This window comes from Primulina eburnea, chromosome 11, assembly GCF_022965805.1.
Source record: "Primulina eburnea isolate SZY01 chromosome 11, ASM2296580v1, whole genome shotgun sequence".
Taxonomy (NCBI): domain Eukaryota; kingdom Viridiplantae; phylum Streptophyta; class Magnoliopsida; order Lamiales; family Gesneriaceae; genus Primulina; species Primulina eburnea.
The window spans coordinates 21,876,747-21,948,835 of NC_133111.1; the positions used below are offsets into that span (position 1 = coordinate 21,876,747).

The window sequence follows — 72,089 nt, forward strand, 5'->3', positions numbered from 1 at the left end:
ACACGTCGGTGGTCAACTCCGAAGGCAAGATCATATCCATGCCAACGAGCTTGTCCACGAGCCCAATCACCTTTAGGCCATGCTCATGGACCGAGGCCCCATCTCGCATGCGCAAAGTGATCAGCTCCTTGACGGTAGCATGCCTAAGAGGCCGAGTCTGCTCACCAAAGAGCTCTTTGAGGTGCTTATGAATGTCAGCAGCATTCTTTGCATCCTCAAAACGCCTCTGCAGCTCATCATTCATAGAAGTCAGCATATAACACCTGGCTATCAAGTCATGGTCACACCATTCCTTGTAAGTCTGCAATTCCTCAGGAGTGCAGTCAGTCGGAGCCTCAACAGGGGGCGACTGAGTCAGTGTATATGCTACATTTTCCTGAATTCAAGACGATTTTCAGGTTTCTTAGCCAAGTGAGGTAATTAGGTCCAGTTAATATGTGTTTGTCGAGTATTACAGATATCAGATTGCGCATCGAAGACATTGTCAATTTGTACTGAAAAGTGAAAACAGATAAATGTTGATGACTATTTTAAAATATTTAGTAAGATATAAAGTATGGACTTTTACTTTATAAATTTTTACTCCCACTGTTTTGACATCTTTCACTACCCTCTAGTGAAAACGGGAAACTCCTTTCCTCATGTAGGTACGTAAGGTCCAATTAGCGAATTATGATCCCGAATAATATCAGCCAATCACAATTCCTTAAAAGGTAGTTTTCAATTGCATCACAATGAAACCCTCTACGTAAACTTTTGTCTCACGTTTGATTAGGACCCAATAATATGACGTCGTTCATCTTTACGTGTCAAGCCTTACCCATCGATGTTGAACCTTAATAGACGGTCGCCATGAGTTCCCCCAATAATATGAGACGAAATCATGGGAGTTCCACGTAGTTCACATCACCATGTCAATGGATGTCACAGCTTTCCGGCACCCAAAGCTCCCCAATAATATGAGCCGAGCCCCGAGTACGGGTAGCGTTCATCATGCACCCATTGTCGATGGAAGACATGGAAATTATAAACAAATTTATAATTCCCCTTTTCGGGCTTGATATTAATTTTGAATCTTATTCAAAATGAGGGTTTTTAATTTTGAAAGGTCTCATCATTAATTTTATTTTAAAAGCTCGCCATGTTTGATCGTATGTTTGCCGGATTCATGCAACTTTGTTATTATCATAATAATAACGCACATACTCATTATTTATAACATATCATGCATATATTATAAACAGTAATCAAACAAGGATGATCAATCGCCCCAATACTAACGGACCGTGTGAGCTAAACACGGGCCTAGGTCCAATCCTAGGGAAATGCACGGGATGCAAATGCAACTATTACATAAGCTTCCAATATTTACATGTCTTCGATCTTCATAATCATCATGGCCACCATCTTCCAATCTTGATCATCCACTATACTATATTTACAAATAAATATCCATGGCAAATAGGGATACATCTCATGGGGGTGGGAACGGGCCATAAACCAAGCCCACTTTATAAATTGATAATTATTACAATCATTCAACACAAAATATCCTAGCATACACCTATCAAATTGGGCTTGGGCTTTTGATCATCCTTCATGCATAATATCACATATCATACACCATCAATTAATTATCATAATAATTAATTGATCCAATATTATATATCTTGATCCAATCACTAACCGCCACGATTATAAACTAAATTAACAAAGTATACAAACACCTTTGTCTACTTTCCAATTAATTTATTTATAACCGAATTTCTTATAAATCACAATTTACTATAAATAATTAAAGTCCAACTTCAATTATTTATTTCATGAGAAAAATTTGCAACTTTTGTAATTTTAAACTTAAGGGCCCAAAAACTTATTTTTCACCAAAAACATTTTGGCCCATTTAAAATTCACAAACTTGTTAGCCATCTAATGGCCCAACAACTCAAGGCCCATGACACTTTGATATTCCAAAACACTTTTGGAAACCCTAGTCGTCATCGCCGTCGCCGGAGCTCCGTCGCCGGATTCCGGCCAACATGCCAAAAAATATTTTTTTTTTATTTTTTTTCGAAAGGGGGCTGTTCGGGCAGCCCCTCGGGCTGCCCTTGCTGCCCGTTTCGGGCAGCCCCTCGGGCAGCCCAAGCTGCCCGAAATGGTCAGCAACTTGCTGCCCAAAACCCGCCCCAATCCGGCCTTGAATTCGTTGCAAAATTTACACTCATGCGGTTAGAAATCGATCTCAATATAATATCTTGTAGTTGCTACACAAAATCGTAACCATAGCTCTGATACCACTTGAAAGGGGATCGGTTACGGTGACCGGAAGCGCAACGGAAGTTTTAAAATTTCAAATTTTTAAGCAAAAATTTCGGCCACCTTGAGAATGTGTAGCAAATACAATAAACACAAAAAATGACATTCATAGTGTGTTTAGAAATAGTTACCTATCAACCTCTTAAGGTTGATGATGGCTCCAACTTAGTTGATATACAACTAAGCTCTTGATGGCAAGACAATCTACAAGCTTCACCTTGTTCTTGAATCTTTCCTTCAAAATTAGGCCCACCACTAGCAAACTAGAACCCCTTTTATTTTGCACTAGAAAAATAAAAGGATTTTTCAAGGAGAAGTATTTTTCTTCCTCAACACTTGAAGAGAAAAATTGAGAGAAAACTTGGTAGAATTGTGTGTGTATATTTTCGGCCATTATGCTTGAATGAAGGGGGAGGGAGACTTGTCTTGGACTTGCAAAAAGTAGAGACAAAAGTAGCATGCCAAGCCTTGATAGTTGCAAAACTTGTCTCCAACCCTTCACCTCCCATGCATGCATATTATATGGTATATTATCAAAATAAAAACCATGGACTAAATTTAATTATCTCAAACATATTTGAGACTAATTAAACATTACTTGAATTTACCCAAGTCCCACTAGTTATTAAATTGAGCTCTACAAAACTCAATATAATTTAATTAATTCAACACTTGAATTAATTTAATTATTCGGACTCTACTAGGTCCACTAGTGTTTAATTAATTCAACACTTGAATTAATTTAATTTAGTCCATAATAATGTTTATGAAAATCACAATTTTCAAATACATTATTAAATTGGCCAAATTTTAATTTAGGAACAATTCCATAAATTAAAATTTACATTTCTCTCATAGAAGTCATACTTCTATTTTTCCATACACTTATAAACTCATTTATAAGTCGTTCAACACATTGAACTAATTTTACTTCTCAACGGGATCTAGAAAGCTAGCACTTGTGTGGCCCTCAATGGTTCATTGATACAACTAGCCGTGGGTTCACATCTCCATGTGATTCGGACTAAACATGTCCTTATATGAGCATACCCCAATTGCTCCATTCTTACTTATCAACTCTTTGATAACAAGAACGTCAGAACTCAAGTCTGATAGCACCCAACGAATCATGTTAAACGCCTAGCAACATCGCTTACATGATTCCCTAGGTATCAAATGATAGTGCCTGCAAGAACCATTCAATTATGGTTAGCGTACAGTACGGTCCCTTCAACTCATATATCCCGACCGATTCGACAACCATTGGTTTATCGAGAGTTGTCAATGAATCGATACTATGTGTCATGTTGTAGTTGCATCGATGGTGTAATCTATGAAACCCCTTTCATAATTACCACCATACTCTGATCAGAGATTTCAATCTACATACTCATGAGGACACATAGGATATCCATACCCGAAGGTAAGCGGTGAATCCCCGACTACAATGCATCGACTCCTATATGTTTCGACAGAACACCCAACCTTGCCACCTGATGGTCCCATGAGAGTCGGTAAACAAGCCAAAGTGTAATTCTTGCACATAGAGTCTCAATGTTGTCCCGGGTCATAAGGACTAATGGTGTACAACCATAAACTAGGACTATTCCACTCGATAAGTGAGAACCACTTGGAAAGTCCTTTTATGGAGGGTTGTTCAGTGCACTCTACAAGGAGCACCTATCTGCATGTTCGGACATCACAATGTCCCCTACCAATGAAACATGGTACTCACATCGCAGATACTAGTCTCTAACTCGAGCGGCCTATATCCTTCTTAGTGGCGGCTGAATCGACTAGGAACCGTTTAGAATATACAGTATTCCAAATATGAGTTTCATGATATTCATCATATGAGCATCTCATATTCTTTCTACTATTTGTATATTCAAGGACTTTATCTATGCAACTAGCATGGGTATACAGATAAAGATGCGCCAATATAATAAATTCAAATATTATTAAAATAAAGATCGTTTATACATAGAGTTTCATCGTGAACACTCGGCCAACACTTGGCTCGACGGGCACCTACTCTAACAATCTCCCACTTGCACTAGAGCCAACTACCCATATACTTCAGACCCATTGATTCGCGATGCTTCTCGAATGATGGTCCTGGTAAAGGCTTAGTCAGTGGATCAGCAACATTATCTGCGGAGTCGACTTTGTCAATCATGACATCTCCTCTTTCCACGATCTCTCTGAGGATGTGGTACTTTCTCAATACGTGTTTGGACTTCTGATGAGACCTCGGCTCCTTTGCTTGAGCAATGGCTCCCGTGTTGTCACAAAACACCGGGACAGGAGCAACTCCATTAGGAATGACGCCCAACTCTTGGACGAAATTCCTTATCCAAACTGCCTCCTTTGCTGCAGCTGATGCAGCAATGTATTCTGCCTCAGTGGTGGAATCCGCTGTATTGTCTTACTTGGAACTCTTCCAAGAGACAGCAGCACCATTGAGCATGAATACAAACCCAGAGGTTGACTTCGAGTCATCGATATCGCTTTGGAAGCTAGAGTCGGTATAGCCTTCCAATTTCAGTTCTCCACCCCATAGACCAAGAACAATTTATTGGTCCTTCTCAACTACTTGAGGATGTCTTTCAGAATTTTCCAATGTGGAAGACCGGGGTTCGATTGATATCTACTCACTACACTTAGTGCGAAAGCCACGTCAGGACGTGTAGATATCATCTCATACATGATGCTACCAATCGCAGATGCATAAGGAATGCTTGTCATCGCCACTATCTCTGCATTAGTCTTGGGAGACAGACTTGGATAGGGACACGCCATAACACATTGGTAGATGTCCTCTCTTGGACTCATCCATCGAGAACCGCTTCACGATGGTATCAATGTATGTGAACTGGGTGAGACCAAGCAATCTTTTCGATCTATCTCTATAGATCTGTATCCCAATACAAAAGATGCTTCACCCAAGTCCTGCATCGAGAACTTACTCGCTAACCATATCTTAGTTGATGGCAACATTCCTACATCATTCCCAATGAGTAGAATGTCATCAACATAAAGCACCAGGAATGTAACGTACTGTACGTTAATCATAATCGATGAACCAATGGTTGTTAATATGCAACCCTCGATGAACCAATGGTTGCAGATTCGATCGGGATATATGAGATGAAGGGACCGTACTGTACGTTAATCATAATCGACTGATTCTTGCAGGCACTATCAGTGATACCTAGGGGATCATGGGGCGACGCTACTAGACGCTCTTACCATGATCTGATGGGTGCAGTCAGAAATGAGTTCTGACATTCTTGAACAAGGTGTTGATGAAAAGAATGGGGCTAACTAGGGTAAACCCGAATAAAAGATTAGGTCCTGAATCACAAAGAGTTTTGAACCCACGGCTAGCTGTATCCCTGAACCATTGAGGGTCACACAAGCACTGGATCGTTTGTTCCCGTTGAGAGAATGAATTCAAGGAGTTGAATTTATATTATGATATAGTAAATTCAAAGAGTTGAATTTATGATAATTAAATTTTGAGAAAATAAATTCAAGGAGTTGAATTTATGAGATACTAAATTCAAGAAATGGAATTTATGAAATTTGGAGAGAATAAATTCAATGAGTTGACTTTATAAAATTTGATAATTTAATTTATTAAACTCAAATGTTGGGTTTATTAAATATTATATTTTGGAGGTGATAAAATTCAAGGAGTTGAATTTATAATTTAAATATCAAATTCAAATGTTGAATTTATAACGTATTTAATTTATTAAGCTCAAAGGTTGAGTTTATTAAATATTAAATTTTGGAGGTGATAAAATTCAAGGAGTTGAATTTATAATTTAAATATTAAATTCAAATGTTGAATTTATAATATATTTAATTTATTAAGCTCAAACGTTGAGTTTATTATATATTAAATTAAATGTAATGGGTATATGTATAATGAGCTTGTAGGAGTACAAGACCAACATACATATTATTAATGTTCTTAATTAGACTTTAAAAGATTAATTAATTAATTAAAATAGTTTGACTAGGATAATTAATTGATTAAGCCCATTAAGTATTTAATTTAATTAATGGGCCCTAAGCTTATATATATATGTGTATTAGGCTTAGAGTTTATTTTAATTAATTCACAATTTTGAAAACCTAGCCTCCACTCATTCCAAAGTGATTCACGTAAATCACTTTACAATTCCTCCAAATTTTTGGCCATTTCTTTCAAGAAAAAAAATTTTGATTTCTCTCACAATTATTTTCTCTCCTACGCAAAACTTCTTCCATATTTTCTAGTGCAAATTGGAAGAGGAATAAACCATCCAGTCGTGAATTTGATAGGAGGATTTCATCGAAGAAAGTTCGTAGGGATTCATCAAGAGCTATCTCCGCTAACCCCGGAATAGTTGGAGCCGCGTGATTTAATCACCAAAGGTATAACTATTTCAACTCCTTGTGAATGTTTTTATTAAAATCATACGAGCGCTCAAACAAACATGTTTTGATTGTCAAAATAAAATAAAAATTTTAAATTTCCGCTGCGTTTGGGCGTGTAGAAAACCCGGATCCAACATTTATGCTTACGAAAAATGAAAAAAAAAACAATAATTACAATATATATAATTTATTAAAAGGTCAATACAATGAAGCTCATGGCTCTTCTACGTCAATTTTCTTGTATTCAGTTTTTTAATTGTCTGAGACTTAATTTTGCATGTCCATTTCATTCTTTTGAGAGAGATTTCATTTAAATTAAGGGTGTAAATTAACAAAATCGAGCCGCATACAAAGAAAATTTTAAGCCACAAATTCAACTCAAATTAAATATATTCGAGATCGAGTTTGATTCGAAACTCAAATATTTTAAAAATTTTGATCGGATTCAGCTTAAATCAGAAGTTGAGTTCAAATTCGGCTCACAATATTTAAACATGTTCACAAGCTGTTCAAAATATTGCTGAACACAAGTACTAGAGAGGCTCAAAATATATTTATCTAATATATAATTATACTATAATAATAAATTATTAAAGCTCACGAGCACTTAACGAACCATCAAACTAAATAATTTGAACTTGAATTCCAAAATTTCTAATAGGAATCAAATGTTTTTCGAGTTTAAAACTCGCAAGCTGGCTGTACAAAAAGAACCGTATCTTTTGGGTTCTTACAAATTGTGTTGTAGGGTCTTCCAACAAGATGTAAGTTGGAAACTTGTTCAAATCACCAAAATGTTAAAAATACAATTGCACATGGCAATCCTTGAAGCCCCAAAGCCAAAAAGATGCTCTTAGCGTGTGTAGCTAGAGCCCTCAAGGCCAAGAAGATATAGTGAAATCCTTCGGTTACAAAGTTATAATCGGGAGTTGAAGACGTAATCGTTTATCATTGAACCTCTATAAAAATTCTCTTGTTGTTTATTACTTCAATTAAATTTGTTAATCCTAATTTTTGCTGAGTCAAAGTCTCAAACAGATTAGCTCAAAATCGGAATGCTTCTTCATTTCAAATCAACAATCACTCGAGAATCCGACGGATTCTATTCTAGCTACCAGCAAGAAGTCCAGGAACTACCGGCGATTAAAGGCCCATAACGAATTTCAGGATGGGATTCAGAAATCAGAAAATTTTAAACGCAATCCAACATAAACTCAGCGATAATGATGCGATCATGGTGGGCCAAACTCCGAGGAAGGTGTGGAAGACATGGGAGTGCGTTTGGGAGCCGAAGAAATACCATTCAAGCATTTGTTTTAAGCGGCCGAGAGTCCACGGACCAGAACACGGACCTGTACAAGGGTCCGTGCCCTTTTCATCCTGAGATGCGTGAGACCAGTGCCTACACGGACCTTTAGACGGATGCGAGCACGGGGTCCGTGCCCTATGTTATTGGCGAAGACAGTGTCTACACGGACCCGTACACGGAGGTGGGCACGGGGTCCGTGTCCTTTGTTTCCAACTGAAGTCTATTTACCGAGTGTACACGTACCCAGACACGGAGGTCTGCACGAGGTCCGTGCCTAGTGTTTTTCTGCGCGAATTATTTCCTTCTTTAGAGTTTTATTTTGTTAGGTAACTAGATTCTAGTAATCTTTTTGATATGTAAACAATATTGGACGAAATTTTACACACAATACACATTATTTTGAGTTTATCAAACTTGTGAGAATTTTCTCTCAACTCTTTCAAGGCTTTAGCTTTGTTAAATCAAATCAAACTTATCAAAGTTTATAACTTTGTGGCGTTTGTCGATCGTGCTTGTGCGGATTGTCGTAGGCGTCGTTCTTCGAAGGTTCGTATCAAATTTCGATTGTTATCCTCGTGTTTATTTGCCACTAAACTTTTATAGTTTAGAGGTGAATAACACATCAATTACTTGATTCAAAAGATCGGGAAAACACACAAGTCTTATTATTGTAATTAAATAGAGGGTGCGATTGCGTTTTAATCGTGTTTGCTATTTATTCGTATCGAGATTCACATCATTTGGTATCAGAGCATAGGTTTATTGAAATCAAGTAAGTTATATTGTTATATTTCAGATCTGCATTATTTCTTCAATCGTTTTCAGATCTGTTTCGTTCTATCGTTATTCAATTTTCGTGAAACAGTGTTTCTCGAAAATTAGGTCAATTTTCTTCATTTTTTTTGGGATTTTCGAGTTGTACTCAGCCTAAAAAAAAAAAAGTAGAAAATTTCGAAAATTTGCCTACACCATTGTTTTGGTATATTGTTCTATTCCCTTTAGAGAGTCATATTCAATTATGTCTCACAGTCAAAAAAAAATATATATTCCCTATATTCGAATTTCTTGTCTACACAGTCCAAGTGAGTCGGTCGCATTTGTTCACAAGTTTGAACCTTGATTGTTTGATATACCCAGAATAAAAAGCTTGAGCACTTCCAAGAGAGCTCTCAAAATTTTAGTGATACACTTGAGTGCGAGTGACTTTTCTTTGGAGTGAACAGTGAGTATTTGTTGTGAGCAAACAAAATTGTGAGAAAAGACGAGTGAATTTCTTTGGAGTGACCGTGAGCATTTGGGTGAGGATTATTTTATTTCTACTAACCTTTTCTTGCAGGTACAAATTGACATTAAATGGAGAGGGATGTAGGAGGTAGTTCGAATTCGGGGTTGTCTAAGGCCCAAATAGATGCGTTGTTTGGGGATTTTAGTAGGATGATGACGACCCAAATGGAGTCGTTGCATGAGAGGTTGGATAAACTTGAGGTTAGTGTTAGTGGGGGTAAACCTAAGCCTAGGGATTTGGGTAGAGATGATGAGGAGTATGATCTGGGAGGAGGCGATGAGAGTCAAAATGAGAATTGGGGTAGGAATGGAGGAGGTAGAGGATTTGGTAGAGGAAAAAGGGAAGACATGGGAGTGCGTTTGGGAGCCGAAGAAATACCATTCAAGCATTTGTTTTAAGTGGCCGAGAGTCCACGGACCAGAACACGGACCTGTACACGGGGTCCGTGCCCTTTTCATCATGAGATGTGCGAGACCAGTGCCTACACGGACCTTTAGACGGATGCGAGCACGGGGTCCGTGCCCTATGTTATTGGCGAAGACAGTGTCTACACGGACCCGTACACGGAGGTGGGCACAGGGTCCGTGTCCCTTGTTTCCAACTGAAGTCTATTTACCGAGTGTACACGGACCCAGACACGGAGGTCTGCACGGGGTCCGTGCCTAGTGTTTTTCTGCGCGAATTATTTCCTTCTTTAGAGTTTTATTTTGTTAGGTAACTAGATTCTAGTAATCTTTTTGATATGTAAACCATATTGGACGAAATTTTACACACAATACACATATTATTTTGAGTTTATTAAACTTGTGAGAATTTTCTCTCAACTAAGGCTTTAGCTTTGTTAAATCAAATCAAACTTATCAAAGTTTATAACTTTGTGGCGTTTGTCGATCGTGCTTGTGCGGATTGTCGTAGGCGTCGTTCTTCGAAGGTTCGTATCAAATTTCGATTGTTATCCTCGTGTTTATTTGTTACTAAACTTTTATAGTTTAGAGGTGAATAACACATCAATTACTTGATTCAAAAGATCGGGAAAACACACGAGTCTTATTATCGTAATAAAATAAAGGGTGTGATTGCGTTTTAATCGTGTTTGCTATTTATTCGTATCGAGATTCACATCAGATAAACTCAGCGAAATCTATCAAAATCAGAAACCCAAATCAATCATAGTTTCGCAAATCCAAAGTTATATAGAACCAGATCCTACCTATACGCGAAGGATCCGGTGAGGAGCTCGGCGAGCACCGGACAAGCGACAGAACAAACGTGTTGGATCTGGGTTTTCTACACACCCAAACGCAGCGGAAGTTTAAAATTTTTATTTATTTTGATAATCAAAATATTGTTTGGGCGCTCGTATGATTTTAACAAAAACATACAAAGGATGTTAGAATCGTTATACCTTTGGTGAATAAATCACGTGGCTCCAACTACACCGGTATTAGCGGACGTAGCTCTTGTTGTAAATCCCTACGAACATTTTTCGATCTCCTAATTCTGTCCACGACTGGAATATTTGTTCCTCTTATAATTTGCACTAGAAAATTATAAGATGTTTTTGCGTAGAGATAGAACACGAAGAAGAAATCGACTCATCGCGATTAATTAGCACAAGCCGAATTTTCTTTGCATAAGAAAAGATTTCGAGAGCAGATTTTGGAATTGGGAGAGACGAAAATCTTCTTGCCCAAGGAATTGAATTGAAGAGCAGTACCTCTTTTTCCTTTTTTAAAAAAACTCTCGGGTGCTCCCTTATCAATTAAGAATCAATATCATTATCTTTATTTCTACTCCTTAATTTACATAATTAATCTAATTAATTAAGTTAATTAAAGATTCTAAATTAATGACATATTCTTTTTATTTTCCAAAACTTTCGGATGCAATATATTATATATATAAGAATCAAAATTCTTATTATTATTTCTAATCTTTCATTTCCTTAATTAATCTAATTAATTAAGTTCATTAAAGATTCTAAAATTGCATGCCAACATTTGGCAATCTCGATTTTCTCCATCGAAATTTCATGCATTATAATAATTAAAAAATCATTATTATATTTTTCTAATCTATCCTTTACTTAATTATATTAATTAAGTTAACTATGGATTCTAATTGCATGCATATATTTGACCAAATCTCGATGCATATATCCATTATAAATTCAACATTTGAATTTAATATTTAAATTATAAATTCAACTTCTTGAATTTCTCACATCCAAAATTTAATATTTAATAAACTCAACTTTTGAGTTTAATAAATTAAATTATCAAATTTCATAAATTCAACCCTTTGAATTTATTCTCTCCATATTTCATAAATTCAACTTCTTGAATTTACTATCTCATAAATTCAACTCCTTGAATTTATTTTCTCAAAATTTAATTATCATAAATTCAACTCCTTGAATTTACTATATAATATAAATTCAACTCCTTGAATTTATTCTCTCAACGGGAACAAACGATCCAGTGCTTGTGTGACCCTCAATGGTTCAGGGATACAGCTAGCCGTGGGTTCACAATTCCTTGTGATTCAGAATAACATTTATTCTTATTCAGACTTACCCTAGTTAGCCCCATTCTTTTCATCAACACCTTGATCAAGAATGTCAGAACTCATTTCTGATTTCACCCATCGGATCATGGTAATAGCATCTAGTAGCGTCGCCCCATGATCCCCTAGGTATCACTGATAGTGCCTGCAAGAACCAGTCGATTATGATTAACGTACAGTACGGTCCCTTCATCTCATATATCCCGATCGAATCTGCAACCATTGGTTCATCGAGGGTTGCATATTAATTCGATAATTATGTGATAAATGTTGTGGGGACCCGGACGCTAATCAAGTTCTTAATCATCATTAGACTAATTATAAATTATAAAATAGGGTCTAAATTTTTTTTTTTAAATGCGGAACGTAGTGAAATCAAGCTAATATACATATCAGTATATAATAAAGTACAAGTCCTGTACCATCTACAAATCAGTACAAACTAGGGTTCAACAACTACTATCAAGTGTTTAACCACTATATACAATCTAAGTCCGGAGCCTCCACTCTAATCACGATCTCTCCTCATCTCCTGGACCCTGATCCTGTCCCACCTGTTGTCATGTACACATACAGACAAGACAACAGCCGGATAACTCCGGTGAGAATAAATCCCAGTATAAATCAACGAAACATGCAATCATATAAACACATATAAAGCATGTAATCAGGTAACAAATATAGGTATCAAAATCTGAAACATAAAAAATCATTCAGACTAGACTCAATCCTAGCCTAGGGATCCCGGTTTCCAAATGTGGTATTCCTATATCGAATTCCGTAATAGAAGGAACTCCGTTCCTATTACTCGATATAACCAAATATGGTGTTCCTATATCGAATTCCGTAATAGAAGAATTCCAATTCCTATTACTCGATATAACCAAACATCCGGTGTCCTGACCTATCCATCATGGACTGTAGCTCTATCGCTAATAACCCATCTTGAGACATCGTGCAATGTGCCCGTGGCGATTCCACCACTATCAGGCACTTCTGTCACGAGATTACTCGTCTAATACCTGCTATCTATCTTCAAGAGAACAAGTAAATCAATCAAATCATGCAAATATTAATGCAATAAAGTAAAGTATGTGATTTAGGGTAACTCAAGTCTAATCCGACTCAAGTCGATCTCCGAATACCACATTGACTTATACCTTTCTTCGTCGGTTTCTGGCTCAGTCAAAGTCCTGAATTCACAGTCTGTCTGGCAATGACAATATCAACAATCTCATGTCAATATACCATTCAAATCAATAACAATCTGATCAATCTGGATTTAATTCAAAATCATCGGCATAACGGTACAAACTCAGTATCTCCGTCAATACCATATCACCAGATAATAGTTACAATCCATAACTCATATCCAATACCTTCTATAATCAATCAATAATCCAAATCTGTCTGGTATAAATCAATATACCCTAAAAATTCATAACAATTCCATAATCAGTCTGTTTTTCAATCTGACTTCGATTCTACGATGTCTAACATATCAAGAACATCATATATGAATCCTATTCAATTCTGACAATAGCATAATTTCAAAGCATGTCAAAACGTAGCAAAACTTACGTCCATTTGTAGCCTACGTTGATAGGATTACAGTACTGAAGTCGGATTACAATTTGGACGGACGGATTTCTCAGAAAAGGCGTAAGGATTTTCAACACATATACAGGAAATTTTCTCGATTCTTCTTTCTGATTTTCGTTCAAATGGCTAAGTTATGTATATATATATATCCAACCTTGCATGTAAAGAACGTGGCACAATTTCATGTATCTTGATCGGCGCTCGAGCGGTTAATCTTTACCGCTCGGGCGCGAAGCTTTCTGTCCGAAACATTTCCTCATGCACCTTGGCGCTCGAGCGGTCACAAACTACCGCTCGGGCGCCACATCTTCTGTCCAAGACGTGTTTTTATGGAACTTTGGCGCTCGGGCGGTCATTTCTTACTGCTCGGGCGCCACTAGTTCTGTCCAAAGATTGCACCCTTCATATTTAATCTTATTTCATGTCCCGATTAATCTTTTCATAACCATATCAAATTATATATCAATAATTATAGATTACTAGGATTAAATTTCCGGGCATTACATTTAATAGTGGCATCACATGTACCATTGGAGAACTCCTTCTCTAATGTACATCTCATACTCTGGCCAGAGATTCCACGCACTATAATTTCATTAGATCACATAGGATATCCACACCCGTAGGTGAGCGGTGAATCCCCGACTACAATGCACTGTCTCCTATATGTGTCGCAACTGTACCCAACCTCGCCACCTGATGACTCTCCTGAAGCCGGTAAACGAGTCAAAGCACAGCCCTAGCATATAGAGCCTCAGTGTTGTCCCGGGTCGTAAGGACTAATGGTGTACAATCATAACCACAGACTTATCCTCTCGATGAATGATAACCACTTGGAAAGTCCGAGGGAGGGTTGTTCGGTATAAACATCATATGACTACCCATCTGCATGTTTGGACATCTCTATGCCCTTACCAAGAAACGCAATACACAACATCACATATGCTAGTCTCGAGCTCAAGCGGCCTTTATCCATGTTTTAGGCGGCTGAATCGACTAGGAACACATTTAGAATATGCAGTGTTTACAAATGAGTTTCAACATAGAATTACGATTCATTTGTATTAAAGCATAATCAAGGACTTTATCTATGCTGTTTGCATGGGTATACGGATAAAGTATAACAAGACCATAAAATGTTAAATTATATTAAAATAAAGATTGTTTATTTCACTTGAGTCAATAAATTCCCTATCCAACCGTTGGCTTGCAGGGCATCTACTCTAACAAATCAGAAACCCAAATCAATCATAGTTTCGCAAATCCAAAGTAATATAGAACCAGATCCTACCTATACGCGAAGGATCCGGTGAGGAGCTCGGCGAGCACCAGACAAGCGACAGAACAAACGTGCTGAATTTGAAAATCCAGCGGTGGAATCCGAAGAGAAGGGCAGAAATCTGATCGTTCTGAGCTCGAAATGAAAGAAGAATAAGAGAAGAAAATATGAAATGCAAGAAAAAATGGATGAAGTGATCGAAACGCTGTTCTTGCTTGCTGTTCCACTGGTTATATATGTTATATAAGGAAATAAATAATTCTTATTTTGTAATAATAATACGAGGAAATTAATGATATTCTTTGCAACACTATGTTTGACTATCTGAGATCTAGATTATTTCGATTCAAAAAAGATCTAAAATATTTATGTTATATGATAATAATGTATTGTGTAGAATAAATGTTTTTTTCTTATATTGTAAGGTTCTTATCATCGAACAATGACATATTTTTATATTGAGAGAGGTTTATGAAAACAAATAAGGTAGCATAATTAATATTTCAGTATCAATGTGTAACGCTTGAAAATCATGGAAATTATTTAATTACTAAAATATTTTAATAAAATGATTTTGGATTCATGAATGATATATTTTGAGTGACTAAATGATTAATTGTGTAATTTTGTTTGATTTTATAATTTAAAGATTTTCCTATGAATATAGGTGGTTGGCAAGACGGGGGACCGGAGATGATTAAGGTGCTAAAGATTTAAATGCTAAATTTTTATTTTTAGTTAAGAAAATATTTATTTAAATAATTTAAGAATTATGGCATTTCTAAGATCGAATTTAAATTAATTTGTGGGAGCAAGGAATTTTAAGTAATTTATAAGGGAATTTTTTGGAAATAGATATTTTTAAATCTTTTATTTTGAGGTCTAATGATTTTATTAATCTTAATGAACCAAATTTAATAATTAAAAACTAAGGTTAATTAAGTGTTTAGGAAATTTTTTTAAATCCTTTTTAAAAAGAGTCCCCCACACACACCCCAAAACATCTAAACATATGCACATATTCAAACAGATACACACAATTACGTGAAGTGAAGGAATCGGCCGAAACAAGGGAGTCTTGGGCAAAGAAGTTACGATTTTTTTCTCCTTCATTCTTCGATTTTCTTCTTCGTTCTCCTTCCAACAACGATCACTCGACTCCCTGGCATCCCAGGTGGCTTTTTGGTAGGATTTTGACGAGAATAAATTGTAGAAAAAGGGTAGAAATCTTATTCGTTCGTCACCGATGTTCCACCGCTTCGATATTCGTATTTCGAGCGTTTTAAACACAAAGGTACGTTTGGCACCATTAACATCATAGTATATGTGTTTTATTTTTTAAAGCATCAAAATTATTTGATGGTTGGATGAATGTTTTTCAATGTTTTTACGTTTTTGCTCTAGTTTGAGACAGGTTATGATTTCTAAAGGACATGCTGCCGTTAACGGACATTAAAGGATTTTAAAAAGTGTCGTTTAAGGGTTAAACAAAGGCTGGACAGTAGTGAAGAAAGTGTATGGTGAAAGATTGAAAGTTAGGGTTTTCCTTGCATGTTTTGGGATGTTTCCATTGGCTAGGTTGTAGGTTGCAAAGGGGCTGGTGCGGCTGGTTAAGGGCTGTTCCACTAGGGTCAGTAGGGTCCAGGAGGGTGGCTGGTGGTCTGGTCCAAGGTGGCTCGAGGGTGGGTGGCTCGAGAGTTTTACGTTCGTGGCTTGGTTTGGGAGAAATATGTTAGAAAATGGCTAGGAAAAGAGACAGGGCTCGAACCGTGGTTCATGGAGGATGGTACATGACTCGCGGGGGGTAGTTTAGGGATGAAAAGTCTAAGTTTAAAATTTGAAAAGAAAATATTAAGTTTTGTATTTATTCGGGCTTAAAACGCTCCACGATTTAGCTATTAAGTTGAATAAATTGAGGCACTGGTTTATGTCTAAAAAATTATTATAAGTAAAAAATAAGATTATATGATGCTATGAGATAGGCTTGTGTCAAGAAAAGTAAGAAAAAGTTAAAATTGAGAAGTTCGAGGTCCAGGTGTTAAATGGTTATTTTACGTGCAATGTCGCCAAGAATCATAATACATCTCTACTATTTTATTATGGCTGAGATGCACATACAAACTGCCACTGCGGACACCAAATTTCTGTTGACCCTTTTGCCCTTTTATCCTCTTGCTTTACTTAAAAAATGTTTCTCCCTCAAAACTCCACATCATCTCCAACAACCCACCTACTTTGCACGTCTCTCTCAAATATGGTTGATTTACCATCACGAATTTTCTCTCCCGAAATTATCTGGATGCTCACAAATCTTCTCTCACGATATCCTCCACTCTCTCGAAATTATCTACATCCTCACAAATCGGATCCTCAAAAATCTTCTCACTCGAAATTTGCTGGATTGGGATGGACCAAATCCACGTTCTCCTCCAACATATATTCGGTTGAGGCGCCCACGATCCGAACACCACATCCATTGCATTTGATCTCAACCCTCTTGTATGCCGATTGAAATTCAATTTTCCGGGACCTCTGGTAAGTACACAACAACGTTCTTTTGAAATTTCTGGAGATTGTCTCCACCCATCAATTAAATACGTAATTTTTTGCGTCAATCTAATTGCTCCAGATTACTGATCCACGCCATCACCTGCGACGATTTCATCCGTTCTGTATAAATAAAGACACAGAGAGATTTGTATCGTCTTCACGATCGTCTTTCTAGGTAAGCGTTTCGAAACAAATCGTTTTGTAGTTTAAATTAGCGTTGTTTTTTAATATGATGCGCTGTAGATCTGCTACTATGTTCTTCTGCACTTTGGAATGTCTTCGTTTTTAAATTTGTACTGTGATTATTTAACGTGTATCTGTTTCTCAATAATGAGAATTGCGATACACATCTTATATTTGGAGTTGCGGTTTTATTTATACGATAATTGTGTCTGAGGTTGATAGTTTTATGACGTTTCGTTTTACTACTTTCAAAATAAAAGAAGTTTGAATTAAAATTGGATATACGGAATACGCTTTTCATTGCAGAGAAGTTTTGTGAAAGGCCAATCTATAATTTTTTTTCATTTTTTTAAATAATTTTATGCCGTTTCGTTGATGGTAAATATCTGTCATGTAATGTTCATTGTTATCTCTCTGTTAATATTTGCCTCTTTTTTCGCCTTTGCAGTAGAATCATGAATCGAAAATATATTGTTCTTTGTTAAGATTATTCGCTGCCTTAGGTTAGAAGAGTTTGCTTTGATGCGTGGTTGCAGTCGTACGTTCTCAATTCTCATATGTATTAAAATATTTCAGTTGCGTGTAATTAAAATGGACATTAACAAGAAAAAACAAATCAAAACATAATGGGAAAACAAAATGCTGATCACAATATAGAGCATGCCTTCAGAGCCTTACTCTTCTTTTTCTTTTGCTTGGGTGGCTGGAGTACAACTTTGATAGCAGCATCGAATACTGCTTTAACAATCTGTTGGGAAAACATAAGGGGTAAATGAGTGCAACACTAACTGCTATTGTTGCATTTGCTGTGGAGGCCTTACTCTGTTCTGCAGAGAAACTCTCATGATCCTTTCCTGCTGTTATTGTTGCTTTTGCTGTGGAGGTGAGTGCTAACTGCTAACCCTTGCATTTCTCACTTTCCAATTGTGTCTTTTACTCATATTATGATTGAAAATTTGGAAACAAAGAATGTCCAATCAGTGTGAAATATAAATTTCCGTCCATGCCTAGACTTAGCACAAACAAAATACCACTGTACCTTTGCCACCCAAAATATTTATTGATTTTGATTACCAAATGTTGGATTTCAGATGATTTGGGCTTCTCTATATTATTAGTAGTCTGCCTTTGATTTTTACACAATAAACTTTTTAAATTTGAGGATACATATATGAGTTAAAAATTTAATAAAATTATGTTCAACAAAATAATGTATTGTATTCAAATGATATAATATTTGAAACTTATTTTATTTTGGATTTTAGAAACACAAAATTTGAATTTAGAATAAAAAAAAATGGTTTTTAAGAGACTAACCTCCCACCTCAAATCTTATACATGTTTCCACAATAGTTTATCCAATTAAAACATGTTATCATCTTCTGACATCAACTTTCTTCATCTACATTTTTTCCATTTTTTGTTTAATCATTGCATAAATTTTTATTAATTTCTGTATATTGTATTGATTCTATGATTTTTTAAATTTTGTATTCATGTTTACCAATTGACTTTGTCTTCAAAAATTTCATATGTTTGATTCTATTGTGCCCAGCTTACGCATTCTTTCAATTTATGCATTGATGTTGGAAATTGTTCATGGTTCGTAGTACTACAGTTGACACATTGAGCTCTTTTTTAATTTGTGTCCATTTGTTGTAACTTCATATCAGTAAGAAAGAGTGTAAATTTGGACATTCACATTGCATTGGCCTCTGCAGCGCTAAAAGCAGATGCGCGTGTGCTTATGAACCGGGTACGTATTTAGTGCCAGAGTCATAAGCTTACAATTGCGGACCCGTAACAGTTGAATACATATCTCGGTACATTGCTGGTCTTCAGCAGAAGTACACACAGTGGTGGTGTTAGACCTTTTGGACTTTCGACACTAATTATTGGTTTTCATCCACACAGTAGTCCATCGCTCTATCAGGCTGATCCATCTAGGACTTTTTCAACTTGGAAAGCAAATGCAACTGGTAGAAACTCAAACTCTATCCGGTAGTTTTTGGAGAAGAATTTCAAGGAAACTGCTGGCCAAGAAACTGTGAAGTTAGCCATTCGTGCACTGCTTGAGGTAAATTATCCATGTACATGCAACTTGATCCTTTGTGCTTTACAATCTTTTGTTAGTTGCTGTTATCAGTTCAACGTAGATGCAACTTGATGCTTTGTGCTATACAATCTTTTGTTTGATGCTGCTATCAGTTCAACGTACGCTTACTGCTTTACAATCTTTTGTTTCACTCAGTCAACAACGCAAAGCAAAAACAAGTCATATATAAATTTTGAACAATTTAAATAACTATAGTTAGAAATCATTCTGGTAATCAATTAAATAACTATAGTTAAAATTATTTTCAATGTTATTTTCTTTAAACATTAATAACTTAGTTATGTATCCTACATGATAACTTTTTTCAATCATGTTTTCCTCTTATTTAATGTACATTGGTTTTTTTTCATTATATTGTTGCATTTCTTAATTGTTTCGTGGGTGACTTCTCATTTTGATACCTTCTATATCATTTAAACTCTTTAATTTTGGGTTCACATGTTAATCCAACTAATATAAAAAATGGTTTAGAATTCATTAGAGGTTGGGAGATCATTTCATATATTCATTCATCATCTCTGCACCCCAACAAAAAAAAATTGTTGTTAAAATATTTATATTTCCTGTGTTCCTTCATGTGTTGGTCGTGAAGTTCATATGATTTACTAGCTCTTTTTGTTCCAAAATTCCCTTTTGCCCAATGTTTTTCATTCAACCATGTTGCCTACCAGGTTAGTTTTAATCAAAAAACGGATAATTTTTAAAATCAAATATTATTTATACTTTTCTTCAAAATATTTAAACAATCTTATATACTATTTAGATTTAATGTCTTCTCCTCCTACACGGGCTACTACTCATACCAATCGCAACAACAATGAAAGGCGTCAATTAAACACAACGCGACGACGAGCACAAAGACAATTAATGATAGAAGCTGAACGACAAACAAATCTAGCCCGACGTCGGTCAAACTACCAAAGACGTATAAATATACGTGCACATGATACAAATTCTGATGAATCCAACGTTGAAATGACAGAGTTTACTACACATTTGAATGGTATGTTGACTAAAATATGTATTTCTTCCTTTTTATTACTCATTAATTTCACTTTTGGTACTTTTAATTTTATATATAACTCAATCACCTATTCTTATTTATATTATTATTTCATAAATTTATTTACTTATTCTACTATAAACATATAACGCTCTTATACATTTTTCAGTTCCCCTTAATAACAATTTGGCTACGAATACCACATCACATGCAATAACAGAAACTTCTTCAAATCAAGAAGGTATATTTCATTTATAATGTTTGAAGTCAAACGATTTTAAACATTTCTTTTAAATATTATATTGTATGATATGCAATACAATATTTTATACTACATCCACATGTAATAAATAAATTTATAAACCATTATTATTTAAACATCCACCTTAAGTATTTTGCCTACCTATTAATTTGAACAACAAAATAATAAATTATTTAACGTTCAATTTTAATGTCAGGAAACACCGCAACTACGGTTGGACAAGTGTGTCGTATACAGTCATTATCTTATCATACAATGACATCAAATTTTGAGCAAGGGAGTACTAGCACATGTCAACGTCTACCTGATTTAAATCAGCAAGGTAATCTACTAAATTCAAATACTCCTTTTAACATAACAATTACCATTTTTTTCACGACTTTGCTTTATGTCATCTATGTATAATATAAGGCACCTGAAATCAACATATAACTGCATTATATAGCAATATCGAAAATAAAATTATTGTTAGGGTTCAAAAACACCAATTACGTGGACAGCGATATCATAATCTAGCAAAAAATTTCATTAATAGTCTACATAATGGTTGCTGGCATTTGTACAAACCAACGATTTGTCTATATTGTAAAGCTTAACTTTTTCATAATGAAACACCTAAACTGTGCTCCATAAATGGTCAATCAAAATTAGATGGTCTTTCATCTTCAATTGTATTTCAACAATTGTATGATAAAAACAATGAACAAGATAGGTATTTCATGCAGCATATAACGGCGTATAATCGCTTAAAATCAAATAATTGAATCACAACATGTTGGATCAATAACTATTACTTCCATACAATAATTGTTTCACTACATTTTCTATTTATGACATACATGTGTATGTCTTTTCTATTACAAACATCTTTTTATTGCTTTTAACATCAACTTACCCTCTCAAGTGCTCAATATATTATTTAATCACTTTTATAAAATCAACCAGTTGATTGATCTTCATTTCTCTAATATAATTTTCAAATTTTAATTCACACATATTTAACAATTTAAATGTCTCGAAAAAATGATTTAACAATTAACTAGGAAGCTTATTCATTCAATCTTCCAACAAATTTTTTTCATTTGTTAATTTGAATATTAAATTGAACAATATTGCAGGAATTAACTTCAATGAACACAATGTCATTACTAACATACAACGAATTCCACGTCCACGTCGATATCGTAACCTAGCAAGAAATTTCGGTGAAAGTGGGATAAATTATCGATGGCAATTGTCTGACCCAAGAATTTGTATGCATTGCCAAGCTCTATTGTTTCATGGTGAAACATCACAATTCTGCTGTAGAAATGGAAATACAAATTTGGTTCATATCCCTTCTCCTATTGAATTGCAAGAGTTGTACGCTGCGGATAACGAGGAAGGCAGGCATTTTCGGCAGTTCATAAGGGCATACAATCATGTTTTCTCTTTCACATCGATGGGAGTCAACTTAGATGAGTCCTTAGCAACCGGTACACATGGAATTTACACATTTCGTGCCCATGGATCAATATATCACTCGATTGGAAGTCTTCTACCGAATGAGAATTGTAGGCCAAGGTACCTGCAGATGTGGATTGTAGACACAGATCATGATATAGACAATAGACTTCATGAAAATACAGAACTAAGGCGAGACTTACTGCTTAAGATACAAAACATTCTTGATCAACACAATCCATTCGTGCACGTGTTTCGACAAATTGGCAAATGTCAAGACATACCCAACTGTAGGCTCATCATCAGGCAACAAAAACCTAATGAACATCAATATAGTTTACCAACAACATCTCAAGTAGCAGCTGTAATTGTTGACAACGAATTTCAAGAAACTTTGAACGGTCGAGATATTACTATACAAGGTATCGGTGGAAATCTTATCAGCATTCAAGATTTTGTTGGCTATTATGATCCTCTGCAATATCCACTCCTTCTGTCATATGGTACATATGGTTGGGACATAAATAGCCGAAATATCAATGGTACCCGGTTAACATGCTTAAATTACTACGCGTATATGCTACAGGTTAGTGAAAAAACATTGTACTTTATGCTTCATTTTTTTTAATTAAAAACAATTTAAAAATTACATATACACCTATTGTAGTAACCCGATTCCTAATTTAAGTTAATTATTGGATTAATTATATTTCGGTGGGATCGGAAAGACCGAACCAGGTTCGGATCGTCCGAAGAGGGTTCGGATCATCCGAAGTGGGTTCGGACCGTTCGAGACAGGTGGCTGGACACGTGGAAGGGTTCTGGACACGTGGAAGGGTTCGGATCGTCCGATCAGGGTTCGGATCGTCCGAGCCAGGTGTCTGGATACGTGGAAGGGTTCGGATCGTCCGATCAAGACTCGGATCGTCCGGGACAGGTGGCTGTACTCGTGGAAGACATGCAGGGTTCGGATCGTCCGAAGTGGGTTCGGATCGTCCGAAGTGTACCAGATCGGAGCTTCCGAAGTGGATCGGAGCGTCCGAACATTGGCTATAAATAGAGGCGCGAGGCTTCATTTGTGACTCGCCATTTCAGAGAGTTCCAGAGCATTTCAGTCGATTCTGACAGGTTTCTAGTCTTTTTCCGAGGTTCGGGCACTAGCGGGGAGCTACCAGTGTTGTAGCGGAGCTGTGCTCTAGTTTGGAGCTAGCGGCACCAGTAGGCTGACTGCGGACGCAGGCGTGAGTCTAGGACTGATTGTTAGGATCTGCTGGTTAGAGGTACGAAAGTACTATCCGAGATATCCTGGTCGAGTATACATCCTTATATGTTGCATGATTATGTGGTGCATTGATATATGTCATATGATGCATGCTATTATGTCACGTTTTATGATGCATGTTGCATTTCATGTTGAGCCGTATCTCCTTCGAGATAGCCTTTACTGTTGAGCTGTATCTCTTTCGAGATAAGCTATATCTTGTGGGGCCGCTCAGCCCTGTCTTGTCTTGTGGACGCATAGACACCGAGAGTACACAGTGGCCGACGGGTCCGGAGGGCTTCGGTGATCCGGGACATTTTAGGTCCACGTCTGTTCTTGTAGTGGATGCAGTGACCCAGAGGAGTACCGCGCGGCACTATCCACTTGGCGCCTCTAGACTGAGCATATTGAGATCCTTTGTTACTCCTGTTTCTTGACTACCCTGGTATCATATCATAGCATGTGCATTTCATATAGGCTTGTATACTCATGCTTTTGTACTGGGCGTTCTTATCGCTCACGTCCTCGGTTTTGTTTATCTTGGACACCCCATTCCCACGGGGCAGGCCTCAGGTTGGATGGCTCAGGAAGAGCAGGAGGAGGACAGTGAGTGGCTGGTTGGTTTAGTTTTCAGTACTATTCTTTTCGATATGGTTGTACCGAATATATATTTTGAGTTGTTCTGATTTCGATTGGGTTGTATAACTACTGTCGTTGGCCATTTTTCCGCTGTTATCTCTGATTATTATTAATTAAGTTAATTGCATGCTTAGTTCTTCATTAGTAGGTGATTCTGGAACGGGTCACTACATTTATGGTATCAGAGCATGCTTACGATTTTGGGATATAGATTCTGTTTTAGGATTTCCGTTGACCATTTTACCATTTTTTCCCCATTCTATCTTGTAGCGATGGCTGACCACTTTGGTGATGAGAGTAGTCAGGGAAGTGTAGGTCGTTGGGGTGACCAGGACGATCGTAGGCGTCATCGTGAACATCGTCATCGTCGGGATGGTCCTAGGCGTTTTGATTTGCACCGTTTCATTCAGATGGGGCCTAAGCCTTTAGTCGGCGGTGAGACTCCCGATGATGCTGAGGATTGGTTAGAGCGCATGGAGAGTTGTTTCCGTGCATTCCAGTGCACCGAGGAGCAGCAGATGGAGACCCTTGGTTTTCTTCTCGAGGGCCGTGCGCGCAAGTGGTGGCGATCGACTTCTGCGCCGATAGTCCAGTCCCAGGGTAGGGTGACTTGGGCCGACTTCCGTGCAGCTTTCATGCAGCTGTATTTTCCTCCAGCCCTTCGCCAGGCAAAGACGATTGAGCTCCTGAATCTTAAGCAGGGTAGTATGTCTGTTGATGAATATCAGCAGAAGTTCTTCGAGTTGTTACCCTTTGCCCCTCATATCAGTGGCAGTTCTGAGGCCAAGTATGACCATTTCCTCCAGGGTCTTAACCAGGAGATTTTTGATCGAGTCACTGTCTGTGATAATCCTACTTCGTATGATGGGTTAGTGAACCGGTGTCGCCAGGCAGAGATCAGTCTCCAGCGTGGTAGGGCTATTCTTTCTTCTAGACCTCCGAGTACTTTGAGCCCTCGATCTCAGTCTTTCAAGAAATCTGGTTCTTCTTCTTCTGGATCTGGATCACGGTCTAGCGGTGTTTTCCGCTTTGGTAAGAAGAAGGTTTCTTGTGTACATTGTGGGAAGAACCATCCATCGGAGCAATGCCGATCAGCCGCGGGAGCTTGTTTTCAGTGCGGAGAGATGGGTCATCTCAAGAAGAATTGTCCTCAGTTGCGAGGTGGAGCAGGATCTGGTTCCGGATCTCAGACGACTGTTCAGCAGAGGAGGCAGGGTCAGGCAGTGGGTAGTTCAAATCTTCGACCTCGTGCCCAAGGTCAGGTTTTTGCGCTGAACCAGGATCAGGCTGCAGATGAAACGGAGAGAGTCATAGCAGGTACTTTTCATTTATGCGGTATTCCTGCTTTTGTTCTTATTGATACCGGAGCATCACATTCATTCATTTCTGCACGATTTGTTAAGCGTCATAAGTTACCGTATGTTTCTCTAGACGTCATTCTTTCCGTTTCTACCCCGATGGGTCATTCGGTGTTAGCAAAGCGTCTAGTGATGGGTTGTCCCTTAGATTTTGAGGGTAACGAATTGATTGCGAATCTTATGATCCTGGAGATGGAAGATTTTGATTGTATTCTAGGTATAGACCTATTGACTACCTACCGAGCTACCGTGGATTGTTACCAGAAGCTTGTTCAGTTTCGTACGACTGAGAGCTCTAGTTGGTTTTTCTATGGTGAGGGAGCGCGACCTCCGATGCCAGTGGTATCTGCTCTGAAAGCCTGTCGTGCTTTAGAGGCGGGCGGGGAAGGCTACCTCATCTATGCGATTGATTCCTCCACAGGTAGTGTTGGTATAGATGATATTCCAGTGGTTTGTGAATTTCCTGATGTTTTTCCAGATGAGATTCCTGGTTTTCCTCCGGTTAGAGAGGTGGAATTTGGCATTGAGTTAATGCCAGGGACTGCAGCGATTTCTCGTGCCCCCTATCGTCTTGCTCCGTCAGAGATGAGAGAATTGAAGCAGCAATTGCAGGATCTTCTTGATAAAGGTTATATTCGCCCGAGTGTTTCACCTTGGGGAGCTCCAGTATTGTTTGTCAAGAAGAAAGATGGATCTTTGCGATTGTGCATTGATTATCGCCAGCTGAATCGTGTAACGATCAAAAACAAGTATCCATTACCTCGTATCGATGATTTGTTCGATCAGCTCCAGGGTACCTCTGTTTACTCCAAGATTGACTTGCGATCGGGTTATCATCAGATGAGAGTTAGAGATGATGATATTTCCAAGACTGCATTTCGTACTCGATATGGGCATTACGAGTTTTTAGTTATGCCATTTGGATTGACGAATGCGCCAGCAGTGTTCATGGATTTGATGAATCGAGTCTTTCGGGATTTTCTAGATCAGTTTGTTGTGGTTTTCATCGACGATATCTTGATTTATTCTCACAGTGTGGAAGAGCATATCCAGCACTTGAGGATTGTGTTGCAGATTCTTCGTGAGAAGCAATTGTATGCTAAGCTGAGTAAGTGCGAGTTCTGGATTGATCGTGTAGTATTCCTTGGTCATGTGATTTCCAAGGAAGGAATTTCTGTGGATCCCAGCAAGATTGAGGCAGTGCTGAATTGGTCACGTCCTACGACGGTGGCTGAGATCTGTAGTTTTCTAGGTCTGGCAGGGTATTATCGTCGCTTCATCGTGAATTTCTCTCAGGTAGCTAGACCATTGACGCAGCTTACTCGGAAGGATGTTCCATTTGAGTGGTCATCTGAGTGCGAAGATAGTTTCAGAGAGCTTCGTCGACTTCTGACTTCTGCACCTGTTTTGGCGTTACCGTCAGGATCTGATGGTTTCAGTGTTTACACCGATGCCTCTTTTCAAGGCTTAGGGTGTGTGTTGACGCAGAATGATCATGTGATCGCTTACGCATCCAGGCAGTTAAAACCTCACGAGGAGAAGTATCCTATTCATGATCTAGAATTAGCTGCTATTGTGTTCGCGCTGAAAATCTGGCGTCATTACTTGTACGGGGTTAAGTTTGAAATTTTTACTGATCATAAGAGTCTGAAGTATCTGTTCACTCATGCTGAGTTGAACATGAGACAACGTCGTTGGATGGATCTACTTAAAGATTATGACTGCGAGATCAAATACCATCCAGGTTCTGCGAATCTCACAGCCGATGCTCTTAGTCGCAAGGTGAGAACCTCTGCACTTCAGACCAGTGCTATGATTAGTACTATCCAGGATTGTTGTTCATTGGGATTTAATTTCAAACATCGGAAAGGTATGGAGAGCATTCGTGTTGCTACCATTTTATCTGAGCCAGCTTTGTTCGTTCGGATTCGAGATGCACAGATGTCTGATCTCAAGACTCAGAGATTAGCCCGATTAGTTGGTGGAGATAGCAATTTCCATTATCAGTCTAATGGTCTTCTGTGTTTGTCTAATCGGGTTGTGGTACCAGAGGATGATACTTTGAGGGAAGAGATCTTGGCTCAGGCTCATCGAAGCAAGTTGAGTGTCCATCCAGGAAGCAACAAGATGTATAAAGATTTGAGGACACGATTTTGGTGGAAAGGGATGAAGCGCAGCGTTTATCAGTTTGTTTCCAAGTGTCTTGTTTGTCAGCAGGTTAAGGCAGAGCACCGTCGACCGGGAGGATTATTGTTGAACTTACCTATTCCCGAATGGAAGTGGGAGCATATCGCGATGGATTTCATTACTCACTTACCATTGTCTTCGAGGAATAGTGATGCTATTTGGGTAGTGGTGGATCGACTCACCAAGTCTGCTCATTTTTTGCCATATAACCGTGATTTCACTTTCGATCGTATGGCTCGATTGTATATTCAAGAGATTTTACGTTTGCATGGAGTGCCAGTCAGTATTGTTAGTGACAGAGATCCTCGTTTTACCTCACGATTTTGGGGTAGTTTCCAGTCAGCATTGGGTACTTCACTAAGTTTGAGTACGGCTTATCATCCAGAGACCGACGGTCAAACAGAAAGGACTATTCGTACACTTGAGGATATGTTGCGAGCCTGTGTTATGGATTTCGGAATCGCTTGGCATGATCATTTGCCTTTGATTGAGTTCGCATACAACAACAGCTATCATCGTAGTATTGGTATGACACCATTTGAGGCGTTGTATGGGCGACGTTGTCGTACTCCATTATTTTGGGATGAAGTTGGGGAACGACATGTTGAGGGACCGGAGTTAGTCCAGCAGGCTATTGATAAGGTTGCAATAATCAAGAAACGGATTAAGATCGCTCAGGATCGACAGGCTAGTTATGCGAACACCAAGCGGCGACCTCTTTATTTTCAGCCAGGTGAGAAAGTGTTTCTCCGAGTTTCGCCTTTTCGCAGGATTTTGAGATTTGGTCTCAAGGGTAAGCTGTCTCCAAGATTTATTGGTCCATTTGAAATATTGGAAAGCGTGGGAGATTTGGCTTACAGACTTGCTTTGCCGCCGTACCTATCAAGTATTCATGATGTGTTCCACGTATCTTTATTGAGACGATACGTAGCAGATGAGTCTCACATCTTGCATCCCTCTGAAGTTCAACTAAATTCGGATTTGTCTTACGTGGAACGACCAGTGCGGATCCTCGATCGCAAAGACAAGGTATTGCGGAATAAGATCATTCCTCTTGTCTTAGTTCAGTGGCAGCGCAGAGGCACTGAAGAAGCCACTTGGGAGTTAGAGAGTCGTATGCGTTTAGAGCATCCAGAGCTCTTTTGAGTTGTATTATAGATGTACTACAGATGTACGTGTGTTTTCCGTTGTAATCCAATTAGCAGTTGTGTTCAACAACAATTGAGATATGTTAATGATGATGTTATTTCGTTTTGTTCATCCTATAAACCTGATTTCGAGGACGAAATCTTTTTAAGGGGGGGAGAATGTAGTAACCCGATTCCTAATTTAAGTTAATTATTGGATTAATTATATTTCGGTGGGATCGGAAAGACCGAACCAGGTTCGGATCGTCCGAAGAGGGTTCGGATCATCCGAAGTGGGTTCGGACCGTCCGAGACAGGTGGCTGGACACGTGGAAGGGTTCTGGACACGTGGAAGGGTTCGGATCGTCCGATCAGGGTTCGGATCGTCCGAGCCAGGTGTCTGGACACGTGGAAGGGTTCGGATCGTCCGATCAAGACTCGGATCGTCCGGGACAGGTGGCTGTACTCGTGGAAGACATGCAGGGTTCAGATCGTCCGAAGTGGGTTCGGATCGTCCGAAGTGTACCAGATCGGAGCTTCCGAAGTGGATCGGAGCGTCCGAACATTGGCTATAAATAGAGGCGCGAGGCTTCATTTGTGACTCGCCATTTCAGAGAGTTCCAGAGCATTTCAGTCGATTCTGACAGGTTTCTAGTCTTTTTCCGAGGTTCGGGCACTAGCGGGGAGCTACTAGTGTTGTAGCGGAGCTGTGCTCTAGTTTGGAGCTAGCGGCACCAGTAGGCTGACTGCGGACGCAGGCGTGAGTCTAGGACTGATTGTTAGGATCTGCTGGTTAGAGGTACGAAAGTACTATCCGAGATATCCTGGTCGAGTATACATCCTTATATGTTGCATGATTATGTGGTGCATTGATATATGTCATATGATGCATGCTATTATGTCACGTTTTATGATGCATGTTGCATTTCATGTTGAGCCGTATCTCCTTCGAGATAGCCTTTACTGTTGAGCTGTATCTCTTTCGAGATAAGCTATATCTTGTGGGGCCGCTCAGCCCTGTCTTGTCTTGTGGACGCATGGACACCGAGAGTACACAATGGCCGACGGGTCCGGAGGGCTTCGGTGATCCGGGACATTTTAGGTCCACGTCTGTTCTTGTAGTGGATGCAGTGACCCAGAGGAGTACCGCGCGGCACTATCCACTTGGCGCCTCTAGACTGAGCATATTGAGATCCTTTGTTACTCCTGTTTCTTGACTACCCTGGTATCATATCATAGCATGTGCATTTCATATAGGCTTGTATACTCATGCTTTTGTACTGGGCGTTCTTATCGCTCACGTCCTCGGTTTTGTTTATCTTGGACACCCCATTCCCACGGGGCAGGCCTCAGGTTGGATGGCTCAGGAAGAGCAGGAGGAGGACAGTGAGTGGCTGGTTGGTTTAGTTTTCAGTACTATTCTTTTCGATATGGTTGTATCGAATATATATTTTGAGTTGTTCTGATTTCGATTGGGTTGTATAACTACTGTCGTTGGCCATTTTTCCGCTGTTATCTCTGATTATTATTAATTAAGTTAATTGCATGCTTAGTTCTTCATTAGTAGGTGATTCTGGAACGGGTCACTACACCTATACTCATATAGTGTAAATTATCTTCTTATTCAGATACGAGAAAATTCGCCATCTTTGCTACTTAGAGGAGGCCGTCTACTTCAACAATACGTAGTTGACAATTACGTAAAGATTGAAACACAAAGACTACGATGGATACGTACAAATCAACGTGATATACGTTCTGAACTTTACCAAGGATTGCAAGATTGTTTACATGGAGGTGAAAATAATGCAGGTATGATAACTTAATTATTATATTCTTATTTTTCACAACATATATTACAACCCCCAAATTATACATATCTACCAAATGCATTACAGGAAACGTTGGTACTAGAATCGTTTTGCCATCATCTTTCGGTGGAAGCCCACGTGATATGTACCAACGGTTTCAAGATGCCATGACTTTGGTACAAACATATGGAAAACCAGATATAATGCTTACAATGACATGCAATCCGAATTGGAATGAGATAAAATATCAACTACTTCCTGGGCAATCATCTCAAGACCGTCCAGATTTGATTACAAGGATATTTAAATCAAAATTTGAAGAGTTTAAAAAAGACATTGTGGATAGGGGGGTTTTGGGTAAGGTCCGCTCTTATTCGTACGTCATTGAGTATCAAAAAAGAGGGCTTCCTCATGTTCATATGTTGGTCATATTTGAGAATAATGACAAGTTGTGTACTCCCGATCACTTTGACTCAATTGTGCGTGCTGAAATACCTTCACAAACAGAAGAACCCAATCTACACAAAGCAGTTGTCCACCATATGATACATGGGCCATGTGGATCAATCAATCCAAATTGTCCATGCATGGTAAATGGTAAATGTAAGAAGAACTTTCCAAAGCCATTTGTGGAATACACGTCTAGAGGAAATGATTCATATCCTTTGTACCGAAGACGTGAAGGTGTCCAAGTATCAATTACCAACAATGACAATGTCTTCATTGATAATGGTTGGGTTGTCCCATACAATCCATGGCTTTTATTAAAATATGATTGTCATATTAATGTTGAAGTATGTGGAGGGATTAAATATGTCAAGTACATATACAAGTACATCCATAAAGGTCCTGATTTGGTCGCACTAGAGTTACGAAATGGGCAACATTGTGATGAAATCCAACAGTATGTGGATGGAAGGTGGATTTGCGCGCCTGAAGCATTGTGGCGAATTTTCTCATTTGAGTTCAGTAGGATGTATCCTTCAGTCATTAGGTTACAACTACATACACCAAACCACCATTTGGTTTATTTTGACCCCCAACAACATGTAAATGATCTACTAGCAGATGATGACAACTCGAAGACTATGCTTACAGAATTTTTCAAAATAAATTGTGATCCTGACTTGACTGGAAAGTATTTATATCGAGAATTTCCACAATATTTGTGGGGACCCGGACGCTAATCATCTTTGGGATTTAATTATCAATTAAGATAAAACAGGGTCTAAAAATTTTTTTCGTTTTAAGATATGACTGCAGAAGGTAATGGAATCTAAATACTATACATGTCTGTATAAATACATTTCAGTATTAAAGTACAACAAGCTAATCTAAGGTTCAACTACTAAAGTCCAGTAATAAAACCAAGTCTACTGTAAGTCCGGAATCACCACGCTACACTCGTCTTCTCTCATCATCATCTTGACCCTGATCCAGCCCCACCTGTTGCCATGCACACATACAAAACAAGACAACAGCCGGATAACTCCGGTGAGAATAAATCCCAGTATAAAACATGGTAAACATGTATATACATAAACTAGTTCATGAAACATGCTGTCATGAATAACATCAAAACATTAGATTTCATAAGCTATGAAATCTAATCACAACAAGCATGCACGTCAAATCAGCTAAACATGCATATAACCAACCTAAATCATAAAAACATGCTAGCACAACTGGAAGCAATAACGATGGGTCCCATGATCTAGGAGCCACATCCATATGTGCATGCAGTCCTAATCAAATCATGTCTAGACTCGACTCAACTATAACTCTAGGGATCCCGGGGTGAATAAGACGTCACTGGCTGTCACCTACCCAACCACTCGGGGCGACTGTACGTCTTATTCCTAGACTTCGGTCCGAGCTGTATCGACGGCTGGCAATAGGAGTAATGACTACTCCTAAGTTGAGATACACCGAACGTCTAGAAGTCTGACAATGACTGTCAAGACTGTCCTATCTTAAATGCAATGAATAACAATCTGTAAACAAGCATAATCATATTCATAACTGAATATCACAATTATCTTACCTGCTTGAATACAATTCTAAAATCAAAGCATAATCAGGTAACAATATAAATAATAATCTAGTATGTGATTTTATTGGGAAACTCAAATTAATCTAATTTGAGTTATGCTTCCCGAATATCACATGAATTATACCTTTGTCTTCCTGATCTGATGAAGAAGACGTCTCGAAGTCGAATTTGTCCATATCTGATCTGTCCATATCTGATCTGAAATGACAATAACCAATACACTGTATCAATGTGTAATCCAATTCACAATATGTCTGGTCAATATCTGAATAATCTACAATCTGATTCATATCAACCATATCACAAGATAACAGAAACCAATACTGGATTTGATCAATCTGTACCAACTGATGTTTCGACGGCATACCAATACTGTCTCGATAACCCCGTCAGTCTAAACATCACAACTATAATACCAGACTTCGAAATCAATACTGATACAAATGATAATCTCAATAACAATACGAATCTGATATAAAATCTCAATCAAATCAACTCTGAAGATCATAACAAATACATAAACAATCTGTTCTTCAATCTGACTTCAATTATACGATGTCTACAGTAGCAGAAACACCATATCTGAATCATATTCAATTCTAACAACATCAGAAATTCAAATCTTGTCTAAACGTAATAAAACTTACGTCCTTGTGTAGCTCGTAGCGAGAGGAGTTCAGAACTGAAGTCGGATTCCAATTCAGATAAACGATTTACTCATAAATCAATTTCTAAAGAAAGGACCAAAGCTTTCCCCTTTCTCTCGATTTCTCCCGTTTCGTTTCTTCTGAATATGAGATTTGCATGTGTGTATATATATATATATACCCATACCATGCAAGAAAGCAAGTGGCACACCCTTTTCATTCCACGTCTCGCGCATATGCGCGGCCACTACTCGCGCATATGCGCGAGACCTACTGTCTCGGCGAAAATGCTACTCGCGCATATGCGCCATTAATTCCGCGCATATGCGCCACCCCTTCTGGCCCTCCCGCGCATATGCGCCACTCTACTCGCGCATATGCGCCACTGGTTCTGGCCTTGCCGCGCATGTGCGCGCATTATCTCGTGCATGTGCGCGCAAGCCTCGGCCAGCTCCGCGCATGTGCGCCAATCCATACAGCGCATGTGCGCGGGGCTCTTTCTTGGCACACACATTTACACCTTTCTCATGTGTTCTAGTCCGATCCGTTCCATCTATAATCATCTTGATTAATTCAATAAATCATTCCGGATTAATCTCCGATTACAGTAATCATATCCCAATCATTTCAGATTACGGTAATTAAATTCTCGGTCACTACATTTCTCCCCCTCTTAGATCTGAGTTCGTCCTCGAACTCACCCATCATCAAACCATATCTATCAGAAGAACTGTAAAACAGATTTTAACATCCAACTCATTTCACTAGCCGAATCAATCCCATATTACTGGCTATACAACACCCGTATACGCCAATTGCAACCCATAACAAAGCAATACCACCTGTAGTTGCTATTCCATCTTTTTATTCCAATCAAGGACCTATTCCATCTTTGGTTTCAAATACCAATCGTCATCATCCGATATTGGTTTCCTACATCTATCCATTCTGAATTATCTTGATAACTAATGCTAACATTCAGAACTAGAGTTCTACCAATAACTTTCAATATCTGAACAAGACACTCCGACTACCTGTCAATTTGTGAACAATCTGCCAGAGAGAGCTTATGATATAATCTACCACAAGTACACACTTAATCGTAATCATAGTCTGATATACTTTATTCGAAATCATCATTCTAGTCAATCTGACTATTTCTTTGACAGGGATCTCTGTCATCTAGTTCTGTTTGTACATCATCTTTACAAACTACTAGATATAGATTGAACAATCTATCAATCACGATCATACCATATCCCAGTCTGAAGAAAATGGCGGTAATTTCATCACAAAAGTAATAGAAATGTACTCCCATTTCTATTCAGGAATATACTAAGTCGGTAATCATCTTCTGATTCCTAGTTTTCTGGCTTCTTTTGTTAACGATCCAGACATATCAGTACCATTTTTACAAACCTTTCGGTACAAATTCTGTTATAACTGATCAAATCTGTCTATACCAACACTATTTGTTCGAGTATCATACATTCTGAAATGTCTGAATGAAACCTGAATCCCTTACTGTGCATTTCTGACATACCTGAGATTTCAGATTCGAACTATGCTGTACAAAATCAGTTAATAACATAAAATAAATAAGAAATACCTACCTGGTATTCAGCTCTGACTATCTATATCAAAAACTGGAAACAATTTTTTGCACCATTCTGATATCACACAATAACCAAACCCATAGAAAATGCAAAATCATATCGATGTTATATTGATCTGATCCACAAAATACAGGTCTGAAAATTCTGATCATCGTTCGGGACTACTGTATTTTCCACAAACAACTCTGATACAATTGGAACTGCATAGTATCACACACTGAATAATACTTACAATAACATCAACTCAAACTCAGAATAGAAATGTCCTATGCTGATCTAGTGAGTTTAAGATACTCATAACATAATAGATTCTGGCTGGCTGACCAATCTTCATACTGCCCAGATCAACGGCTTTATTTCATCTGCAATTAGAATATACTCCCAAACAATATAAGATATCTCAAATACTGATTTAAAATCATAACAATACTCAGCAGATGTAAATCGACACAAGAAGAAGATAATCAGAATAAGATAATCTGTCCACATCAGATAAGAAAGTTCTGACATATCTGACATTCTGCTAATTCTGACATTCCTTATACCGCATAATCTGAATATAAACCTGTATCAATAACTGCGTTCGGATCCATATCTGACCCATTGCTGTATACAATAATCACAGTTCTCGGAATATTTAACCCAGTCTTCAAATATTCAATATAACAATCAGATGCTGTGGATATATCCCGGAATCATAGATATAACAAGCATAATTCTTCAAAATACCCTTGAACACATAATCTGTCAATCTAGAAACAGAACTAAAATGTCTTCAAGAGAAATACACAATCAACTGGATTCTTTAGCCCATACTTTAATCTGTCAATTCTTTCAATTCTTTCTGATAGAGAACCCATCTGACATCTATCTAAGAAAACACCAGTTAACTATGATATTAATATCAAATTTTAGGCTCGATTTCAGTGGATCTACTGAATACAGAAGGATGCCATATGTTCCTTTCTGTAATAATCGAGTCCTAAACCCTACAATTTCTGAGGACTTCTGGATCGAAAATCCTCATTTATCAACTAGATCGGTTCTAAATCTTATCATTTCTGGAACACGTTCTACGATATTTCTGTACTTGTTTAGCATATACATGTCAATAATGCAGTCCAAATCAGACAATTACAAGTACATCATAATCTAATCCAGTCCCATCCTCATCTAACTGCGTATATAATATGTCACAGAAATTTCTGATATCAACATATTCCTCAACAGCCAAGGAATCAATACTACAGTATACACAGACCCAACAGATACAGCATATCTCCATACTACTCATTCACAGATACTCATAACGAATGCATTAGTATATATCAATACGTATGCAATATAATCATAAAAAATGATACCTGTTGTAACTTCTGGGTCTGTTTTTCACGCATTGCCACCCGATGGTCCTGCTCCCCAGAATCTTTGGGAACCCTTCTGAGGACACACTCTAGCAAAATGCCCATGCTGTCCGCAGATATTGCATCTACCAGTCACTCCCTGGCATTGTTCGGTGGGATGTCTCCCTCCACACCTAGCGCAATAAACTCCAGTATAACTCGGACTGGAACCACTGGAACTGGAGGAACCACTGCCTAACTTCTTGAACTGGTTCGTCCGAGCTTTCAGCAAATCTTGCTTTCCACTCGTGTTGCCACGTTCAAATCTCGAAGGGGATTGTGGTGTCTGGGGTTGCTTCACACACAACCTCGTTAATTGTCGAATCAAACTTTCTTCTGCTCTCTTTGCTTTACTCAAGACATCAGCAAAGTGATAGGGTCGCTGTAGATTCATGAATGCAACTATCTCCGAATTCAATCCTCTAATGAATTGATTCACTACAGCTTCATCATCCCTAGCCATATGAGGAGCAAAACGCAACAGAGTAGAAAATTTAGCAGCATAATCATCAATATTCAATTGACCTTGACTTAAATTCTCAAATTCTGCTTTCTTGTCTTCTCGGTACGAGGCGGAGAAAAATCTTTGATAGAATTCAGTCTTGAAGACTTCCCACGTGATCACAGTACCACGTAGTGCTAATACTCTTTTGATTGTAATCCACCAACTTCTGGCAGCCTCTTGTAATTGGTGAAATACCAATTTAACTCTTTGGTCATCTGTACAATCCAGTAGATCAAACAATATCTCTATGTCCTCAACCCAGTGCTGACACGTTTCAGGCGTCTCTGTACCACTCAGAATCGGCGGCTGAAATAACTGAAATTCTGCCAACTTGGTTTCCATCGGAGTCGCTGACACATCTATCTGCGGTTCTGGTATATATGGCTGCTCATACGATGTACTGCCTGTTTCCAAAATCCTTCGGGGAGGTACATCTGATTACCACAAACATTAGTAATCCAACAATACAATGCTGTGCCAATCTTTTCTGATCATGATCATCTTACTGCTGATCATGAATCTGATCTGATTCATATTTAAGAATACATAATACCAATTCAAATCATATAATCAGGTAAACATGTATCTTTAAGCAGTAACACATAGTCCCATGCTAGCACACAATGTCAGTCAACATTAAAATCACTCTCATGCTAGCACAGACATGCAAGGAAAGAAATTCATCTACCCCGCTCATTCTCCTCTATCTTAATCTAAGTCAGTCTAAAAGATCTATCAGTTTTGACTATCTCAATCTAAGATCTATCTCTAAAGGATCTAGGCTCTGATACCACCTGTTGTGGGGACCCGGACGCTAATCATCTTTGGGATTTAATTATCAATTAAGATAAAACAGGGTCTAAAATTTTTTTTCGTTTTAAGATATGACTGCGGAAGGTAATGGAAACTAAATACTATACATGTCTGTATAAATACATTTCAGTATTAAAGTACAACAAGCTAATCTAAGGTTCAACTACTAAAGTCCAGTAATAAAACCAAGTCTACTGTAAGTCCGGAATCACCACGCTACACTCGTCTTCTCTCATCATCATCTTGACCCTGATCCAGCCCCACCTGTTGCCATGCACACATACAAAACAAGACAACAGCCGGATAACTCCGGTGAGAATAAATCCCAGTATAAAACATGGTAAACATGTATATACATAAACTAGTTCATGAAACATGCTGTCATGAATAAAATCAAAACATTAGATTTCATAAGCTATGAAATCTAATCACAACAAGCATGCACGTCAAATCAGCTAAACATGCATATAACCAACCTAAATCATAAAAACATGCTAGCACAACTGGAAGCAATAACGATGGGTCCCATGATCTAGGAGCCACATCCATATGTGCATGCAGTCCTAATCAAATCATGTCTAGACTCGACTCAACTATAACTCTAGGGATCCCGGGGTGAATAAGACGTCACTGGCTGTCACCTACCCAACCACTCGGGGCGACTGTACGTCTTATTCCTAGACTTCGGTCCGAGCTGTATCGACGGCTGGCAATAGGAGTAATGACTACTCCTAAGTTGAGATACACCGAACGTCTAGAAGTCTGACAATGACTGTCAAGACTGTCCTATCTTAAATGCAATGAATAACAATCTGTAAACAAGCATAATCATATTCATAACTGAATATCACAATTATCTTACCTGCTTGAATACAATTCTAAAATCAAAGCATAATCAGGTAACAATATAAATAATAATCTAGTATGTGATTTTATTGAGAAACTCAAATTAATCTAATTTGAGTTATGCTTCCCGAATATCACATGAATTATACCTTTGTCTTCCTGATCTGATGAAGAAGACGTCTCGAAGTCGAATTTGTCCATATCTGATCTGTCCATATCTGATCTGAAATGACAATAACCAATACACTGTATCAATGTGTAATCCAATTCACAATCTGTCTGGTCAATATCTGAATAATCTACAATCTGATTCATATCAACCATATCACAAGATAACAGAAACCAATACTGGATTTGATCAATCTGTACCAACTGATGTTTCGACGGCATACCAATACTGTCTCGATAACCCCGTCAGTCTAAACATCACAACTATAATACCAGACTTCGAAATCAATACTGATACAAATGATAATCTCAATAACAATACGAATCTGATATAAAATCTCAATCAAATCAACTCTGAAAATCATAACAAATACATAAACAATCTGTTCTTCAATCTGACTTCAATTATACGATGTCTACAGTAGCAGAAACACCATATCTGAATCATATTCAATTCTAACAACATCAGAAATTCAAATCTTGTCTAAACGTAATAAAACTTACGTCCTTGTGTAGCTCGTAGCGAGAGGAGTTCAGAACTGAAGTCGGATTCCAATTCAGATAAACGATTTACTCATAAATCAATTTCTAAAGAAAGGACCAAAGCTTTCCCCTTTCTCTCGATTTCTCCCGTTTCGTTTCTTCTGAATATGAGATTTGCATGTGTGTATATATATATATATACCCATACCATGCAAGAAAGCAAGTGGCACACCCTTTTCATTCCACGTCTCGCGCATATGCGCGGCCACTACTCGCGCATATGCGCGAGACCTGCTGTCTCGGCGAAAATGCTACTCGCGCATATGCGCCATTAATTCCGCGCATATGCGCCACCCCTTCTGGCCCTCCCGCGCATATGCGCCACTCTACTCGCGCATATGCGCCACTGGTTCTGGCCTTGCCGCGCATGTGCGCGCAAGCATCGGCCAGCTCCGCGCATGTGCGTCAATCCATACAGCGCATGTGCACGGGGCTCTTTCTTGGCACACACATTTACACCTTTCTCATGTGTTCTAGTCCGATCCGTTCCATCTATAATCATCTTGATTAATTCAATAAATCATTCCGGATTAATCTCCGATTACAGTAATCATATCCCAATCATTTCAGATTACGGTAATTAAATTCTCGGGCATTACAATATTACACATGGATAAAATCTGGAAAAAAATGGATTCGTCGAAGAATCAACAATAAAGTGGTTGGGAGAATATATGTTGTGTCGCCATCTGAAGGTGAGAGGTTTTATCTCCGTATCCTTTTAAACCATGTCAGGGGCCCAACATCTTTTCAAGATCTGATGACTGTGAATGGGGTAACATATTCAACCTTTAAGGATTCTGCTCAAATGAGGGGACTTCTTCAACAGGATGATTATGTAAAACAATGTCTGGAAGAAGCACGTTCTGTTAAAATGTCATCTTCATTTAGAAGGCTATTTGTATCCATACTGGTGTTCTGTCAACCAACAACAGTTCGACAACTCTGGGATGAGTTCCATCCTTGCATGTGTGAGGATTATGCTCGAGAAATTTCATCAAATCACTTAATCATCAATAAGTTATTGCTTGAGATACGAAGGTTGTTGCATCAATACAAAAAGAAACTAGATGATTTTGATTTGCCATCAATAAGTGCTGAGTTTTTAGAAGACACAACACTACCAAGAATAATTGAGGATGAGCTTTCTTATCAGATTTCTGATGATGATTTGAGATCTATTGAACGTTTGAATGCTCAACAGAGGATTGCGTTTGACACCATCATACAAAGTATTATGCATAACCAATCAAAACTTTTCTTCATTGATGGTCCAGGAGGTACTGGTAAGACTTTTTTATACCGCTCAATGTTGGCACATTTGAGAAAAATGGGTAAAATTATAATTGCGGTAGCAACATCTGGAATAGCTGCAACATTGTTGCAAGGTGGAAGAACAGCACATTCACGTTTTCTAATTCCACTTAGACCAACAGCATCAACACTGTGCCAAATAAAAAAACAATCAGAACTTGCAGATCTAATAAGGCGTGCATCAGCTATAGTATGGGACGAGGCTCCAATGGCAAATCGCTATGCTTTTGAATCCGTCAGTAAGAGTTTCCAAGATATTATGGAAAATCAAATAGCGTTTGGAGGGAAGACAATGATTTTTGGTGGCGATTTTCGACAAGTTTTACCGGTTGTTAAAAGAGGGTCAAAGGCTAAACAAGTTGCTGCAAGTATTTCAAGGTCAACATTCTGGCATTGCGTAAAGGTAATACACCTTCAGCAAAATATGAGATCTGCTCAAGATCTTGACTTCTCGCAATTTCTCTTGCGCATAGGTGATGGATTGCAACATACTGTGAATGGTGATTTCATAAAATTACCAGATTCAATTATCATACCATGGGAAGGAGAACAATCAATTCAGATGTTGATTGATTTTGTTTTTCCTAATATGATAAATCATGTTAACGATGAAAACTATATGGTTGATAGAGCCATCATCACACCAAAAAATGTTGATGTTGCTCATTAACAAGTTTCCTGGAGAGGAAAAAGAGTATACATCTTGGGATAGTGTAGAAGATGACAATCACAACCTCTTTCAAGAAGAATTTTTGAATTCTCTTTGTCCAAGTGGTTTGCCACCACATAGAATCATATTGAAAGTAGGAAGTCCTATCATGCTCTTGAGAAATGTTGCGCCCGAACTTGGTCTATGCAATGGAACAAGATTAATATGCCGCAGTCTTGGTAGAAATTTTATAGATGCTGAGATCATAACAGGTCCTCAAAAGGGTACCAGATTCTTTCTACATAGAATGCCCTTGAAAAGTGAAGACAATTCTGGATTACCATTTGAGTTGACACGTCGACAGTTTCCCATAAGGCTTAGTTTTGCTCTGACAATAAACAAAGCACAAGGTCAAACAATCCCAAATATTGGCATATTTTTGCGTAACCATGTGTTCAGCCATGGTCAGCTATATGTAGCACTTTCAAGAGGAGTCTCACAAAATTCTACAAAAATTCTGGTAAAAGATGGGAATTTAGAGCGTCAATCTGGAGTATTCACAAGAAACGTTGTTTTCAAAGACGTATTGCTTCCTAATAGAGAATAATTAATTGTCAGTACGTCATCTCTCTTTATTCAACTTTTTTTTTTAAAAATGAATACGTACGAGTAATTACAGTAATCATTGAATACATGTTACATGTTTCAACGTTAGAATTTGGGGGATGCTAATAAATTCCATTATCTATGTTCAACCACATTCAGTATAGATGGGGCACCATCTATTATGTACATGTATTTATCTCTGCCCATTATTATATATTTCTCATTCTCTATCTTATCACGCAACCCGAATAACCAATTTTTGCATTGCGTCTATACTTTCTATATTTATTGAATCAAATTTAAACAGTACTTGGGTAGTGCCTAATCGATAAACATATTATTTATGCTTATTTGATTGTCGGCTTAAGTTGAATTTGTTTGCTGATCATGAATTGTCTTTGTGTTTTTTTTCTCAACAGCTAAAGGATACTGATTGCAAACAAAGTGTTTGTATAAATGACATACTCAATTCAATGGATCAGATCTACTCGCACACATCTTCATCTGGTTTGTTTTTAACATTGAATTAGTTTACAACCTATCATTTTTTATGTTGCATTATATTAATGGCCATATCATATTCGTCTGTTCGTTTTGATCTTTGCAGGTGAGATAATATATTTATTACGAGCTTCAAGATGTTATTATCTAATCTCTCAAATATTCTCAACAGATTCAATAATTCATTATATCAGGCTTCTAAGTCATTGTTTTATTATAATCATTACAGACAAATTTACATTTTGGTTGATAAATATTAAACTCAAATGATTTAAGATCTAGAAGAGTCCTGATGTCAAAATCTGAAGTTTTATATTCCAGATGACCATATTTACTGATCTGACATATTTGAATATTGTTGCATATGTATTTAAATATTAATATTCATAAATAAAAAAACGCGTATTATGGAGGCATTCATCCGACAAACAATGTCCATCAATATCCAAAGACGCAGGCTTTTAACATTCTTTGTTTTACATCATTAAACTCTACCTTAGCATGGATTTACAAATTTATTATATTCATTGTTCTATTTACTTAATTTGATTATTTCTATTTAAACTTAAGCAAAACATATTATGTGTACTCCGACCATGATTTAATTGTAACAAAGTTAATTTTATAATAATTATTTGTCGTAACTTTACATTCTGTCACTATTGCTACAATTTGTATTCTTCCTCTTTATCAAGTCAACTACTTACAATATTTCGGTTTTTTTTTTTTGGAAAACAAAAGGTGTTTGCCAAACTCTTCTTTATTTGCCATGTATTTAGAGAAATCCTTGCAGTAGTTTACATTTTGTTCTGTCATATCGATTTTTTATAGCACGCTTTAATATATTGTTCTAAATAATTTGTATGTTTATGTTGTACTCTGGTATGATTCGATAAAATTAATCTTTTTTTATTACGCTTGACCAGAGGGTTTAGCTTATGCATAAAATGCTTAAGAATATCTACAACTTGATTTTTTATTTCTCAATTTATTAGATGAATGTAGAAGATAAATTTTAGGTTTTGATATTCAATAAATTTTAGTGCGATGATATTCTCATGTTTTTAAAACAATCTTCTGACTATTTGTTTACTTATTTTACATTGAATTCTATCATAATTTCACATGATATAATATTATTATTGCTCAAAAAAATATTATTTTTGAAGATTAACACTTATATCATGCGAGGTAACAAATTAAGTTTGGCATATTTATTTAAGTTTTGAAATCCCTTGCTTCTCATGGATCAAGTAAATTTTTTTTTCTGTCACGGTGTCGTAAAATCATGATGGTTTATTATATTAGTCTCATATATTCATGACACACGCAATGCGTGTGCCTCGGTGGCTAGTGTTAAATGTTATTTTAAAATGTTTATGTTGAAAATATGATATTTTTATGATATATGAAAATGTTGTACGATTTTTCCCGAAAAATGCTATTTTTGAAGGACACGATATTTTATAATAAAATGAAAAAAAAATATTTAAAGGGATGTGAATTGACTATGATATAAATGATAAAATGGGAATATCGTGAGGAAAAAGACCCCAAAGGGAGTCACGGGAGAAGGCCATAGAGGGAGTCGATGATTGTATTTCCATATTTGGCCATGGCCAGTGACAAGATGTAAGGACCGTGCATCGTATCATCGTAAATCCTACGTGATTATCGATAATTAATGAAATTGTCATCGTGCATCGTATTATCGTAAATCCTACGTGATTATCGATAATTAATGAAATTGTCATATGATTAGGTATTTGATGTATCTTATGACAATGGAATTGAGAAATGAATATTGTATATGAATTGATGTTGTAAGAATTTGATTTGAGAAGCCGGACGCCAAAATAGTACAAAACCAATATTTTGTACAGAACATGTGGCGCCCGAGCGGTAGGAAATTACCGCCCGAGCGCCAAGGAAGAAAAGGTGAATGTTCGCGGACAGAACATACCGCGCCCGAGCGGTAATGTTTGACCGCCCGAGCGCGGTGTATTCGAAACTCGGGGACAGAATGTCTCGCGCTCGGGCGCGAGAATTCTACCGCCCGAGCGCGAGAGGCGGTGGGATAAGAATAAATTCTTCTCCTTCTTTCCTCCGTCAGATAATTTCAACAATTTCGAGAGGAAAGTTCGAGATTTCAAAATTCTTCCGTCCGATTTGACTTTGAAACGCTGTCTAAACGCGAAACAAATTATATATTTGTAATCGTCGCGTCGAAGGCTTCTGACTGAGGTAATTTTCTTCGAGTTCCAGCAGCTTTAAATATCATAGTGCTGGAATAGCATGTATTTGAAGTTGAATTTCTGATATGTAGTAGAATAACCGACAAGAAACTAGTATTCGAAGTCGGAATTAAATTATGATATGATTTTGATTTGATATGAATTTGTGAAGTTTCAAATGATATTTGAAACTCATATTAATGATTTTGGAGTATGTTATTGATTTGAATGAATATGTTATTGATGTAGATAGATTATTATACTGCAATCTAAAGCTACATCAACTGGAAACGAAGAATTGAGGTATGTTGCGACCGGGTAACATACGACAGGTATCTGTATTATATGATATATGTCGGTTTGATTGGATTGATTGGACTGGAATACGTGTCTATGTGCCTATTTGATGATTTGATGTGGCATACATGACATTGAAATTGGAGTGTCGATGTATAAAATAAATGTTTTGTTAACACACATCATTTTATGCATACATCGATACATGACATGCACGTTGAGCTATGATCCTTGGATACCCTGATATGATTTGATTGGACTCCGGGGTTTGTGAACACAATCGCTATGCCGGTATTATATGACCCGTAAAGCATAGACAATTGTGGCCCCATATGATTGGATATGAGATGTGGGATTGATGGCGCTTCGTCGACGCTATCATATGTGTATTCCCATATCGGCCGGTGTGCCAGCTCGAGCATTGATTTGATTTGATAGCGATTCGATTGATTCTGACATGTGCTCAGTGGATGGGCATTTGACCCTATACCTCCACGACATACATGCATTGCATACCATATATCATTGTTTAGATACTTGTGGTATATATGGTGGTTGTTCCATACGGAGCTTTGCTCACCCCCAAGGGGGGATGTTGTTGTCTTTGTGTGTGGACAATGGCAGGTACTCCAGGACATCCGGAGACCGGAGAGGGTACTTCTGGAGGGAGTCACTGTTGAGTTGAGGTTTTTATATGTTGTTCCCAGTATGTATGTATATGTATCTATATACCGGGGCATGTCCCGAGAATATGAGTTGTTTGTATGTGATTGGTTTTGATTATGTGTGGGCGTGTTTTATGATTTGAATTTAGATACTATTTTTAGTATTTAAATATCAGAAGAGATATTTTGGGCTCATTGTAAAGAAATTTTAAACCCGTTTTCCGCTGTGATTAATTAAACCCTAATCAGATTGTATTGTAATAACGATTAGGAGTTAAGGGCCCCACACAAAGTGGTATCAGAGCATAGCTGGGAATGCTCTATTGAGTCTTGTGTACACTTGAATAGGCACAAATGAATTGTGCGTATGTGGTTGATTTATTTGTATTACTTGCTCTTACTTGATTTGATTTGAGTAAGTATATGATGAGATTGATGATATGAAATGATGAGATTATGAGATTGATATTAATCTGTGATATTCATCAATGATTTGTAGATGGATCACACAGATGAAGTTGCGAGTAGTAATACTGAGAGAATGGTTGGACAATTTGAAGGATTGTCCATGGATGTGGTGATGGCTCGATTCCAGGATTTGAAACCACCGAAGTTCTTTGGCACTGAGAGTGCTGAAAGAGCTGAGGCCTGGCTGAAGGATATCGAGCACTTGTTTAATATTGTTGAGTATTCCAAGGCTCGGAGACTGAAACTTGCTTTGTATCAGCTGAAAGACCGAGCTAAATCTTGGTGGGAAGCCGCTGAGATTGGATTGAAAGAGGCCGGGACTGAAGTCACCTGGGATGTCTTCAAGGCCCAATTTGTGGAGCAGTATTCTCCTCCTTCTTATTATACTGCTCAGGAGAATGAATTTAATAATCTGCAGCAGGGAACGATGTCTGTTGCGGAGTATGCTTCAAAATTTTCTACTCTGTTGAAGTATGCACCTCACGTAGCTGGAAATGCGAGGGCAAAATATAACAGGTTTGTAAATGGTTTACATCCTGTTTTATATACATATGTTGTTTCTGGATTGCCTACCAGCTACGCAGAGGCAGTTGAACGAGCCAAGGCAGCCGAAGCTGGACTTAGGAGAGGAGGTCCACAGTATACTCCTCCACCTCCGGTGTCAGCTCAGCAGCCTACTTTGAGGCCGAGAGGTAAGAAGTTCAAGAAGACTGGTTCTGTTTCTTCGTCTTCTTCGAGTTCTAGTGGATCACAGAGAGGGAGTCCTGTGATTGCTCCCTATTGTAGTCATTGTGGAGGCAAACATACTATCGAGCAGTGTCGAGGTATGTCTGGTACTTGTTATCAATGTGGGCAGGAAGGCCATTTCTCTCGAGTATGTCCGAACAGGGGTACGACTTCTGCTCAACCCCAGCCAGGATATAGAGGTGGCCCTAGTACGATGAGACCTGCTGTTCCTGTTCCATCTTTTCAGCAGTCGAGTGTCCCACGATATCGAGGACCGGGTGGTCAGAGTGCCCAAGTTCCTCCTCAAGTGAGAGTGTATGCCATGACTGAAGATCAGGCGAGAGAAGCTCCTGGAGGTGTGATTGCAGGTATTTGCACGCTTTGCGATTATCCTGCACGTGTTTTATTTGATACAGGAGCATCTCATTCATTCATATCTCATGCATTTGTTGCATCTCACGATATTGAATGTACCCCGTTGTATGATACTTTGTCGATAGCCACGCCAGCAGGGAAGATTATTTTGTCTGAGAAAATTGTGCATAATTGTGTATTGATATATGAGGATAATGTGATATTTCTGAATTTGATTGTCCTCCCAATGCACGACTTCGATTGTATTGTTGGCATGGATATCTTGATGACAAATCGAGCTACCGTTGATTGTTGTCACGGAGTGGTTCGATTTCGACCTATTGATGGACCCAAGTGGAATTTTTATGGCAAGGGTTCCCAAGCCAAAATTCCATTGGTATCTTCCTTGGAAATGTCTCGACTTTTGAATAGCGGAGATGAAGGTTATCTTATCTACGCTATTGATATTTCGAAGAAGGAGTCTTCTTTATCTGAGATTCCTGTTGCGAAAGAGTTTCCGGATGTATTTCCCGATGAGATTCCTGATTTTCCTCCTCATCGAGAAGTTGAGTTTAGTATTGATCTTGTGCCGGGGACTGCGCCTATATCTAAAGCTCCCTATCGCATGGCACCACTGGAACTGAAAGAATTGAAAGAACAATTACAGGATCTTCTCGATAAGGGATATATTCGACCGAGTGTATCACCTTGGGGAGCTCCAGTTTTATTTGTTCGAAAGAAAGATGGTACGATGCGAATGTGTATCGACTATAGACAGCTGAATCGGGTTACTGTGAAGAACAAGTACCCACTTCCGCGTATTGATGATTTATTTGATCAGCTTCAGGGTACTTCTGTTTACTCGAAGATTGATCTTCGTTCTGGGTATCATCAAGTACGAGTTCGAGACGAAGATGTGCCCAAAACTGCTTTTCGTACGAGGTATGGCCACTATGAATTTCTGGTTATGCCTTTTGGTCTTACGAATGCTCCTGCTATTTTTATGGATTTAATGAATCGGGTCTTCCGAGATTATCTAGACCGATTCGTTATTGTTTTTATTGATGATATTCTTGTGTACTCGAAATCGAAAGAGGAGCATGCTGAACATTTGAGACTGGTACTTCAAACTCTTCGTACTAGTCATTTGTATGCTAAATTGTCCAAATGCGAATTCTGGATGGACAAAGTGGTATTTCTGGGCCACGTCATTTCGAGACATGGCATATCTGTTGATCCTACGAAGGTCGAAGCTGTATTGAATTGGCCAAGACCTACGAATGTTCCTGAGCTCCGAAGCTTCATGGGTTTAGCTGGTTATTATCGTCGTTTTATCGAAGGATTTTCGAAGATAGCTAAACCTATCACTCAACTGACACAGAAGAATCAGCGATTCATTTGGTCAGATGAATGTGAAGCTAGTTTTCTTGAATTGAAGACGAGATTAACCACAGCACCTGTGCTTACTATTCCCTCAGGTACCGGAGGATTTGTGGTTTGTACAGATGCGTCTGGTAAAGGGTTGGGCTGTGTTCTGATGCAACATGGCAAAGTGGTTGCTTATGCATCTCGTCAATTGAAATCTCATTAAACTCGTTATCCTGTTCATGATCTCGAATTGGCCGCCATTGTGTTTGCTTTGAAGATTTGGCGCCATTATTTGTACGGAGAAAAGTTTGTTATCTATTCGGACCATAAAAGTCTGAAATATCTCTTTTCTCAATCTGATTTGAATATGAGGCAACGCAGGTGGATGGATCTCCTGAAAGATTTTGATTGTGAGATTCAATATCACCCTGGATCGGTGAATGTTACTGCGGATGCCCTGAGCCGTAAAGTTTATGATTCTGTTCTAGCTTCTGTCAGTGTCGCCAAGGTACATGAAGATATATGTACTTCTGGTTGGACTTTTCACTCGAATTGGAATTCTGTCACTGTCTCAGCATTGCAAATTGAGCCGAGTTTGATATCGAAGATACGAAAGGCCCAACGAAGCGATGCTCAGATTCAAAAGTCGAAAGAACTTATATCTGCTGGACATCAGTCTGGATTTCAGATTTCTTCTGATGGTTCTTTACGACTTAATGATCGGCTGGTAGTTCCTGATGACTCTGATTTGAGATCTACCCTTCTTCGAGAAGCACATTGTAGCAAATATAGTATTCACCCTGGAGGTCGGAAGATGTATTTGACATTGAGACCTCAATTTTGGTGGAAACGTATGAAGAAGGACATTGCTGAATTTATTTCTAAATGTCTTGTCTGCCAGCAAGTGAAAGCCGAGAGAATGAAACCTGGAGGACTGCTACATAGTCTTGAAATCCCGAAATGGAATTGGGAGCATATCGCTATGGATTTTGTAACTCATTTACCTCGTTCGCCCAAGGGCTGTGATGCTATTTGGGTTATTATTGATCGGCTTTCGAAATCTGCACATTTTATTCCGTATGAGCGGACTTATCCTTATAAAAGAATGGCCCGTTTATACATTGAGAATGTTGTGAGACTGTAGTGACCCGTTCCAGAATCACCTACTAGGCAAGAACTAAGCATGCAATTAACCTAATTAACAATAATCAGAGATAACAGCGGAAATAGTCAACAAAATAATGGTTATACAACTCAATCGAAGTCTAGAATAACTCAAAATAAAATATCCAATACAACCATATCGAATCAAAACAATACCGATAAACTAAACCAACCAGCTACTCAACGTCCTCCTCCTGCTCCTCCTGAGCTGTCCAACCTGAGGCCTGCCCCGTGGGAATGGGGTGTCCAAGAATAAACAAAACCGAGGACGTGAGCGATAAGAACGCCCAGTACAAAAGTATGAGTATACAGACCTATATGAAAATGCACATGCTATGATCATGATACCGGGGTAGTCAAGAAACAGGAATCACAAAAGGATCTCAACAATGCTCAGTCTAGAGGCGCCAAGTGGATAGTGCCGCGCGGTACACCTCTGGGTCACTGCATCCACTACAAGACAGACGTGGACCTAAAATGTCCCGGACCACCGAAGCCCTCCCGACCCGTCGGCCACTGTGTACTCTCGGTGTCCATGCGTCCACAAGACAGGGCTGAGCGGCCCCAAGATATAGCTTATCTCGAAAGAGATACAGCTCAACAGTAAAGGCTATCTCGAAGAAGATACGGCTCAACATGAAATGCAACGTGCAGTAATAAACGTGACATAATAGCATGCATCATATGACATATATCAATGCACCACGTAATCATGCAACACATATAAGAATGTATACTCAACCAGGATATCTCGGATAGTACTTTCGTACCTCTATCACAGCAAGCCTAGCCTTACGCAACACCGCTAATCAGGTCTAGCACAAGCCTACGCATCAAAAGCATACTCAATCAATACTACCATGCTCAACTAGCAAAACCAGTACTCCCTAGTACTACCAAAGGTTTAGGGTTTACCTTCGTCCGTCGACAGCCCTTTGATGTCGATTGCCTCGTAACTCAGGCGCCGCTACGCTACTACTCCTGGCAGCTCTTGGCTATCGCTCGACCAACAACTAACCCTAGAAAACTTCCAAACTTTCCAAAATGAGAGAAAACTCAAGAAATTGGCAAGTCAAAAATGAGAAATCCGAGCACTATTTATAGGCCATGTTCGGATCGTCCGAACCCTCTTCGGAACGTCCGAACTCTTACGTGTCCATCAGCTCTTGACACCTCATGTTCGGATCCTCCGAACCTACACTTCGGATCGTCCGAACTCCCACGTGTCCATCGACTCTTGACACCTCATGTTCGGATCCACCGAACTCACTTCGGACCTTCCGAACTCTTCGGTGCTTCCGAACCATCTTCGGTCCGTCCGATCATGACTCGGTCAAAATTACACATTAAACCTTCTTAATCACCATTACTCCGTTAATTACCCAATTTGGAATTCGGGCTACTACAGAGACTGCACGGGGTGCCAGTCTCAATTGTATCTGATCGTGATCCCAGGTTTGCTTCTAAATTCTGGGGTAGTTTTCAGGAAGCGATGGGTACGCGTTTGGCTATGAGTACTGCTTATCATCCTCAAACTGATGGTCAGACTGAGCGTACGATTCAGACTTTAGAGGATATGTTACGTGCGATTGTGATGGATTTCAGAATGGGATGGCAAGATGCCTTTCCATTGGTTGAATTTTCATATAATAATAGCTTTCAGACGAGTATCGGTATGGCACCGTTTGAAGCTTTATATGGGAGACGATGTAGATCACCGTTATTCTGGGATGAGATTGGTGAGAGACAGTTGACTGGACCTGAAATGATACAGGAAATGAACGATAAGGTTCAGTTGATTCGGCAGCGGATGAAAGCTGCTCAGGATCGTCAAACGAGTTATGCGAATAAACGAAGACGACCCTTGGAATTCCAGAAAGGTGACAGAGTGTTTTTGAAAATATCTCCCTTTAGAGGCACTGTTCGATTCTGCATGCGAGGGAAGTTATCTCCTCGTTATGTTGGTCCATACGAGATTCTGGATCGAGTTGGTGATCTTGCGTATCGATTGGCATTGCCACCAGCTCTATCTGCTATTCACGATGTGTTTCATGTTTCTATGTTGAGGAAATATGAACCTGATCCATCACATGTACTTGCACCTGATGAGGTTGAACTTGATCCTTCTCTTTCCTATGTTGAGCAACCTGTTCGTATTATGGATCGAAAGGAGAAGATATTGAGAAACAAATCGATTCCTTTGGTACGAGTGCAATGGACACGACACGGTGTTGAAGAATCAACGTGGGAATTGGAGAGCAAGATGCGAGATTCGTATCCGCATTTGTTTGATTCTACGACATCTATTCCATTGTATTCGATGTATTCTGATCCTTATTCTGATTTTAGTTTTGATATGTACTATAACTGGTGACATATATATGTTTACCAATGTTATGTATATAATGATGTTTGAGATTTCGGGGACGAAATCTTTTAAGAGGGGGAGAAATGTAAGGACCGTGCATCGTATTATCGTAAATCCTACGTGATTATCGATAATTAATGAAATTGTCATATGATTAGGTATTTGATGTATCTTATGACAATGGAATTGAGAAATGAATATTGTATATGAATTGATGTTGTAAGAATTTGATTTGAGAAGCCGGACGCCAAAATAGTACAAAACCAATATTTTGTACAGAACATGTGGCGCCCGAGCGGTAGGAAATTACCGCCCGAGCGCCAAGGAAGAAAAGGTGAATGTTCGCGGACAGAACATACCGCGCCCGAGCGGTAATGTTTGACCGCCCGAGCGCGGTGTATTCGAAACTCGGGGACAGAATGTCTCGCGCTCGGGCGCGAGAATTCTACCGCCCGAGCGCGAGAGGCGGTGGGATAAGAATAAATTCTTCTCCTTCTTTCCTCCGTCAGATAATTTCAACAATTTCGAGAGGAAAGTTCGAGATTTCAAAATTCTTCCGTCCGATTTGACTTTGAAACGCTGTCTAAACGCGAAACAAATTATATATTTGTAATCGTCGCGTCGAAGGCTTCTGACTGAGGTAATTTTCTTCGAGTTCCAGCAGCTTTAAATATCATAGTGCTGGAATAGCATGTATTTGAAGTTGAATTTCTGATATGTAGTAGAATAACCGACAAGAAACTAGTATTCGAAGTCGGAATTAAATTATGATATGATTTTGATTTGATATGAATTTGTGAAGTTTCAAATGATATTTGAAACTCATATTAATGATTTTGGAGTATGTTATTGATTTGAATGAATATGTTATTGATGTAGATAGATTATTATACTGCAATCTAAAGCTACATCAACTGGAAACGAAGAATTGAGGTATGTTGCGACCGGGTAACATACGACAGGTATCTGTATTATATGATATATGTCGGTTTGATTGGATTGATTGGATTGGAATACGTGTCTATGTGCCTATTTGATGATTTGATGTGGCATACATGACATTGAAATTGGAGTGTCGATGTATAAAATAAATGTTTTGTTAACACACATCATTTTATGCATACATCGATACATGACATGCACGTTGAGCTATGATCCTTGGATACCCTGATATGATTTGATTGGACTCCGGGGTTTGTGAACACAATCGCTATGCCGGTATTATATGACCCGTAAAGCATAGACAATTGTGGCCCCATATGATTGGATATGAGATGTGGGATTGATGGCGCTTCGTCGACGCTATCATATGTGTATTCCCATATCGGCTGGTGTGCCAGCTCGAGCATTGATTTGATTTGATAGCGATTCGATTGATTCTGACATGTGCTCAGTGGATGGGCATTTGACCCTATACCTCCACGACATACATGCATTGCATACCATATATCATTGTTTAGATACTTGTGGTATATATGGTGGTTGTTCCATACGGAGCTTTGCTCACCCCCAAGGGGGGCTGTTGTTGTCTTTGTGTGTGGACAATGGCAGGTACTCCAGGACATCCGGAGACCGGAGAGGGTACTTCTGGAGGGAGTCACTGTTGAGTTGAGGTTTTTATATGTTGTTCCCAGTATGTATGTATATGTATCTATATACCGGGGCATGTCCCGAGAATATGAGTTGTTTGTATGTGATTGGTTTTGATTATGTGTGGGCGTGTTTTATGATTTGAATTTAGATACTATTTTTAGTATTTAAATATCAGAAGAGATATTTTGGGCTCATTGTAAAGAAATTTTAAACCCGTTTCCCGCTGTGATTAATTAAACCCTAATCAGATTGTATTGTAATAACGATTAGGAGTTAAGGGCCCCACACAAGAGTTGCTGGCTCCGCGCCCCCAAGTATTTGGTATAGCTAGGCTGATCATTCGACCACATGATGATATGATATATGATAGTCACTTTCAATGATCAAAGTTTACCCAAAATGATATACGATGATGAAATGCTTTATGATTTAATGATTTATATAAAAGTATGAATTTTAAATGCATGTGCATGTATACTTTTTATTTGTTATTTATGGTTAGAACGTGCTAAGTCATTAGACTCACTAAGGTTGGATGGTCATAGGTGAGGATGATTTTGAGGGAGAAGTTGACGCTTGAGTGGATCGTGTCCGGCTGTACACTCCCGAGGGACTTTTGTCCTCCACATTAGCTTGGTATTTAAAGTTTTGAAGATAATATTTTGAGAATTATTTTATTAAAGGTTTTACGCTTTATTTTGAAGTTTAGTTTTTGGATGCATTTAAGATTTTTAAATATTAGTTTTTATGTTGGATGATTTTGAAATTAGAAGAAAATGTTTATAAAAAAATAAAAAATTCTATATTATTTATTTAAATTTTAAACTTAATAGTAAAGGAAGTTTCAGTTGGTAACAGAGCTAAGGATCCTGTAAGGGTTGTGTTACTGCCACTCCGAGAAGCTCAAAAAGTCAAGCATCAAATCTGTAAGTTTTATTGCTTTAAATTTTTTATGCTTAATTTTTTTTACTGCTTTTATGATAAAAAAAATTGGTGGTTGCACTTTTTCTAAACTAAATGCATGTTGGTTACGTGGTTTGAACGGTGTGTACAACCATGTCTCCTTTATTCGCGTGCATGGGGAACATGAGAGATTTGAGGAGAATTCGGTTTTAGCGTATCTCGAATTTTGCACTATCTAAGATTAAGTTGAGGGGAATTGAACTTGGTGATTTAGGACTAATGTTTCGAATTCTACACTGTGTAGGAAAAGAATTTTGAAGTTGATGGTGTGGGATGAATTTTAAGGAATCGTGAACTTAGAGACTGAATTATAATAATTTAAAATTTTGAGGGACTTAATTGCAAGTATAGAAGAATTATGGGGACATTGTAGCAATTTTTGAAATCTGTGAAAGTTGTTTTGCATTAAATTCAATAGTTTGAGGGGCTAGGAATGTTATAATTTAGGTTTAATCGAATAATTCGAGAAATTTGGGATTTTGATTGCAATTTTCAGAAAAAATAAGAGGTTCTAATTGAATGTAGTCGGCAAGTAAATTACCAATTAAGTGTTACATAAGGAATTGTGATGGAGGAAGTTAGACAGATATATAAGTATGAAGATGTCCTAGGAGGAACGAGAAAATTTGGTATTAGCGATTTTGATAAGAAATTAAGAATTTTCAAATAAATAATTTTTGGGCATTATGGTAGATTATAGAGAATTACAATTGTATTACAACTGTTATAAGGTATGTCGTGAAACACAAAGAATATAAATATTTAAAATAAGATTTAATCAACAATATTTTTATTTTTGATTTGATCGTAAGTCACAAATACTTTTTGACACAATTGCTATTGTATCGGAAATTTTGGGAGTTTATACTTTAGATTTCAGAATTTTATTTAGATTTTAGAATTTAAGTAAGATATTTGAGAGGACAAATGACTGAAGGAGAGAGAATCAGTAAATGAAATTCGTTTATATTAGGATATTAAACATAAAATTATTGAAATGATGCTATGAAGAAATCGAGGAATACAAATTAAGAATATCGGAGTTCGTATAATTTTTGTAAGCTTCAATTTAAAGGATTTGAGAAAAATATCTTTGGGGACTATGCGAGACAATTGCGAAATTTGAGGAAGTAAGTTAAAAGAAAGAATTTTATTTTGAGGTTGACACTATGATTGCTATGATTTCTAAGGCCAAAAACCTGTATTTTTAAATTTGTCGCTAAACCTTGTAAGGACGAAGACATGTGGGGAATTGTTTAAAGTTATTAAGAAAAAAGTTATAAGGTCATAAAATATTTATTTTTAGAGATTATGAAAATTTTGAATCCAGGTTCTAATCGGCGATCAAGAATAGTTGTTGTCTGGAGAATTTATTGCATATGTTGGGATTGTAAGAATGCTAAACACTTAAATTGGATACGTAGGACTTTGAATTATCTTGAATACAATAAATTAAGGAATGAAATTTCCAGATTAAAGAAATTATTCTAATTTTAGGGATACTAAATAGATAACTACCTTACCTAACATATGAAACGTCTCCCTTTTTATTACTTAAAAGTACTAGAATTTTTTTTTTAAAACGCTCAATTTTCGGCCATATACTGTAATGCCCTAGATTGGATATGAATAGAAAGAAATTGAGAAATGTAATGCCTGAGATTCTTGTAGATAGTTGAATACGAAACGCAAGAACAGACGGGGCGAAACGATGCGATAAAATATGAAATTTGGAATGTGCAACACCGCACCCGCGGTAGAATTAGACCGCACCGCGGTGCATGGACAGTAGGGTGCCCAAATTTGAGTTTGCAAGACCGCACCTGCGGTCTTAACCATACCGCACCCGCGGTGTAAGTCCAGTAGGGTTATCGCACCCGCGGTCCCAACTTCACCGCACCCGCGGTCGATGCATTATGGAAAATATTAGAACTGCCGAGGGCATAGCGCACCCGCGCTCCTAGTGTGACCGCACCCGCGGTGCTGCGTGTTACGAAAAGACAAAGCCATGTGTTATAAATCATGCAAAGTATATATAGAGCTGGCTTCATTTCCTTCTTGCTCAGATGACACAGCCGAGAGAAAGAGAGAAAAGGGAAACTTAAAGAAGAAGGAGAAGTCTTGCTCTTGAATTTAGATTTCGCATGATTTAGCCATCCAAATCATATTCCGAGTTAAGAATTGTGTTCCTTGCTTTGAAAGCTACAAAGTGATGTAAGTATTGTTTAATTCTAGCAAGTTTCACGATTTAGATGTTAGAGGAATTGGAATATGATAGTTATATTATGTTCTTGACGTATTGAGCATGATATATTTGTAAACAGATCGAAGAACAGATATCATATGCAATTATTATGAAATTCAGCATAGTTAGAAGTACATTATATCGATTTTGAATATGGTTTTGTGCATAGGAGTTGAGTATGAGTTCAGGATGATATAGTGTTGATATCTGTTGAGATTTGGATTGACCGGTGTTAAGAATATACGTCGTTATGCCGTCAAATTGTATCGAGATTACGTAGTGACTTGGATATGTGTTGATTAGATAAGAGATTGATAGATTTTGTATCAACATTTCCATTTCAGATTCGTATTGTCAACCGTGACAGCAACTGTGCGACAAAAGGTATAGTACATGTTTTGTTTGGGGAATCACGACTCAAATGAGCTCACATTTGAGTTTCCCAACCAAAATCACATACTTGTTTTATTGTTTATATCTAGATATGATTATGATTGGTTATAGATTTGTTTATAGAACTTGTATACAAATCTTGCTATGCTTTGTTTACAGATCATGTGGCATTGCATTAGAATGATTATGCTTGTTTACAGATTGTGTATTCATGCATTAAGATAGGACAGTCTGTGTTAGAGTAGGTGCCCGTCGAGCCAAGTGTTGGCCGAGTGTTCACAATGAAACTCTATGTATAAGCAATCTTTATTTTAGTAATATTTGATATTATTATTATGGCACATCTTTATCTGTATACCCATGCTAGTTGCATAGATAAAGCCCTTGAATATACAAATAGTAGAAAGAATATGAGATGCTCATATGATGAGTATCATGAAACTCATATTTGTAATACTGTATATTCTAAACGGTTCCTAGTCGATTCAGCCGCCACTAAGAAGGATATAGGCCGCTCGAGTTCGAGACTAGTATCTGCGATGTGAGTACCATGTTTCATTGGTAGGGGACATTGTGATGTCCGAACATGCAGATAGGTGCTCCTTGTAGAGTGCACTGAACAACCCTCCATAAAAGGACTTTCCAAGTGGTTCTCACTTATCGAGTGGAAAAGTCCTGGTTTATGGTTGTACAGAATTAGTCCTTATGACCCGGGACAACATTGAGACTCTATGTGCTAGAATTACACTTTGACTTGTTTACCGACTCTCATGGGGTCATCAGGTGGCAAGGTTGGGTGTTATGTCGAAACACATAGGAGTCGATGCATTGTAGTCGGGGATTCACCGCTTACCTTCGGGTATGGATATCCTATGTGTTATCATGTGTATGTAGGTTGAAATCTCTGGCCAGAGTATGGTTGTAATTATGAAAGGGGTTTCATAGATTACACCATTGATGCAACTACGACATGACACATAGTATCGATTCATTGACAACTCTCGATAAACCAATGGTTGTCGAATCGATCGGGATATATGAGTTGAAGGGACCGTACTGTACGCTAACCATAATAGAATGGTTCTTGCAGGCACTATCATTTGATACCTAGGGAATCATGTAAGCGATGCTGCTAGGCGTTTAACATGATTGGTTGGGTACTATCAGACTTGAGTTCTGACGTTCTTGTTATCAAGGTGTTGATAAGTAAGAATGGAGCAATTGGGGTATGCTCATATAAGGACATGTTTAGTCCGAATCACATGGAGATGTGAACCCACGGCTAGTCGTATCAGTGAACCATTGAGGGCCACACAAGTGCTAGCTTTCTAGATCCCGTTGAGAAGTAAAATAGTTCAATGTGTTGAACGGCTTATAAAGGAGTTTATAAGCGTAAAGAAAATTAGAAGTACGACTTCTATAAAGGAGAAAATAGTTCAATGTGTTGAACAACTTATAAATGAGTTTATAAGTGTAAGGAAAAATAGAAGTATGACTTCTATGAGAGAAATATAAATTTTGATTTATGGAAGTGTTCCTAAATTAAAATTTGGCCAAGAGAATAATGTAATTGAAAATTGTGATTTTCATAAACATTATTATTATGGACTAAATAAATTAATTCAAGTGTTGAATTAATTAAACACTAGTGGACCTAGTAGAGTCCAAATAATTAAATTAATTCAAGTGTTGGATTAATTAAATTATATTGAGTCTTGTAGAGCTCAATTAAAATAATTATTTAACTAGTGGGACTTGGGTAAATTCAAGTAATGTTTAATTAGTCTCAAATGTGTTTGAGATAATTAAATTTAGTCCAAAGTTTTTAATTTGATTAAAAACTATATTATATGCATGCATGGGAGGTGAAGGGTTGGAGATTACTTTTGATTAAAATAATGCAAGGCATGCACCTTTTGCTTTTTGCTTTTCTCACAACCAAGACAAGAAAAATTAACTCATTCTCCTTCCCCTCCAACATGAGATGGCCGAAATCTTCATCTCTCTTTCTCTCCATTTTTCTTCATTTTCTTGTTCTTCAATTTGTTGAGTAAACATTATCTTCTCTTTGAAAAATCCTCACATTTTTCTAGTGCAAAATGTGAGGGGATCTACCTAGTTGGTGGTGGGCCTAATTTGAAGGAAAGATTCAAGGAGGAGGAAGCTTGTAGATTGCCATTCCTATCAAGAGCTTAGTTGTTTGACAACTAAGTTGGAGCCATTACATCAATCTATAAGATTGATAGGTAAATTTCTAAAACACCCTATGAATGTCATAATGTGTTTTTGTAAATATTGCACAAGAAATTAGGGTGGCCGAAATTTTTCCCTCAAAAATTCGATTTTTGTGCTTCCGTTGCGCTTCCGGCCACCGTAACCGGTCCGCTTTCAAGTGGTATCCGAGCTAAGGTTACGGTTTTTGTGTAATATTTGCATAATATTATGTTGAGATCGATTTCTAACCGCTTGAGAAATTTTTTGGTGCAAGATATACAAGGGCCGAAAATTTGAAAGCAAAAACAAAAAAAAAAAAAACATTTTTTCGGGCAGCCGAGGGGCTGCCCGAGGGGGCTGCCCGAAAATTTCGGGCAGCCGAGGGGCAGCCCAAGGGGCTGCCCGAAATGCTTCTTTTAAAATTAAAAAAAAAAAAATTTTGTGTTGTGGCCGGAATCCGGCGACGGAGCTCCGGCGACGGCGATAACGGCTAGGGTTTCCAAAAGTGTTTTGGAGAATCTTAGTGTCATGGGCCTTGAGATGTTGGGCCATTAGATGGTCAACATATTTTGTGAAATTTAAATGGGCCTAAGAACTTTTGTGAAAAATGGGTTTTGGGCCCTTAAGTTTAAATTTACAATTGTTGCACATATTTTCTCATAAAATAAATAATTGAAGTAGGACTTTAATTATTTATAGTAAATTGTGATTTACAAGAAATTCGATTATAAATAAATTAATTTGAAAGTAGACAAAGGTGTTTGTATACTTTGTTAATTTAATTTATAATTGTGGCGGTTAGTGATTGGATCAAGATATATAATATTGGATCAATTAATTATAGTGATAATTAATTGATGGTGTATGATATGTGATATTATGCATGAAGGATGATCAAAAGCCCAAGCCCAATTTGCTAGGTGTATGCTAGGATATTTGTGTTGTATGATTGTAATAATTATCAATTTAAAGTGGGCTTGGTTTATGGCCCGTTCCCACCCCCCATGAGATGTATCCCTATGTGCCATGGATATTTAATTGTAAATATTAGAATAGGTGAAGATCAAGATTGGAAGATGGTGGCCTTGGTGATTATGAAGATCGAAGACATGTAATATTGGATGCTAATGTAATAATTTAGTTGCATTGCATCCCGTGCATTTACCCTAGGATTGGACCTAGGCCCGTGTTTGGCTCACACGGGCCATTAGTATTGGGGCAATTGATCATCCTTGTCTTGTTTTCTATTTATAATATATGCATGATATGTTATAAATAATGAGTATGTGCGTTATTATTATGATAATAACAAAGTTGCATGAATCCGGCAAACATACGATCAAACATGGCGAGCTTTTAAATAAAATTAATGATGAGACCTTTCAAAACTAAAAACCCTCATTTTGAATAAGATTCAAAATTAATATCAAGCCCGAAAAGGGGAATTATAAATTTGGTTATAATTTCCTTGTCTTCCATCGACAATGGGTGCATGATGAACGCTACCCGTACTCGGGGCTCGGCTCATATTATTGGGGGAGCTTTGGGTGCCGGAAAGCTGTGACATCCATTGACATGGTGATGTGAACTACGTGGAACTCCCATGATTTCGGCTCATATTATTGAGGGAACTCATGGCGACCGTCCATTAAGGTTCAACATCGATGGGTAAGGCTTGACACGTGAAGATGTACGACGTCTATAATGGGTCCTAATCAAACGTGAGACAAAAGTTTACGTTAAGGGTTGCATTGTGATGCAATTGGGAAACTACCTTTTAGGAATTGTGATTGGCTGTATAATCGGGATCATAATTCGCTAATTGGACCTTACGTACCTACTGATGAAAAGAGTTTCCCGTTTTCACTAGAGGGTAGTGAAAGATGTCAAAACAGTGGGAGTAAATATTTATAAAGTTAAAGTCCATACTTTATATCTTACCAAATATTTTAAAATAGTCATCAACATTTATCTGTTTTTACTTTCAGTACAAATTGACAATGTTTTCGATTCGCAATCCGATATCCGTAATACTCGACAAACACATATTAACTGGACCTAATTACCTCACTTGGCTAAGAAACCTAAAAATAGTCTTGAATTCTGAAAGGGTAGCATATACACTGACTGAGTCGCCCCCTGTTGAGGCTCCGACTGATTGCACTCCTGAGGAATTACAGACTTACAAGGAATGGTGTGACCATGACTTGATAGCCAGGTGTTATATGCTGACTTCTATGAATGATGAGCTGCAGAGGCGTTTTGAGGGTGCAAAGAATGCTGCTGACATTCATTAGCACCTCAAGGAGCTCTTTGGAGAGCAAAGACGTCCTCTTAGGCATGCTACCGTCAAGGAGCTGATCACTATGCGCATGCGAGATGGGGCCTCGGTCCATGAGCATGGCCTGAAGTTGATTGGGCTCGTGGACAAGCTCGTTGGCATGGATATGATCTTGCCTTCGGAGTTGACCACCGACGTGTTGCTGTTATCGCTGCCTAGCTCATTTGATCCTTTTGTGGTGAACTTCAACATGAACAAGATGGAACCGACCCTTGAGGAGTTGGTGAACATGATTGTTACGTTTGAATCCACCATCAAGAAAGAGAAGTTGGTTCTTTATGTGGGTTCTTCATCTGGTACGAAGATTGATCCACATGGGAAGGGAAAGAAGAGTTCTTTCCAACGTCCCAAGAAAAACGTGCCCTTGTTGAGGCAATCTCCGAATCCCGTTGAGGCAGCTAGACCAGTTAAGGCTGACAAGACTGGTGATGTTTGTCATCACTGCAAGAAGCCTGGACATTGGAAGCGAAATTGCAAGGAATATCTGGCCCAGAAGTGTTCTGGAAACGGTATGTTCTAAATTTAAGTAAACATTTCAATTAACTCTACTTCTTGGGTATTAGATACCGGTTGTGACTCACATCTCTGTAATGGGTTACAGGTGATGGGAAGAAGTAGGAAGCTTAAAGAAGGTATGACCTTCTTGAGGATGGACAATGGAGCAAGAGTTGCTGCCAAGGCCATTAAGGATGTTTACTTATTATTGAACAATAGTTTAAGTTAATTTTATGAGATGTTTTGTTTGTACCTAATTTTGTAAAACATTGTTTCCATTTCTATGCTGATAAAAATGGATATTCTTGTTTATTTTGCAAAGGTGTTTGCAACATTTACATGAATGAATGTTTGATTGGTACTTGAGAACTTGAAAACGATCTCTATAACTTAAAATTAAAAGATATTCCGTTAAATGTCCATTCAAAGGCAGACACCATATGAGATATGGATGGGTAAGCCTCCCAAATATTCTTATCTTAGAATATGGGGAGCCCTGCTTATGTGAAGCAGGTAGTGGGAGATAAATTGGATTGTTGATCCATTTTATGTTACTTTGTGGGATATCCAAGGAATTAAGTTGGATATTATTTCTATCATCCCCAAGAAACAAAGGTGTTTGTTTCTAGGAATGCAACCTTTTTGAAAAGGATTTTCTATTGGATAGAAAAAGGGAGATGATAGAACTCGAAGAGGTTCGAGAGAAACCCGCAATTATAGAACCCACACCCGAAGAGCCAAGAGAGGAGATACAAACTCCTAGAAGATCCGAGAGAGTCTCGAGACCACCTATGAGGTATGGTCTGCTTCTTGAAGAGGGCCATGATGAGCCTAACCATGGATGTGATCCAAGGACCTTCAAGGAAGCGTTATCTGATGCCGATTCATCCAAGTGGCTTGAAGCAATGGAATATGAGTTGAATTCCATGCATTCGAACCAAGTGTAGGATCTTGTGGATCCACCTGAGGGAACTGTTCCCATAGGGACTTGGGGCGGATGGGAAGGTATTGACCTTCAAAGCGCGATTGATGGCAAAAGGATGTACTCAAAGACAAGGAGTTGACTTTGAGGAAACCTTTTTCCCCAGTCGCAATGTTCAAGTCCATAAGGATTTTGCTAGCCATAGCTGCATGGTATGACTATGAGATATGGCAGATGGATGTCAAGATAGACTTTCTTAATGGGGATTTTAAGAAAGTTATTTACATGTCTTAACCTGAAGGGTTAACATCTATCGGAAGTGAGCATATGGTATGCAAACTTCAGAGATCTATTTATGATCTAAAGCAGGCATCTAGGAGTTGGAACCTCAGATTCGACAGTACAATCAAATAGTTTGATTTACTAAGAGTCCTGAGGAACCCTATGTGTATAAGAAGGTCAGTGGGAGTGTTGTGACATTCCTGGTGTTATATGTTGATGACATTCAACTCATTGGGAATGATGTAGGAATGTTGCAATCAACTAAGATATGGTTAGCGAGTAAGTTCTCAATGCAGGACTTGGGTGAAGCGTCTTTTGTATTGGGATACAGATCTATTGAGATAGATCGAAAAGATGGCTTTGTCTCACCCAGTCCACATACATTGATACCATCATGAAGCGGTTCTCGATGGATGAGTCCATGAGAGGACATCTACCAGTGTGTCATGGCGTGTCCCTATCCAAGTCTGTCTCCCAAGACAGATGCAGAGATAGTGGCGATGACACGCATTCCGTATGCTTCGGCAATTGGTAGCATCATGTATGGGATGATATCTACACGTCTTGACGTGGCTTTCGCACTAAGTGTAGTGAGTAGATATCAATCGAACCCTGGTCTTCCACACTGGAAAGCTGTGAAAGACATCCTCAAGTAGTTGAGAAGGACCAATAATGTGTTCTTGGTCTATGGGGTGGAGAACTAAAATTGGAAGGCTATACCGACTCTAGCTTCCAAAGCGATATCGATGACTCGAAGTCAACCTCCGGTTTGGTATTCATGCTCAACGGTGCTGTTGTCTCTTGGAAGAGTTCCAAGCAAGACAATATTACGGATTCCAGCACAGAGGCCGAATACATTGCTGCATCAAATGTAGCAAGGGAGGCTGTTTGGATAAGGAATTTCGTCCAAGAGTTGGGCGTCATTCCTAATGGAGTTGCTCCTATCCCGGCGTTGTGTGACAACACGGGAGCTATAGCTCAAGCAAAGGAGCCTAGGTCTCATCAGAAATCCAAACTAGTAATGAGAAAGTACCACATCCTCGGAGAGATTGTGGAAAGTAGAGAAGTGTCTTTTGACACAGTCGGCTCCGCAGATAATGTTGTTGATCCACTAGCTAAGCCTTTACCTGGACCATTATTCGACAAGCATCGCGAATCAATGGGATTAAAGCATATGGGTAGTTGGCTCTAGTGCAAGTGGGAGATTGTTAGAGTAGGTGCCCGTCGATCCAAGTGTTGGCCGAGTGTTCACAATGAAACTCTATGTATAAGCAATCTTTATTTTAGTAATATTTGATATTATTATTATGGCACATCTTTATCTGTATACCCATGCTAGTTGCATAGATAAAGCCCTTGAATATACAAATAGTAGAAAGAATATGAGATGCTCATATGATGAGTATCATGAAACTCATATTTGTAATACTGTATATTCTAAACGGTTCCTAGTCGATTCAGCCGCCACTAAGAAGGATATAGGCCGCTCGAGTTCGAGACTAGTATCTGCGATGTGAGTACCATGTTTCATTGGTAGGGGACATTGTGATGTCCGAACATGCAGATAGGTGCTCCTTGTAGAGTGCACTGAACAACCCTCCATAAAAGGACTTTCCAAGTGGTTCTCACTTATCGAGTGGAAAAGTCCTGGTTTATGGTTGTACAGAATTAGTCCTTATGACCCGGGACAACATTGAGACTCTATGTGCTAGAATTACACTTTGACTTGTTTACCGACTCTCATGGGGTCATCAGGTGGCAAGGTTGGGTGTTATGTCGAAACACATAGGAGTCGATGCATTGTAGTCGGGGATTCACCGCTTACCTTCGGGTATGGATATCCTATGTGTTATCATGTGTATGTAGGTTGAAATCTCTGGCCAGAGTATGGTTGTAATTATGAAAGGGGTTTCATAGATTACACCATTGATGCAACTACGACATGACACATAGTATCGATTCATTGACAACTCTCGATAAACCAATGGTTGTCGAATCGATCGGGATATATGAGTTGAAGGGACCGTACTGTACGCTAACCATAATAGAATGGTTCTTGCAGGCACTATCATTTGATACCTAGGGAATCATGTAAGCGATGCTGTTAGGCGTTTAACATGATTGGTTGGGTACTATCAGACTTGAGTTCTGACGTTCTTGTTATCAAGGTGTTGATAAGTAAGAATGGAGCAATTGGGGTATGCTCATATAAGGACATGTTTAGTCCGAATCACATGGAGATGTGAACACACGGCTAGTCGTATCAATGAACCATTGAGGGCCACACAAGTGCTAGCTTTCTAGATCCCGTTGAGAAGTAAAATAGTTCAATGTGTTGAACGACTTATAAAGGAGTTTATAAGCGTAAAGAAAATTAGAAGTACGACTTCTATAAAGGAGAAAATAGTTCAATGTGTTGAACAACTTATAAATGAGTTTATAAGTGTAAGGAAAAATAGAAGTATGACTTCTATGAGAGAAATATAAATTTTGATTTATGGAAGTGTTCCTAAATTAAAATTTGGCCAAGAGAATAATGTAATTGAAAATTGTGATTTTCATAAACATTATTATTATGGACTAAATAAATTAATTCAAGTGTTGAATTAATTAAACACTAGTGGACCTAGTAGAGTCCAAATAATTAAATTAATTCAAGTGTTGGATTAATTAAATTATATTGAGTCTTGTAGAGCTCAATTAAAATAATTATTTAACTAGTGGAACTTGGGTAAATTCAAGTAATGTTTAATTAGTCTCAAATGTGTTTGAGATAATTAAATTTAGTCCAAAGTTTTTAATTTGATTAAAAACTATATTATATGCATGCATGGGAGGTGAAGGGTTGGAGATTACTTTTGATTAAAATAATGCAAGGCATGCAACTTTTGCTTTTTGCTTTTCTCACAACCAAGACAAGAAAAATTAACTCATTCTCCTTCCCCTCCAACATGAGATGGCCGAAATCTTCATCTCTCTTTCTCTCCATTTTTCTTCATTTTCTTGTTCTTCAATTTGTTGAGGAAACATTATCTTCTCTTTGAAAAATCCTCACATTTTTCTAGTGCAAAATGTGAGGGGATCTACCTAGTTGGTGGTGGGCCTAATTTGAAGGAAAGATTCAAGGAGGAGGAAGCTTGTAGATTGCCATTCCTATCAAGAGCTTAGTTGTTTGACAACTAAGTTGGAGCCATTACATCAATCTATAAGATTGATAGGTAAATTTCTAAAACACCCTATGAATGTCATAATGTGTTTTTGTAAATATTGCACAAGAACTTAGGGTGGCCGAAATTTTTCCCTCAAAAATTCGATTTTTGTGCTTCCGTTGCGCTTCCGGCCACCGTAACCGGTCCGCTTTCAGTCTGGAGATCAGGCAGACTACTAGACGTTCGGCGATATCACAGCTTAGGGGATATCACCGCCCCTATTGTAGACGCGGATACAGATCTGCCGAAGTCTAGGAATAAGACGGTCAGCACCTCGATTGGGAGGGTAGGTGACAGACAGTGCCGTCTTATTCACAACGGGATCCCTAGAGTTCTAGTCGAGTCGAGTCTAGACATGATTAGATTCGCATTGCATGATTATATATGAATGATATTCATATTAGCATGTTTCATTGCATGATTATATATGAATGATATTCATATTAGCATGTTTCATGTTTTAGATTGTTTTAATGCATGTATACATGTTTATACTAGGATTTGTTCTCACCGGTTTTCCGGCTGTTGTTATGTCTGTATGTGTGCATAACAACAGGTGGGGCAGGATCTGGGTCGAGACAGAGATGATCGTGTTAGCGTGGAGATCACGCGCGTAGCAGATGGACCAGTAGTTGTCTTTTATTATGTATTGTCTTTTAATACTGGTTAGTTGAGGACATACAGAATAAGACATGTATTGTATATTGTATGTTGTAAATTAAAGTAAGAACTTATGTTTGTTTGTTTACATTGGATTAATGTAAAAGCGAAAAAAAAAAAATTTGACCCACTTTTTAAATAATATTGATCCATTTAATCCCAAAAAAAAGAATTAGAGCCCGGGTCCCCACATATACATAAACCTCATGAAAATATTTTACCCTTTAAAATAAAACATCATCCAACTAACATTTTAAAATCAAGTGAAATAGTCATAAAATGAAATCGTCGCATGTTTTACCAAACCTAAAAAGCAATAAATTTGAAAAGTATAGCTCATACTAAACCTCTCAAAAATCATTCAAAAGCATAAATAAATAGTCTTAAAATATTTAAAATAAATCATGAGTCATAAGTCGTAAATGCGGAAAAAGTAGAAGCGCTGGTCCTCGGGTTATGTGCGCCTTCAGCCCAGTCAAATCATCCGTCAAGACCTCCCTCAACCTCACCTGCATCCATCACACCTAGTGAGTCTAAAGACTCAACACATCATAATCTTGATAACGAGTAATACGTAATACAGTCAACATATTACAGTGAAAAATACTTGTACTTAAAATATCGTTTTCATGAAGATGCATAAACTTCGAACATGAACATTTTCGTAAACCTTTTTATAATGCATGAATTTTAAATAGAAACATTTTCATAATAATGCATCAATTTTAAGCATAACATTTTCATGACATGCGTCACATAAACCTTAACCATTTCCTTTCTTTTTCCTCAACATGACATAACATAAAACCTTTTTCATGATCATAAACATTTTTTTCCTTTTTTCTTTTGTTGAATTCAGATCGTTAATTGTGACTTTTCTCAAACCTCCAAAGTCGATGGATCCATCTACACGAAATCGCGGTACTGGGCGGCAGGAGACACCATCAACACTCTCACCGGTCAACTGGGCCCTGGCCTATCCTCATCGAATAGAAATACGATCGTCGGGGCTCCCTCTGGGGCCTTCTCCCATAAATGGGCTCCCTCTGGGGCCTTCTCCACTCACGATATTCTCATTCTTACCTCAAACCTCATATCCTCATATCCTCATATTCGTAATAATGGAAACACGATCGTCGGGCTCTTACTGAGACCGTCGCCCTCACGATATCTCTAATATTAGCGAATTAGTCACAATCACTTCACTTCCTTCAACGTTTTACATTCTCATTACTTTATAAAAATCATGCATAACATAACAGTTTCGCTTTTGAAACCAAACATGCAACACGTCTTTTAAATATCAACCTTAAATCATAAAATTCATGGACATTTAAATAAATCATAATTTAATCATGAAAATCTCATAAACATTCAAAAATAGTCATAATATCAAAAAATAGCATTTAGGGCACTGCCATACATTTACTAATTTTTGGTGTAAAAAGACCGTTTTACCCCTGAACTTGACAATTTACGTTTTTGACTTTTTTTTCTTGATTCTTAACTCTAGCATGTCCCAAATAATTATTTAAGCTTATATGAATTTTTTCCATATTTTTATTTAGCTTAAATATTAGACTTTTTCATTTATCTTTAAATAATTGTTTTGACAATGTTTTAATCCCGAAAAATCCCAAACTTCATAAATTCTAAATTTAATCTTTTTATATTATTTTAGCCCTTATGAACAACGACTCGACCCCCGTGAGCTGTTTTCAATTTTACCTATCCATTACTTGTTTCAAAGTATCGTTGTTGTCCCGATCTTTTGAATCAAGTGTGTGTGTTGTGATATTCACCTCTAAACTATGAAGGGTCTAGCAACAAATAACCACGAGATAAACAATCGAAATTATAACGAACCTTCGAAGAACTAGTCGACGACAATCCGCACAAGCACGATCGACAAACGCCACAAAGTTAAAAACTTTGATAAGTTTGCTTTCCGAATAACAAAGCGAAGCTTTGAACGTTTGAGAGAAAAACTCTAAACTTTGATAAAAATCAAAATAATTGAAATCCACATTGTTTACATGGTACTCTAGCTTAAATATATGTAACAAAACCCTAAATATAGAAAATTGCATAATTAAAGATAACAAATCAATAATTAATTTAGGATTTAATTAAACTAAGGAAACTAGGATTCTCCTCGTAGCAGTCGCGCCCGGGAGGTAGGATATTACCGCTCGAGCGCCAGGTCTTCTGGTATGTTCGTGCTCGGGCGGTAGAATTCGACAGCTCGAGCGCCGATGGTTCTGGAAATTTGGTTCTTTCAATTCATCCTCTACTTGAATGTGATGCAACCCGAACCCCTCGAGCCTTGTTTCCAAGCCTTCATTGGTTGGATGAAGGGCAACTTTCAACATCCTCAAGCGTCCTCTCGGGATTGGTTCTTGAAACGTATAGTGGCTGGCTAGATTCATATCACAACCACCCGTGCACCCTCCTAGGACTCTAGTGCAACACCTTAGCCCGGCCCTTGAACCACAGACCGAGCCGTGAACCCCTGGAAGCAGCGCAAACCCTGCGTAACCTCCTGGACAGATTCTCGGGTGGGAGTCCTTGCTGCCAAGGAATCCTCCCAAGCCCCTTAGGTCGAGCCCTAGCCTGGCTAGGACCCTCCTTACGACTGAACCATCCCGTGACAAAGCCATGGCCCCAAGCCATGAGTCCCAAGCCTTCACAACAAGGAACCCGATCGCCCTTACCCCATGACAGCAACTTTCGGTTTCTATTATTGGCTTGCCCCCTTTTTTCTTCGACTTTGGTGGTGTTTAGGGTGAGTGTGTGTGACTCTATAACATGTATAAACATCACCTGTGCAACACCTATGGCCATGGCAGCCCTTTTACACAATAAAGTCATGAATTTGCATCAAAACCTCAAGATTTCTCATGTGCTCAAGCAAAAATCTGAAAAATAAAGCTAGAAACTTTATGTTATTCATGCATACTATATTTGAACAATATTATGATATGATGGATGAGAAAAATAGATGTATGACCTGTCTTTGCGTTTATAGCACGAATTCACGTTGACGATGAAGAACGGATCGAAACCTTGGCTTGTAACCCTTTGAATCTTCGAAAACCCTTCTACCTTGAGTTGTGTATGTGTGTATCGTGTATGAGGATGGTGGGGAGAGTTTTTCAGAATATTTGGGGTATGTGGCCGTGATTTATGTTGCAAATTGTAGGGTTTTTAGTTTTTAAATACATTAAATACACTAATTAAATTACTAACTATGCTTTAGGCTTATTAAGCCTTTAAATTAAGCCCATTAGTCTTAATTAGGATTTAATAAAATATTAACAATGTTTTTGTTTAAATAAATTTGTGAATTTATTAGCCGGAATGCCAATAAAAACATTTTATATTTTTCAGCCCTCGGTCTCCATTCCTCGATCGCAACTCGAATAACATTTAAAAATACATTTTTATGCAACAATTTAGAATAATATATTTTAAACATGTAAATACGCACAACATAATTAATTCATACAATTAAAATATTTAATTAAAATACAGGAGAATTTAATAATTCAAATGCATGTGGTTCGCGTTGACCTTTAAATTTTCAGGGCATTACAATATTCCCCCCTTAAATTGAATTTCGTCCTCGAAATTCGCTTATCCTTAATAATCAAAAGTTTAGACTTAGTTTTAGTATCCCAAAAAACCACGCTTCCGCTGGGTTACTATGATAAAACTTAAATTCTAGAAGGTCCTTACGTCTCCTTGATCCTAATTAAATTTTCCTTCTAAATCCTTATTTTCAAATCGCAATTTAAAAGACCCAAATGACTTAGTGCTATTATTATTACAACCTCGAATTTCAACTTTTCTTACAATTCCCAATAAAAATATGGATGACAATACTTATCGTATATTACTTTTCTTATTTTATTCCTAAAATATTCATCAACTTATCGAATTTCAATCTTAAAATCTCAAACGCATCCGCTAACGCTTAGATTTTCAAGACTAATATTGATTCAATTATAAAAATCTTTGATTAACATTCCTTATCACATTATAACTAAAATATCCCTAGGTTCCAAATATTCTTAAAAGCCTAAATCATCAAAATTCTTATCGTTTAATCCATTAAATTATCGCTTATTGCTAAATTAGTCCCCAAATTCCTTAATATTTGCAAAAATCATTTCTTAATTTCCTCAAAAATTATCTTAATTGATCCTTATTTTCAAAATTCCTTAATTAACTCATAAATTTTTGGCATTCTTGATTTTATTCTACAGGTTTCCCATAGCATAATTTCGATAAATTTAAACTTATTTACCCAAAAAATCAATTCCTATAATCAATCTTACCTTTCGTCATAACTTAAATCCTAATTTATACATTTCTATACTCTCAATATCGTTGTAAATCCTCGAATTATTATTACTTATGAGTAATTCCCAAAAATTAATTCCACGAGTAACCATGAATCATAAATATTTTCTTAGAAAATCTACGTGTCCCATAAAGCATTCATAATATTCATGATTAACCTATAGCCCAAAAAGTAGAACGTCAATACTAAAACCCAAAAATCAACATCGTCAAATCCCACCACCAAACCAACATGCGTTGAAATCAAATAATTTCTTAATTCATATCTTAACACGTATAAAAATTCTAAAGCACAAAAATCATATATTATCATAAAGCTATTAAACATGTGACGTAAACATATGATTCATATAATTATGTATGTAACATCAT

At 37.9% G+C, this 72,089-nt stretch overlaps 2 protein-coding genes and 1 long non-coding RNA gene across 3 annotated transcripts; all 3 read left to right on the forward strand.

Moving 5' to 3' along the window:
* The first annotated feature begins 17,519 nt into the window (after nucleotides 1-17,519).
* LOC140805461 (uncharacterized) lies at nucleotides 17,520-31,914 on the forward strand. The gene is made up of 8 exons (XM_073161731.1): nucleotides 17,520-18,403; nucleotides 19,242-19,597; nucleotides 20,461-20,639; nucleotides 20,809-20,880; nucleotides 21,098-21,223; nucleotides 22,020-22,930; nucleotides 30,545-30,728; nucleotides 30,815-31,914. The coding sequence occupies exons 3-8, from the start codon at nucleotides 20,504-20,506 to the stop codon at nucleotides 31,912-31,914; spliced, it is 2,529 nt and encodes an 842-aa protein (XP_073017832.1). The 5' UTR covers nucleotides 17,520-18,403; nucleotides 19,242-19,597; nucleotides 20,461-20,503.
* Nucleotides 31,915-40,081: 8,167 nt separating this feature from the next.
* Nucleotides 40,082-41,204, forward strand: LOC140805463 (uncharacterized). Its single transcript, XM_073161732.1, has 2 exons — nucleotides 40,082-41,038; nucleotides 41,157-41,204. The coding sequence occupies exons 1-2, from the start codon at nucleotides 40,082-40,084 to the stop codon at nucleotides 41,202-41,204; spliced, it is 1,005 nt and encodes a 334-aa protein (XP_073017833.1).
* A 97-nt stretch (nucleotides 41,205-41,301) lies between these two features.
* Nucleotides 41,302-42,734, forward strand: LOC140804630 (uncharacterized). The gene is made up of 3 exons (XR_012112185.1): nucleotides 41,302-41,901; nucleotides 42,310-42,397; nucleotides 42,498-42,734. It is a non-coding gene; the product is annotated as an uncharacterized lncRNA (long non-coding RNA).
* The last annotated feature ends 29,355 nt before the right edge of the window (nucleotides 42,735-72,089 follow it).

Coding starts and splice junctions, on each gene's coding strand:
- LOC140805461 (XM_073161731.1), top strand. CDS start 20,504: ATGATAGAAGCTGAACGACAAACAAATCTAGCCCGACGTCGGTCAAAC. Junction 20,640..20,808: donor GTTTACTACACATTTGAATG/GTATGTTGACTA, acceptor TACATTTTTCAG/TTCCCCTTAATAACAATTTG. Junction 20,881..21,097: donor AACTTCTTCAAATCAAGAAG/GTATATTTCATT, acceptor TTTTAATGTCAG/GAAACACCGCAACTACGGTT.
- LOC140805463 (XM_073161732.1), top strand. CDS start 40,082: ATGACTGTGAATGGGGTAACATATTCAACCTTTAAGGATTCTGCTCAA. Junction 41,039..41,156: donor CATTCTGGCATTGCGTAAAG/GTAATACACCTT, acceptor TAAAATTACCAG/ATTCAATTATCATACCATGG.